Consider the following 72,089-nt stretch of genomic DNA (forward strand, 5'->3'; position numbering starts at 1 on the left):
TATGAGTAAAAATAGAGAACCGTTTTAAACTATAGTAATATGATGTAGTTCACATAACTATAACGAAACTGCATTAAATATGCTTAGTAGTGGTGTGATCTATGACAAAAACACCGTTATTCGATGACGACTTCAAAGCGAGATGCAGTTACGGCGTATATGTCAACTACATCAACACTCCGTTAATTGAAAAGACTTTTTAATTTTTATTTGACTTGACGCGAAATAAATGAATACATTATTTCCTACCTTATTTCGCGTTTTTATTACACCACTTATCATGGACACCCTATATTGATGATATGGCCAAACGTGGATGGAAATATCGTGGCCATATCATAGAATTGATCATTTCATGAAATGATCGACCATTTCATGAAATGGTCGTATTTCATGAAATAGAACAACATTCGTTGGCCACATCATGATGTGGTTTGGCCAGATCAATGAACACAAAACGTTTAACGATATGACCAACTAAATGCATGATTACTTCATGATATGGCCAAACGTTAGCGATCATATCGTAAAATAGTAACTGATATAAATGAAACACGTAATGACAGTTGACCGGTAGTTTATTGACTGGTTCACAAATGCGTTGTCGCATCGCTCGTATGTATGTGCAGGTACCTACATACACCTCATTCCTTCCATCTTAATTTGGGAACCTGTAAGCCCAATACGAATTGCTTGAACAAGTTTACAATATTTTTTTTTTGAGCTATTCTTTATAACAAATCTTACGTCTAGGACGTAAGTTATATGGAGGCACAACAGTGGGCGGTGAGCTGGTAGCCGGTTGTTGAACAGCTGATGGCCGTTCAAGTATACTCGCACTCTGCGCGGCCGGCGACCGCGGCCGGGCACTCTCGGCCTCCTCCCCGCCACTTGCAGCGTCCGCAAACTCATCCTCGATTATGGTTACGTCGTCTCTGCTTGGTGACGATTGTACAATGGTCGGTGACTGAGTGTCTGGGGAGGGAGCAGGCGAGGGCGGCGGGTGTATGCAGCTAGTTCGCAAAGGGGGGACATTCCCCGTGCTGCTACATAAGCCCGTATCACTTGTACATTTTATCAATTGATCAATGTGTCTCTTAACAATTTCATTGTTGCGTAACATCTTAACTTAATACAATCTACGCCCGAGTTGTTTAATCACCGTTCCCTCCGTCCAAACCGGTTTCCTCGATACATATTCTCTCAGCCATACCTTATCGCTCGCTGCAAACACACGTTGTTTACTCTTATTAATATTATTACTTGGTATGTCATCATTATTCGTGTGCGGAGCTACCTGTTTGGACGGAAGAACTAGATCCAATCGACATCGCAAATCCCGCCCATACATCAATTTAGCCGGCGATAGCCCTGTTGAACAATGCGGAGTATTTCTATATTGAAACAAATATTCTAGTAGTTCTTCGTGAATCGCATTGTGCCGTGAACACTTACTAAGTATACATTTCAACATTTTTTTGCATGTTTTAACTGAATTTTCAGCCTGTCCATTGCTTGCCGGGTGATATATGGGCGATGTTATATGATTTATACCGTTAATTGTACAAAATTGGTCAAACTCTGCCGTCTTAATCTTAACATCGTTATCGGACACTATGCATTTTGGTATACCATATCGTGAAAAAATACATTTTAACTGAATTATAAGTGACCGAGTAGACGTTCCGCCGGACATAGGAAGGCATTCTAACCATTTGCTGTAGGCGTCAACCACGACCAGATAGACCTTCCCCGATATAGACAAGTAGTCCATGTGTATTCGTGCCCAGGATTCGGTCGGGCGCGGCCACGGCGCCGGGGACGCGCGCGGCGGGGCGGTACGCAGCGAGCTGCAGGTGCCGCACGCGCCCACGCATCGCTCGATATCGTTACTAATGCCCGGCCACCACAACTTGCCGCGAGCTATACTTTTGGTTTTCACTATTCCGAAATGGCCCTTATGTAGTTCCCTTAATATACTTTCCCTCAGCATACTCGGTATTACCACTTGGTGTCCCCGCATTAGACAGCCGCTTTCGACTTGTAAGTCTGTCTTACATCTGAAATACGGTTGTATCGACGTACAGTTCACCTTCCTTGGCCAACCATGACGCATATATTTTATGACAGTTTGTAAAGTGCTGTCGGCCGCCGTTGCTGCCTGTATGTCGCTGAATGATACCGGCAACGACTTGTCGTCTAGAAAATGAACGATCGATACGTTTCCATTTTCATCCTTATTATTTTCGACCCATGTTTGTGGAGCCCGGGAAAAATAATCTGCTATCAGATTTTTCTCACTCGTCAAATACTGTATGACATAATTATATGCAGACAGATAAATCGCATATCGCTGTAACCGCGATGCCGCCATCAATGGTATACCATTCTTCTTGCCGAAAATCGCAAGTAATGGTTTATGGTCTGTGCGCAATACGAATGGCTCGTTACGACCATATAAGTACTGATGGAAGTACTTAATACCGAAAACTATAGCAGTAGCTTCCTTCTGAATTTGGCTATAGTTTTTTTCACTTATTGTGAGTGATCTAGAGGCGAATGCGAGCGGTCGCTCGTCTCCGTCGGGCCCCTGTGCCAGCACGGCACCCAGCCCCGCTGGCCCCGCGTCCACGCTCAGCACCAGCCGCGCCGCCGGGTCAAAGTGCGCCAGCACTCGATCCGACGCGAGCTCTCGCTTCAATGCGTCGAAAGCATTTTGCTGGCTCATCCCCCATGACCATGGCGTGTCGTCGCGGAGAAGGTCGTGGAGCGGTTTCATCAGACTCGACGCATTAGGTATGAACTTCCTATAGTAATTTACTACACCTAAAAAACGCTTTACCTCTCGCACATTTGTAGGATTTGGAGCATTAATTATAGCTTCAACCTTTTTCGGACACGATCGTAACCCATTCTTGTCAATGACAAAGCCGAGGTAGGTAACACTTTCACGAAACAATTCGCATTTATTTCTTTGTAATCTTAGGCCCGCGTCCTGTAATCTACACAGTACCTGCTCTAAACGCTCCAAGTGAATCGTTTTCGTAGGCCCCGTTACACAAATGTCGTCTAGGAAGCACACGACCCCATCTATGCCACTCAGCAACGCCTCCATGGTACGCTGGAATATGGCGGGGGCATTTGCAAGCCCGAACACCAACCTGGTGTACTTGAAGAGGCCCTTGCTCGTACTTATGGTGGTGATGTCCTGCGATCCATCATCTGGATTTAATTGCAGCTGATTGTAAGCCATTTTGAGATCAATTTTAGTGTATTGTTCACCTCCACGAAGCTTGGCAAAGACTTCTTCTATCCTTGGTAAAGGATACCTATCCACCATGTCATTATTTACCGTCAGCGCATAATCGCCGCATATGCGAATACCGCCGTCCGATTTAATAACTGGGACTATAGGCGTCCCATATTTTGAAAAATTTACGGGAACTAAAATTCCTAACTCCACTAACCGTGTTAGTTCCGTTTCTACCTTGTCCATGATCGCGAAGGGCACTGGCCGTGGTTTAAAGAATTTAGGTTTAGCATCCGGTTTTAGTTTTAAACTCACAGTATAATTCCTAAGGCAACCTAACTCGTCCTTCCACAGTTCGGCATAACGTTCCATTAATGAATTGACATTCTTATTATCGGTGACGTGATATATTGAAGAAAATTGTATACCAAAACTAGCCATAAAATCGCGTCCCAACAATGGCGGGCCTCCATTACTCACAACATAGACTTTAAGCCCTTTACACACGTCTTTATATTTAACACTCGCATAGAAACTTCCGAGGGGCTCGATTTTATGACCATCATAAAAACATAACTTCAAATTGCATGCATCTAATTGTACATTAGTAAAACATTTGCGAAATAATGTTTCCGATATCACTGTCCTACCCGAACCTGAATCAAGTTCCATATCTATCTCACAGTTGTTTATCATAACGGTAAGTGTGTAAGGAGCCACATACCTTATGTTATATAACCTGCATTCGTCACAGTCGCCGTCGGCCGCGGCGCCGGCCGCCTCCTCCGTCATATTATTTACGCGGGAGTTCTTTTGTTTGCACACTTTTTTAAGGTGACCTTTTTTCCCGCAGCACGCACATGTATAATTTTTATAGCGACACGCACTCGCTAAATGACTTTTTAGACCGCACACTTCGCAAACGCGATCACTTAGGTACTTTGATGTCGAGTTGCCGCCGCCACCACCATCGCTGGCTCTGCCAGCCGCGCTGACGCCGCCAAATCGCGCGCCCGCGCCCTTGATACGGAACAGCGGTTCCTCCTTTACCTTCCCGTCCCGAGTGTCGTCGCCGCTCGACGCGGCGGCCGACCGCGCCTGCCGCACACACTCGCTCTGCTGCGCCACCTCCAACGCTTTTGTAATCGTTAAGGTGCCGTGATCCTGCTCAAACAGCTTAAATTTCTCCGGGCCGTCCGGTAAACCGAGCACAAAACGATTACGCAGTGCAGTATCAAGCGCCGGACCAAATTCGCAGTGAACCGCCAGGCCTCTGAGTCGCGCGAGCCAATCCTCTAAAGTTTCGTCAACTGCCCTCGTTGCACTATAAAATTTCGCCAAATCTGCGAATGTCGCTCGTTTCGGCTTAAAATGACCATCTAAAGCTGATACAAGCTCGTCGAATGACAACCTTTCGATATCCTTCGGGTGCACAAGATTTCTCACTAATTTATATGTTTCATCAGACAGGTATGTTAACAAAATTTCACTTTGACCTTCTACGATTTTATTCACTTTAAAATAATTCCTAATCCGCTTACTATATACTGGGTGTTAGTGACATCGTAACGAATACTGAGAGGGATGATTCAGACCATGATTCTGAGTTAATATCTAGTGGAATTTTCCGTCGCAAAATTCATGAAATTTTGAGTTTTGTTTTTAATTATTTTCAATTCCATATTGTGCTATTAGCTGCATAGAACCCAAATTTCAATAAAAAAAACAATAATGACAAATTATCGAAAATTTTCGATGTAATGGAGACAACAGCTGCTCGAACGGGTCAACGGCCACACGCACCGCGCCGCGCGCCCCGCTCCGCACGCCCCGCTCCGCGCGCCCCGCGCCGCACGCCGGCGGCGCGGCTGCGGCGCGGCTGCGGCGCGGCAGCGGCGCGGCCTACAAAGTAGGCACTACGAACCGATCCTATTTCTTTCTCTGTCTATCGTAAATTATAAATTTATTTTATTCTTATTCTTAAATGGACGGATAATCAACAGGCATAAAATTTATGGAATACACGTCAATTTTAAGCAGAAATCTAAAACAACCGACAGAATTAAGTTACCAGCGAGATACGTTTTTGATTCGACCGGGTTATTCATTCATTTACTCATAGGAATCAGGGCCATTATCTACCTAAAACAGTTGAAACAGTAAATAATTGTATTCTTTGTTGTCATTAGAATAACTAACAACCAACTAACACAACCACCACAGATTAGGTAATTAGTTACCTACTATGTCAACCATCCACCAACTTAGTATGTAAGTACCTACGCAAAACCTCGCTACACAAAAATCGAGCGAGATCGCGTCTAGAATTGGGCGGACACTCCGCCAGAGTGTTGCCTATCGATATTCTATCGATACCTAGTTAAAAAAAAACCAATAGTAGGTACCTATCGATAGATCTTTTAGATCAATACCCATTATTGTTACAAAGCAAGACCTATCGGTACTATCGCTAGTATCGATCTAAATGTACTATCACTACTTTCGATAGTTTAGACAATTTTCAAGTTCAACAATTGATAATCTACCTATCGATAGTTCGGCAACTCCGCCGCGTAGGCAATGTCGGCATGTTCAAAGAAAAAAATTGTCCGAGAGGAGTGATCTTATTTTTCTTGTTACATGTTGGTACCGTACCGAGGTACTAAGTACTAAGTTATTCGTGGTTTTAATCTCATTGTTAAATCATCAGTAAAGAACTAATTAAACCTATCCTGTTCTGTGTACAATATTCATGTAACGGCTACGTGCTTACATAAGTACCTAGTAGACGGGAGCAACGACTTAACGTACCTTCCGAAGCACGGATCATTTTACTTTCGGACAATCAGGTGATCAGCCTGTAACGTCCCAACCAAAGGCCTTATAAACAGATTTTTGTGATATGTCCCCACCGGAATACGAACCCGGACCCTCCGCATCCCATCGCTCAACCACTGGACCACATAGGCCAAGAAGGTTCTAAGACATAATTAAAGGATCCTGGGACGCAAGACCTCCGAGTTAGGGCTTGTTTGATCTGTCTTGATGGATACTCGGACGTGAATAGCCTCACGGATCAAGGGCAACGCGCGCCAATAAAGTAGGCATTACGAACAGATACTAGGTATTTCTTTGAGTTGATAGGTATCAAGTGAAGTTTCCTGTCGCCAAATTCATAAAAAAAATAGATTTTTTTCAGTCCCATATTGTGTTTTAAGCTGCATAGAACGCACATTTAAAATAAACAAATAAAAATTACTAATTATTAAATTTTATCAATGTCATCAATAATAATAATAACGTATCTACAACTTCAGCTATGCGCAGGTGAATAGCCGGCGCACGGATCAAGGACAACGCTCGCCAATAAAGTAGGCATACGAACAGATACTATTTCTTTCTCTGTCACTTGCACCATAAACATACTTCTCTCTCTCTCTCTAGTCGTCGGCTCGACTCGGCCGCGGCCAGTGCGTCGTCGGCGCCCTTAGTCGGCGCCTTTGATGCTTTGCGCTAACGCCGCCGCCGCGCGCTTCCGCTCAGTCGAAACTAAGCTTGACCCGAATCGCGTGATGTTTTTCGAGGATATTTTTTTCGTGTTTGTGAGTGTTTGTTTCATTCTGTAAATGAGTAGTGTCGACTATGATGATAGATCATAGACCATTTACTGCGCAAAAGTATGGAAGATTGTTGATGTTTATTAAAGCAGCAAGGTGTTGTGTTTGTGAGTGCGTGTGATACCTACCTACCGCGGAGGAAACGCGATGTTGCATACCTACGTGACGTGACATGTTCTAGGGTACCTACCTAGGTACTTCATCCGAAGGAATAACAATTAAGGTAAGGCAAGAGTAGGGTTTTTATTGTTAATAAGTTAGGAACGTTTTAATAACTGGTAGGTAGGTACCGTGCGTGAAAAATCGTGGCAGTAGGTGTTCTACTTTAACAAACAACATTTTTAAACGTTGAACCACTAAGCATCTAAATACAAGAGAATGAAAACTCCTACCTAGATATCAACATCGTATCACGCACGCGTAACGTAGCCGCGCGTAAGTTTAGCGTCTGTGTGGCGCGACTTACATTGCGGCACAGTAAAAATTTAAAATCTTAATTAAACATTTGCGACAAGAAAAACACCCACCATCGTTTTTAGTACAATAAAATAGGCGTTCCATTTTTTTTTTCGTTACGATGTCACTAACACCCTGTATATTCCAATCTTGATCCTTATGATCAAACACTTGTAGATTGCCTAAGAAATGACCCGAATTCATTTTGCACGCGCCTAAATTTCCGTCGTTAGCCAATGATATAAATGAAACACGTAATGACAGTTGACCGGTAGTTTATTGACTGGTTCACAAATGCGTTGTCGCATCGCTCGTATGTATGTGCAGGTACCTACATACACCTCAGTAACATTATCCACCGGTAGTGGCGCTGGTGTCACTTTGTTTTTGTTTTGCATAATGGCGGCGGACAATAATTATTCTTGTGTGAACGCGAATAATACGAATAATAATGAGCAAATACAAGATAAAAGTGCAGTGAAGCAATGTTTTGACACTAAGGTGAAAAGAAAAACTCGTATTAACAGTAGACAGCAACTTTATTTTTATTTTTAGGTGTTTGAGCGCCACCTATCGGCTCACTGGTTCGTTAGTGAGAACTCATACAGCATGAAGCTAAACGAAGATCGCGCCGCAACACGTTTCGTTCGAGCCTCCGACTGCTCTTGCGCCTCGCTTCACACCGGTCTCCGTAAATCAGCTGTCAATTTTTGAAAAATAATCTTTTCATTATTCGCCCTTGACTTTCGACCTCTGTATCGACATACGATCATACGTTTTGTAATTAACATATTTTCGACTTAATTCAATAAACGTATTTTAAATTTATAATCAAACGCTTCATTGAAGAGCTCCTGGCTGCCTCCGACTATTCCCAACAAATTGGTCCATCTTCGCCGGATATACGATCAAGAATCAGCGACCCAGAATAGCAGAAGACGTAGAGAGAAGCTTGGAGAAGTTACCCACGGGAGTCTCTTTGGGAGGAAGAAGTCGTAATCGCAGAAGGACGTCGCGTCGAGTTGGCCTGTGGAGATAACCCACTGCAAGACTGCCAGTCATCATCCGGTCAGACCGTTAAATCCTTTCTTTCCCTCCTCCTCCGTTTTGATTTGCGTTAATACCAGTGTCGTATTTATTTCAGTGCAGTACGTGAAGGCCCTCAGCAGCTTTCTGGAAAACTGTAAGTGCTTTACTCTTGTATCTTTATAAGCCGTCAAAATGATTAGTGAGCATGAGTTGGAAGTACCTGAAAGGTCTGTTTCCCCGCGGTTAGACGTTAGACATGTAGAACGACCTATTTCGCCTAAATTAGACGTTACAATTCGTATTCGTGAGCTTAAAAAACAGCGCGGTACCATTAAAACAAAAATCACTCTTTTTGAAAAGTTCGTTAATAATTTAAATAAAAATACGTTAGACTATGTTCAAAAAATTCAGTTAAAAATGCGAATTAAAGCCGCGTCTGATAATTATAAAGAATTTGATCATGTTCAAAGTAAAATCGAAATGATTTCGGATGAATCTGATTTAGCATCTCATTCGCAGTATAGGGAAGACTTTGAAAGTGCTTATTATTCAGTTGTAGCAGTAGCACAATGTTTATTAAACGAGAAGGACGAGGCTGAGCCGACGTCTTCTCGAAGCACTTCGCGTGGACAGGTAGTTGTTAAATTACCCGAGATCAAGTTACCCGCCTTTGACGGTTCGTACGATCATTGGTTGGAATTCCGTAATTCCTATTTCACCATGATTTACAGCCGTAGTGATCTAGATCCGATCCAAAAATTTCATTATTTGAGATCATCTCTTACTGGTTCTGCGTTACAAGTAATTAGCGCTTTGGAGCTTACAGCACCGAACTATTCTCACGCGTGGGAACTACTCGAAAATAGGTTTCACAATAACCGTTTGTTGGTACATAACCATGTTAAATCCTTGTTTAACTTTCCTCCTATTGTAAAAGAATCTTCGATGCAAATTAGAAAGCTAATCGACACGACCTTACGTAATTTACGCGCTTTAAAATCTTTAAACGAACCTACCGACTCGTGGGACACGTTAATAGTTTATTTGTTAGCGTCTAAACTAGATCCTTCCACGGAACGTGAATGGGAACAACACAAAGGTACTTTGCTTTCTGATTCGACAAAACAAATAAAATTAAACGATTTGCTAGCTTTTTTGAAAAACCGGGCTGATATGCTCGACATATACAAAGCGCGTTCTAATTACAATACGCAAACCGCTAAACCTAATAACGATTTTAAACATTCACAAGAGCATCACAAAAAACAGTTTAACGTACAACACACACATAGTTATGTTTCTCATACCAACTCTGGTAAAGGTGCGAGTGGCAATCATAACGGTAAACGTTCCCATTCGTGTCCTTTGTGCAACGATACACACGCACTCTATTCATGTGCAAGTTTTCTTAATTTATCAGTGCAAGATAGATTGAAGGTAGTTAAAGATAAAAATCTTTGTCCAAATTGTATACGTATGAGTACAAACAGTCATTCCTTAAATGACTGCGTTTTTGATCCGTGCAAATTATGCCAAAATAAGCACAATACCTTGTTACACGCTGATAATAACGCTCATAATTCAAACCGTTCAATAAATGTGCCGCAACCAGGTGTCAATCATAATACGTTACTGCAATCATCTGCTTTGCATTGCGTAAGCAAAACAGCTAATTGTGATATTATTGACTCGGGGTGTAGCGCACTCACTTCTAATACGACTGCATTGCAACCGGTTTTGCTATCTACCGCGTTGGTGGAGGTCCGCGATTCTGATAACAATTATCAAACTGCTCGCGCGCTTTTAGACAACGGTAGCCAAAACTGTTTTATGTCGGAAAATTTATGTAAACGTTTAAAGTTACCTATTATACAGTCCACTATACGTGTAAGTGGCGTAGGACTTACGGTGTCACAGTCTAGTCACGCATGCGATGTTAATATACGTTCAAAAATATACGATTTCAATACCGATTTACATTGCTTGGTTATGCCAAGTATCACTTCGAAGTTACCTTCGATATACGTTGATAGTGATTCTATAAGCATACCTAGCCACATTCAACTCGCAGATCCTTCGTTCAATATCCCGTCCGAGATAGACTTGTTGTTAGGCGCGGATATTTTCTGGGACCTGTTAAACGATAATAAAATCAAACTCGATTCAGGGCCATTCCTGCAAGATTCTAAGGTGGGGTGGATCATATCCGGTCGAGTAAATACGATACGTGAACAAACGCATAATAATATTAACGTTCAATGTAATTTCAGTCAAAGTAATTGTCAATTACGTAAGTTTTGGGAGCTGGAGGAGATACTTCCCGTCCCTCAAATGTTTTCTAAAGAGGAACGCATATGTGAAAACATATTCTCAGAAACCACTGAACGCGATGAACACGGACGATTTATCGTACAAATTCCGTTTAGAGAATCGGCAGACGTTCTAGGTGATTCATATCTCACTGCAAAAAATCGTTTTTCGTCTTTAGAACAAAAGTTAGATTGTTTACCTGATTATAAACAGTTATACTCCGATTTTATTCGTGAATATGAAGATTTAGGCCACATGAGTTTTTTAACTAACGATATTAAAGATGTAAATAAACCGTACTACATTTTACCACATCACGGCGTGTACCGCGAAGGGAGTAGTACTACCAAGTTGAGGGTCGTATTTGACGCTAGTGCGGTAACTACTTCAAATAAGTCGCTTAACGGCATTCAACACGTGGGTCCGCCTTTGAGAATGATATATTTTAAATTTTACTCCGTTTTCGGCAATATCGATACGTAGCTTGCGCCGACATTGAAAAAATGTACAGGCAAATTCTTATAAAATCAGATCAACGTAACTTACAGCTTATCCTCTGGCGGTCAAATCGCGATGAACCCATCAAAATATTCCGTTTGAACACCGTTACATATGGCACTGCGTCCGCTCCTTACCTTAGTATACGGTGTTTAAAGCAGTTGGCACAGGAGTGTGGCGATGACGTCATTGCGCGCGTGATTAACGATGATTTTTACGTGGATAATTTGATAACGGGACACGACGATTTTGATACTTTATCGGAAATTTGTAAGAAAACGTATACGGTATTACAAAGGTGCTTGTTTACCTTTACGTAAATGGACGTTTAATCACGATCCCACTCCTGAATGTACCCGCGACTTGACTATAGGTGAACACTGTCAATCGAAAACGTTAGGACTAGGGTGGTCTAATAAATATGATGAAATGTATTTTAAGTCGCTCCTTTAAAAGCAGTTAGTATCCCGCGATTAGAATTATGCGGAGCGCTAATCGGTGCTAAGCTGTACAAGAAAATAATGAATTATACTCGCTCCTTGTTCGAGAGGTTTTTAACAGTGTAGTCTACGTCTTATGCTCCAGCATCGTCACAATTTTCAAAGCTCATATCCAAAGCTAAAAAAAAAAAGTTAGTTTCCCGCTTCCTGAACGCAGCTGTCAACTAATGTCATTACGGTTTTTGTGCACCGGCGCATCACTTCGCCTCCGTAAATAAACTTATTGAAAACTAATATTTAATACAAAAACATGATTGATATAGTGCGAAAAATCTGTTACTTACATAATCAAGTGCTTTTTTCTCTAAAAAAGCTAGAAACAGTACCAAAGAAAAAATGTGGATGACGACGAGCGTAAGTTCTTTTTGATAAAACAAAATGTGGATTAAACTGGTAAGTCTTAACATTATCCATCTACTAAAACAAGAGAAGATATAATTATAATCAATTCAATTTAATTCCTTTTATTGTCGAAAGCAAATTACTTTTTTGAGGTTATAATTTTATAATCCTAACATTCAAAGAAGTAACTTAAGTTGGTACTTATTACTAATAAAAGTAACTAGTTTTATTAACAGAAATAATAATAATATTAAAATTGTATCGTGTTCGTGTTATAACAGTGATTTAAAAGTTATACTTTATTCCGATGTTGATGTTGTTTAAATTCGCCTTATATAAGGCAGGCAAAGATCTGAGGACTATACAGTCTTGACTTTAGTAATTTAATATTCGAAAATCACTTCAGTCCCTGATTGCCGCGTTTTTATTTTCATCTGTCAAAAAAAAAAAAAAACAATTTTGTTTCTTTTTGTAATTCGTGTTCTTGGCTTATGTTGCGGTTGATAACTTACTATCAGCGAATGAAATGAGCAGTTTTATTATAAAACAAAGAGAACCAGTGAAATATAACCGCAGAATGGCATAGAAAAGTAAATAATTAACTCGGAAATAATTTGACAAGTTCAGATAATTAGATGACAGAAGCACTTCATGTTTACCCTGTTCATCAAGAAGTACCTATGACACAGTAGTACTCGATATCACAGAGGTCATCTACACCATTGGTAGACAAGATACATAACTTATTCAAGATAACACTTAAAACATTTAGAGGATTATAATTGGTTTACTACAAGATAACCATACTTAAAAATGATATTATATATATTATAACAGTACATAATATCCCTTCTCACAGTCTCTGTTAAGTGGTGTTAATAATGTTATCTTCTCCGAATGATACTTACAATATAAGATGATGATAATATACCCTAACAATAAAAACAGAAAGAGTGTTAAGAGAGTACAGGCAAAAGATAGCCTTATTATAGTAAGCAATTTCTTCCAAATTACTCTAATCTTATGATAATTCAAGCTTCCAACGTATGGGTGATGATTATTGGTACCAACCTAACCAACAAGAGAACACCACTTGGAGAGTCACCTAGTTAAGCACTAGTAGTGAACTGTCTGACTAGAGAATAGACAAACTATTTGTTTCCTTTTAGAGCTATCACAATAGAGGATAGACAATGGACTTGATGTATCAACCCTATTAACATAAAAATCAACCACTAAGACTGTTGCAAAGCGCAAATATACCTATGCCTTATTTTAATACCTACAGCTATCATTTAGCGGATGGACAGTAGATTTGATGGTACCAACTTAATGTACATAAGAGCTATCACTAGGAAGTTTGCCATTGCTAAGCGCTAATATACCTATTTTACATTTCCATACCTAGAGCTATCACTTAGAGGATAGACAATGGACTTAAAGGCACAATGCACATAAGAGCTACCATTAGGAAGGTCGCCATTGATAAGCGCTAATATACCTATTTGTCATTTCCATACCTAGAGCTATCACTTAGAGGATAGACAATATACTTGAAGGTATCAATGCAATGAACATAAGAGCTACCACTAGGAAGGTCGCCACTGACAACCGCTAACATACCTATTTCTCATTTCCATATTTAGAGCTATCACTTAGAGGATAGACAATGGACTTGATGGTATCAACCTAATTAACAAAAGATCTACCACCAGGAAGGTCGCCATTGCCAAGCGCTAATATACCTATTTATCATTTCCATGCCTAGAGCTATCACTTAGAGGATAGACAATGGACTTGAAGGTATCAACACAATGAATGTAAGAGCTACCACTAAGAAAGTCGCCATTGACAAGCGCTAACATACCTATTTCTCATTTCCATACTTAGAGCTATCACTTAGAGGATAGACAATGGACTTGATGGTATGAACCCTATTAACATAAGAGCTACCACGATTATGGTCGGCATTGGCAAGCGCTATATACCTATTTCTCATTTCCATACTTAGAGCTATCACTTAGAGGATAGACAATGGACTATATGGTATGAACCCTATTAATATAAGAGCTACCACGATTATGGTCGGCATTGGCAAGCGCTATATACCTATTTCTCATTTCCATACCTAGAGCTATCACTTGGAGGATAGACAATGGACTTGATGGTATCAACTCAAATAACATAAAGCTACCACTACAAGTATCGCCTTTTGCTAAACGCTAGTAGATAGCTAGAACATAAACCAACTATTTTTTATACTTTTATTTCCATGTTTGGTTTGTCACTTGAGGAATCGAAGATAAACCATTGAATTGTCGGGGCTTACCTACCCATGTTGAAACTCAAGATTAGACTAATGCTGAGAAACAATAGACTATTATGTCAAATTGATTATTATAAAATAATGAGAGTACAAATTCTGAAGAAATAACCGACAATTCAAAACCTAAAAGCCTCTGTTCTATTAATCAACCTCATCATCACAGGCCTTTACATCTTTATCAGATGATTCAACTGTGCTAGAAATCAAAGTATTAATAGTATGTAATGTCAGAGATTACTTTCAAAAGAGATAACTGTACACAAGACATGGTTAGAGAATACTGCTATTAAATTCTTTCAACCAACACCATAAAATTCAAATAGCACATAAATAATAATGAATAACATTGCCCGAAGAGTGAGTAAACGAGATAGCAACAGGATCTGTGGAACAGAGACAACAGTATCAGCAGGCAGCCCCACAGCCAACAGCATGAACAGAAAGCCCACAAGGAACAGTATCAGCAGGCCGCCCCACAGCCAGCAATAAAAGCAGTGATGCAACCAGTCATGATCAGCAGTGCCATAACCAGCAGTAACAGCAGCCCTACAGCCAGCAGTAGTAGCAGAGCTACAACCAGATGTGTTAGCAGTCTCACAGCCATTAGTATCAACAGTGGCCCAGGCAGCAAGGCCGTTTAAGAATAGTACCTCATGAGGAGGAAGAATTCCCTATAAAGTTATAATGGGAAAATTTGCACAAGCAAATATACCTTTATGATATTTACTTTTTCAAAATTCTGGTAAAATTAATTCCGAATGTCCATCACTAAAAGTTTTAGCATTATCATTAAGACATGGGATTCAAATCCTGTCTTTGTTAATCAGGAATAACAATACTAATCTCAGTTTAAATTGAGGTACCTACCTGATAATATTATAACTTCAATGAAAATTTCCTTCAAGTATTACATTCGAAATTGTAAAATTTTGATACCTAGTTCGGTTAGATAGAATAGTTGCCCTTTTTATTATTAACTCATAGGTGAAAAGGAAGGAAAAATAGTTCATTAGTAACATATAACTTACATCACCATTAGCGTTTTCTCTAAATTATGTTGTTGCAGATTTATTATGTTGTTGCTGATCAGCCCAAAACACAGTTTACAATTAATATAAAAATTACAACAATAATGTCCCTCCACTTAATCAATCGGAACCAAACTGCAGTGGAGAAGTAACAATAATATTTTCATGATAAATATATGTTTATCCTATTTTTCGGTTAGTGTTGTAACGTAAATCAGGCAGGTCCCTTCACTAAATAACCTGACATATTAAATCTTCAGGATGGGTACGAGAAGGAATCCCTGTGTAAACAACAGGATCATGTTAAGTTAGGTTAAAGGAAAGGATGATTTTTACGAACGATGATAATATACCTACACGACCGATAATTAATAAATTAATGTTATCCTTATATGTAACTGCATACCTAAGGGTAAAATATGTTTTATTCATTTATTTATTTTTTCCAGTAAATAATAGGACGTTACTATTACTGTCCTAAAAACAAATTCAATAATTATTACACTAAAGAGATAGCTGCGTAAACAATGTTACGTGTGTTAATGTGTTGTGTGTACGTTGTTCTATCATCTGATTGGTGGGTGAAAGGTTGCATAGAGGAATAGGAAAAAAATCCACAACAAGTTATATTTATTATTACCACATAAAAAAATATACTAAATATTATTACCAAGCCCATATGGTCGATATTAGGTAATACACAATAACGTGGGCTCAGGTAATCTATTTTAATAAAAACAAAATCTTAATTATTACGGAGATAATTACCACACAAGTACATAATGTAAATGCACTTCCCCTTTTTATACTTTCAGCCTCATTTAACAATATCTTATAATAAAGAGGAAAGTTTAGTTCAGTGGTTCTGAATATTTTAATGAAAAAGGTCATTTGAATAAATGTATCGAAATTCTTACTTGCACTTATATTTGTATTTTCTCTAATCAATTTGACATGTTGTCTTAGGATTCATTTAACTACTCAATGTCGACAACAATTGCCAACTTAGCACAGGATGTTACAATCAATCTTGTGTCTGGGTGCCCTCGTCATTACCCTTTCTTCTTTATGTATTTCTTTTTCTTTTATGTATGTAAACAAATAATGTGTAACTTTGATAATTATTGTAACCCTTGGTGTGCCAATGAAAAATGAGTGTTATACTATATGATGAAGTCTCACAGTCCTTTCGACTATAACTATCGTTGTTGTTCAAGAGCTTCGGAAATGTGCTCTATGGTGAGGTCCCTGTGAGGCTCTTATAGCCAATCTTGATGTTGAGCTCCATCAGAAATTTGTTCTTGTGTAGTTCTTTTGTTGTGAAATTGATAGTAATGTGAAATAGGTATTTAATGTACTTGCTCAACTTCAACTTTATTATTTAGAACTATGTATCTATTCTAGTACAGTATAGTATAACCATATATAACATACTAATATCGATTCCATTCTTGAGAACTGGTGAAACTTTGTTTAGCGAACAGTTATTATTCTTATTGTTTTTTACATGATAATATCAAAACGTTTGGTGGAACGCCGCGCTGAGTTTATCAGGCGACGGCTGTGCCTCTGACTGCCTTTATTGGGATTAAAGTCATGGGCAGCTTAATTAGCTTTTGTGATAACAATGTACTTTATTCATTAATGAATAATCATATTATTGGTACTCGTTTCAATTTAAATGTTTCATTCCCAACTAAACTTTGAACATCTACACTGTTAAAAACCTCTCGAACAAGGAGCGAGTATAATTATGAGATTAAACGAACTTACCTGTAAGTGAAGTTCTATCTCAATTATACGAAGCTCCTTGTTCGAGAGGACTCCCTCCCTTCAATTTTAATATACCGCCCTAAAGATTCCACAGGTGATGGAGTTGTCCATGAAACATGCTTTAAACATAATGACATTAGTTGACAGCTGCGTTCAGGAAGCGGGAAACTAACTTTTTTTTTTAGCTTTGGATATGAGCTTTGAAAATTGTGACGATGCTGGAGCATAAGACGTAGACTACACTGTTAAAAACCTCTCGAACAAGGAGCTTCGTATAATTGAGATAGAACTTCACTTACAGGTAAGTTCGTTTAATCTCATAATTCTCTTCGTTTAACTTTCGATAAAGTCTACTTTTGGACAGATTCCACGATAGTGCAGGGTTGGTTGCGAATGTCCCCGCTTTTACTCAAAACTTTCGTGCAAAACAGAGTTAGCGAAATAAACGATCTCACGAGTGACACGGTGTGGCGGCATGTGAAAGGCACAGAAAACCCCGCGGACTTGTTGTCTAGAGGAGTGCATTTAGACTCATTACAAACCGAAAACAATAAGTTGTGGTGGTGTGGCCCTAACTTTTTACGTGATCATCCCTCGACCTGGTCACAAAGTGTAGATGAACCGACGTGTAATCAATTACCGGAGGTAAAATCGGAAACAATTAATTTGGTTTGCACTCAGTCAAGTAATAATAACGTAATTATTATACTTTACCACACAAACCAGGGCAAAATTGAGACAGAAACGCAGATACAGCTGTGTAATACTTGATTTTAATTAAATGTTAATATATTTTTACAATAATCCGCTACTATCGAGAGGCCTACCCACGTTCGAATGACCGCTGTCAGAATCAACCGTCCTGCCTTGTACATCCGCGCCCTCTCGCGTGAGAAAAGGTGAACTAAAGTAGTCAAAAGACTATTTTTTAAGAAAATTAATATTGGAAACATGCATCTGCTAACAGACGGCCGTCCTGTTATTGGGAATGTCCCCATTCCCTGTCGGCCATTCGAACGTCAGTTGTGTAATGAACATGAAATAACGAATTGTGTGTTGAAATATTAATCTTAATTGTGTGTAATCTACTTTAGTATATAATTAAAAGAATAAAAATAGCTAGGTACATTATGGATAATTTCCTAGTTAAAGAAGATTACAAAATATCACTACGATGATGGTATCAAAGGGCTAGATACTATATTTGAGACAATTGCTAAATGTTTGAAGTAATCCTCCTGAGTTGTTATTTAGTTATGAAACTCTATGCCGTCGTTTCGAGAGTACCTGAAATGCATAAAACACAATTTAACAATACTCATACACGTGGGCCAGCTTGAAGCAATATGTTATGTATCTGTTTTGAGATTTCTTAAGATTCTAGTCAATGATGAATAAGTTATATAACCCACATACATATAATTCCACCTGTAAGTATCCCTAAATATCATCTAATAAGATAACCTAGACAACCCCCAGCCACTCGCTAGAGTATAATCATCCTAAAATAAGCATGCTGTGACGTTGACGACCAAGTACTAGAACAGTCACCAACAGATTAGAATATACATGTTTCACCGGTATTGTGGGCACCGCTTGTACGTCGGCATACCTTCCACATAATACCGTGAATACTTACTTTTAGTTTATTTATTTTTTTAATAGTTTGGTGAGAACCGCTTGTGCTTCGGCATACCTTTCACAATATAATGTGAGCACCGCTTGCACTTCGGTATACCTTTCACCCTTTAATAATATTATACGAATAAAAAAATAACTTTTTCTTTTACGTACGCTGATCTTATCCTCGTTAATCATACATAGAGCAAGATACAGCGCGTAGTATACTTTTGTAGTCATCATCATAGGTAATATTGTTATTATTATTATCACAATCATATAATATGTATTTTTCTATAAATAATTTTCCTTTTCATATCTTCTTAATTTCTGTTATTGTATTTTCATTGTTGTTTCTTGTTTTGTAGGCATATTGTGTCATAATTGTCTGAATTGGCCTGTATCACGTTTTGTTGTGAGATTCAAGCCTGTAACAAAAGGGTCAGGATAGAAGAAGGTAAGGTTGGGGAAGATATTTTACTTTATAGTCACCCGTCGATTTACTATTGGTCATTGTCCTGTTGTCCGGTCATTGTCTCCCTACTCTCAGAGTCGTCACTAGAACTTTCTGTTTCACGTTCGTCATTCTGTTTGGCTTCGTTATTAAAAGTGATCCATTTTTTTAAATGATCGGCTGGGAATATGCTTTTATACGTCCTCTTTGAGAATCCCGGTATGCTCGTGATTTGATACCTGTCATTATTTAGAACAGCAGTTATTTTAAATGGACCCCGAAATTTTGGAAGTAACTTCTTGCTCTTCCCGTCCGCTGGTAAATTGTGGTTAGGAATCATAACGAGATCTCCTTCATTAAAGAATTTTGTTGGTGCACGGCTCTTGTCAAAATTTTTCTTCATTGCAATCCGGTTTCTTTCTAGATTCTCTTTTACTGTCGTATCAATTTTCTCCCTATCAACGTCTCGTACATCATCGCTATTTAGGGCATTTTGAATAGTTCCTTCTTTTGTACTAGTTGTTCGCCTACCAAACACCACTTCAGACGGCGCTGTTCCCGTACTCCTATTTATGGTGTTATTGAGACTCCACTGGACCTTTCCAACATGCGTGTCCCATTCGCGTTCGTCGAGACCATGATTTGAAGCGGCTAACGAATCCAATATTGTCCGATTGTACCGCTCGATTTGACCGTTGGCTCGCGGAGTAGCCACGGCATTCAAAATATGTTTTACGCCAATAGTTTTCATGAAATTATTGAATGACCTGGATGTAAAACTTGTACCCCTATCAGATATCAAGACTTTGGGGCAACCAATTGTGTCGAATATCTCCTGTAAAACCTTAATTGTGGTTTTACTTTTTAAATTTTTCACCGCTCTAATGAAAATAAATTTACTGAATCCATCAATGATAGCAAATATATAGGTATTACCGGTTTTACTCCTAACAAATGGACCTAAATGGTCCATGTGCATGGTATGAAATGGGCTGCTGCCCTTGGGTATTGGATGTAGGTACCCACTACGTTTAGAACTTGAGCCCTTGTTGTACGCGCAATTAAGACAAGCCAATACATATTTGCGTACAAACCGATTCATTTTCGGGAACCAATAATTTTGTTTGATTTTGTCCAAAGTTTTATCAACAGAGAAGTGACCGGCTTCGTCGTGATTTAATTGACAAATTCGCCACCTTGCCGCATTTGGTACAACCCATTTCAACGAGTCGCCCTCTTTCCTATACAGCTTATTATCTTTTAGTGTATAGTTATCGATTATGTCTTTTATCTCTTTACTATTATGATTCAAAATGTCTCTTATTGATTTTAGCTTTGAGTCGGTCATCTGTACCGCTTGCAACCACTCTGATGTATCTAATACGTCTACCTTGAGCACGTCAAATTCTCTTGCGTCGGCCAAGTTATCGTCATCGTTGGCAGAAAGTGGATTCCTGCTTAAAGCATCGGCATGTTTCATACTATCTCCCGGTCTATATTCTATAGAAAAATTATATTCTTGAAGCAGGAGCCACCATCTGGCAATTCTTGGCACTAAGTCTCGTTTTGTGAGAGTCGATCTCAGAGCGTTGCAGTCAGTATAGACTTTGAATGATAGGCCTATTAAGTATGTACGAAACTTTTTAAGGCTCAGGACAACCGCAAGTGTTTCCAGTTCATACGAGTGCATAAATTGTTCATCCTTAGTGGTCTGCTTACTGTAGTACGCGACTGGCTTTAGTGGTGACTTGTCGTCGGGCTTTTGCAGTAGAATTCCACCGATACCTAACTTACTCGCATCGCAGTGCACTTCAGTAATATAGTTCGGATCGTACAATGCCAATAATGGCCTCTCTACTAATTTAGTTTTCAAAGTTTCAAATGCGTTAATCTGAGCCATGTCCCAAATCCATGGCGTATTAGCTTTAGTTAATAAAGTCAGCGGTTTTGCAATGCTCGCAAAGTTTGGGATAAACCTACGGAAAAAACTAGCTAAGCCCACGAATTGGCGTACCTGATGGACATTTGTAGGTGCGGGAAAAGAAGCAACTGCATTAATCTTTCTTTTCCCGGGCCTTAGGCCTTCCTGAGACACCTCGTAACCTAAATAATCTAAACTGGTTTGAAAAAAGAAACATTTACTGATATTCAGTGTGAGGCCGGCCTCGCGTAATGATTTTAATATTATTCTTAGTTTAGTCAAGCCATCTTTAACCGTAGTAGCTGGCGATAATAAATCATCCATGTACGGTATCGCTAAGTCGTATCTATCTTTTCCGAGTGCCTTATTTATCATATGCTGAAAGACAGCCGGAGCATTGACCAAACCGAAAGGCATTCTGGTATACTCGTAGTGGCCATCTGGGGTTATAAAAGCCGTTATATGTCTCGATTGTTCACTCATAGGAATTTGATAATAACCTGATTTTAAATCTAAACTGGTAAAGTATTTTTTGCCATTTAGTCGATCTAATTGATGAATCGAGATTCTAGTGGTCGTCGTACAGAGCAGACGTGTTTTAGGTTTAATCAATTTTACTTAAAAAGTATTGATTGTAAAAGTCACTTTAAGTTGGTATAGATTGAGTTAATTTTTTATCAAGTTCAAGAGTGCACTTAAAATCTTTCTGAAGCTGCAAGCGAGTGGAATTAACGGGAACGTGCCGCACGAGGGCGCCACACGCTTCTACGTAAGAACGAGAAGACTGCATAATTTCCGTCTCAGCAAGACTGACCGCAGCGGTCATTGTTTCGGTAAGGTGCCGCGTTTAGACCGTGCAAGTTACTTGACTAAACGATAAATATGAATAATCCACTACGTTCGCCCCCTGGAGCGGGGTCTCAATCTCAACCAGACCTATCTAGATTTCAAAAAGAGATCACGGATCCTCAAATCACTATTCGAAAAAGGAAGCAACCTGAAGACCATGGATGTAACTGCACCTACGAATCCAAGATGCTACGTGAAGAGATGTCAGGCATCGCTTCTTTACTTGAAAAGCTAATTGAATCAAATGAAATTACTTCAAAGGAAATACACGAAAATATTCAAGATTTAAAAAACGAAGTTGCTAGCATGAAATTGTCCCATGAACAAGCTATGAACACGATGAATCAAAGTATGATGGATGTCAAATCACAAATAAGTGATATTAAGTCATCAGTCTCCAGCCTATCGGTCAATCAAAAGCTAATTGAAAGAAATGTATCTCAACTTGAAAGCAAGGTTCGCTCGGGTGAAGAAAAGCTAAACCTAGTCTCTTCAGACCTTAATCATCTCCAGACATCTGTGTCAGCTGCAAAATATCAAGTTGGATCTGAACCACAGCCCATGGAGGAAATACTGCAAGAAATACAGGATCGTACCAGCCGACAGAAAAATATAATTTTGGCGGGAATCCCTGAGCAGACTTCATACAACCATGAAGAGCGGTTATCAAAGGACAAAACAGATGTACTTCGCATTATCAACAACAACTTTAAAGACGTACCGGAGCCGACTGATATCTTCCGTATCGGGAAATATAGCCCAACTAAGAACCGCAGGGTAAAGATTTGTTTCGAAAAACCTGAATCCGCCAAACAGCTCTTACGAAACAAGGATAAGTTACCCGATAGCATGAAAATGTACTCCGATGAAACACCCAATCAGCGCAAACAATTACAAGATCTAAAATCTGAGCTAACTCGGAGACAAAACGATGGCGAAAAGGACCTTACTATAAAATACATAAAGGGCATACCGAGAATCGTAAATACTACTCAAAAAAACTAATAAGTAATAATGACCCTACCAATAATAGTACAACATACCAGATAATTAGTAACTACGCAGACCTACATCCTACAAAATCTTGTCTTAACTTTCTATATTTAAATGCACGGAGCATCTGTAACAAGTTTGATGAGCTTAAATGTATACTAAGATCCATCTCAACCACAACACATATAATATTACTGACCGAGTCCTGGATAAAATCCGAAGAACATGCGCAAAGATTCCGCCTGCCAAATTATACCCATTACTGCAATTGTCGCGACGATAGGACAGGTGGTGGAGTGTCGGCATTCGTCCACAATGACTTGAAACATAGTTTGTTAGAGTCTACTTACGATGGAGAAAATAATTACTTATGGCTGAAAATTGAGAAGTATTCACTCAACATTGGTCTTATTTATAATCCTGGTGACACAAATTTTGAAAAATTCATTTACACTCTTGAGGCACAACTGCACCAAAGGAAACGAATTCTTCTTTTCGGAGATTTTAATATTGATCTTTTAACAAGAACCAAGCAGAAACAAAGCTATATAAATTGCCTAAATGCAGCAGGTTGCAAAATATTGAATAAAAACAATAAAAAATACTACACAAGGAGTGATACCACAAGGAAATCAATATTAGATCATGTCAATACCAGTTTGAAGAACGACAACTACCACATGGCACTGATTGAAACCTCATTTTCCGACCACAGACAAATCCACCTCGCGCTTAAGAAATACAAACCGCCTCGCAAACAACGCGTTAGTTATAAAGCGCTAAATTACGAACAACTCTATCAAGAGGCTGAAAATGCTAAAGCAGAGGAAAACGATAACTTTGAAATATTTGAACGAAAACTTAAAAAACAAATCGATCATAGTTTAATAACAAAAACGAAAATTTTAAACTTACCACAAAAAGACTGGGTGCAGCGAGATATTATCAATGGAATCAATCGGAGGAACGAGCTATGGGCTAAACTTCAAGAACACCCTGATAATGATGCTCTAGAAAACCAATTCAAGACAGAGAAACACGCAGTAGCCCATCTGATCAAAGAGGCAAAAGACTCCTATTATTACAACCAGTTCAAGAAATGCAGCACCAAACCCAAGAAGATGTGGAATCTTATTAACGATCTCTCTAACAACAAAGTCAAAACTAGCTGTGCTCTCCCTAGGCTCATACATGACTCAAAAGATATTATAGACCCCCTTTTGATTTGCAATACTTTCAATGACTACTTTTCATCTATAGGGTCATTATTAGCTAAAAAAATCCCGTCCCATTTTCACAACATCGATACTACAGCATCACAACATAGTTTAAAAAACTGCACAAATCTACTAACAGACTTTATACCTACTACTGATAGTGAAGTATCAAAAATAATAGATAACTTAGACCCTAATTCAAGTAATGGCTTAGATGGCATAAGTACTAAAGCCATCAAATGTTTGAAAACATTGATAGTCCCAGAGTTAACTAAATGCATTAATGCAGCTCTTATACGGGGAGAATTTCCCGATTCACTTAAAATCGCAAAAGTCTCTCCTATCTACAAATCTGGCATAAAAACCGACCCAGGCAATTATAGGCCGATCTCAATTCTCCCAATACTCTCAAAAATTCTTGAATATATTCTTCACAAACGCTTGGAAACCTTCTTAACTAAGATCAATTACATAACAGAACGACAATTTGGCTTCAGGTCTAAAAGCAATACCCTAGCCGCGACCGTAGATTTAATCACCAAGATTAGACAAAACATCGACGGTAAGAAAATAGTTTTGGGAATCTTTATCGACCTAAAAAAAGCGTTCGACACTGTGAGTCATAACAAACTTATACAAAAACTTAGCCTAACTGGGATAAAAGGTACTGCGCTAAAAATGTTTGAGTCTTACTTCAAGAATAGGCAGCAAATAGTAAAAATCAACGAACATGTAAGTGAACCTCGTCCTATATCTTTTGGGGTCCCACAAGGTTCGATCTTAGGCCCTCTGTTATTTTCGGTCTATATCAATGATGTCACTGATTTAGGATTACAGGGACACATCACTCTATATGCTGATGATACGTGCCTATTCTACTTTGGTTCGTCTATACGTGATATTATTAATTCAGCACAAAAGGATTTGGACACTCTCTACTATTGGTTGCAATCAAACTTGTTAACTATCAACATCTCTAAAACGTCATATGTTATATTTAAAGCGAAAACGAGCGAGCTTATGGAGCTCTGCGTGTTCAATATAATAACGCATTCAGGATGCTGTTCGGACTGCCGCGTTATTGCAGCGCCTCATTAATGTTTGCAGAGGCGCAAATTAATTGCTTCTATACAATCATGAGGAAACGTTGCGCCTCCTTGCTACGCCGCGTGCGCGCCAGCTCAAACAGTATCCTGAGTGTGTTAGCAGACCGGTGGGACTCCCCGCTGCTGAAGCGCTGGATGCAGCTGCACGCTACTGTGCCAAGGGTCGCGCGTGTGTATTAGCTTAAGTTGTATAAGTTGTTACTAACATTAGAATATAAGTTGTTTGTTACTAACATATATGGATACTGTCCGAATTAAATAATTTGAATTTGAATTTGAATTTGAAAAACAAGCCCGTACCTACATATCCACCCTTAACTATTAATAACGATCCAATACAAGAGAAACGCGGTGAAAAGTACTTAGGACTTCATATTGATAGTCAGCTAACATGGAAGCTACACATTGACTACCTCAAAAAAAAGCTGTCGTCACTAATGGGTTCTTTGCGTGGCATAGTACGCTGCCTACCCCGAAAAGTGCGGATGACCATTTATAACTCATTAGTTAAATCACACCTGTTATATCTCATTGAAATATGGGGTACTGCAAGCAAAACCAGTCTCTCTGACTTGCAGGTCATCCAAAACAAATTAATAAAAATGTTATTTCACTATCACTACTTAACACCAACAACTACTATATACACACAAACTAACCTAATGAATTTAAAACAGTTATACACCCACTGCACATGTATCCTCATAAGAAAAATACTATGTAAAACAATCCACACATCACTTTCACTTACCCAAAACAAACAAGTGTCTAAACGCTCCACAAGACGGGCTAGCTACGTCATTCTACCTAAAATCCGGACAAACTATGGCAAACGGATGATAACTTACGAGGGCGCACAACTTTTTAACAACTTACCTTCACATATAAAAAATATCGAATCATTAAATGATTTTAAACGTAAATTAGCTCAATATATTATAATTAAATATCAACCATAACTTGTTTTTGGAGGGATCGTGATGGGAACGTAATTTAATTTAATGTGAAATAAATTAAGTGTGGTGAGTTGTGAAGTTAACTGCGAATTTTCTGTACGAGCGAACATTAGTATTTATTTTATTGTAATCTGTTCTCATGTAAGTGACTTATTTCATGTCTTAATGAGAATAAAGAATCTTTGAACCTAATTGATCATCGATCACTGGCATAGGGTAGGAGTCTTTGACAGTTTTCTTATTGAGGGCCCTGTAATCTACGCAAAGACGATATTCGCCGTTCTTTTTCTTTACTAAGACTATAGGGCTGGCGTAAGATGAATCCGATTCCTGTACTATTTTATTCTCTAACAGCTGATGAATCAAGTCCCTAACTATTAGTCGCTCACTATACGGCAGACGATATGGTTTATATGACACTGGGGTATCATCAAGCAACTTAATACGCATTTCGCATATCGACGTTTTGCCCAGTTCATCCATGTTAAGAGCGAAACAGTCCCGATATTCGTTCACCAGCTTAACTAGCTCATTCTTCTCAATATCTGTCGCGTCAGGGCCAATATTAAGCATGTCAATCGTTATGTCATTAATATTACAAAAGTCCGCGTCTGTAATTTGATTATATGTACTTTCAATTTGATTTACCTCTAACTCGTTTGGGTGTTCAGTAGACGGCATATCTATTGGTAGGATTCGTGCTCGAGCTAACAACTGGCCCTCGTCTATAGTTATGACATTACTAGTAAAGCTGATAGCTACAATTTTACTTTTTCCGTCTTTAATTGGGTACACGCCGGGCAATATCATTAGTTCATGTCGATTTTTGAACCAAGAGCTCCCGGGTACATAGACATATCCAGAAGCGCTTAAGTCGCTCCTCACATCTATACTACATATTCCGGTGAAATTTATTTTGCACGCACCAAAAAGTTTTATTTTAGTGGAATCCGATATGTCCGACTCTTCAGAATACAAAATCAGATTTGTGCTTATCTTGTGTGTAATAATATCCGCACGTTCAGTTAGGTTTTGACCCAGAAGTACGTCATAATTTAAAAACTCGTTCGGCACGACATAAGCGTCAATATCTGCTTTAATAAAATCCACAGATACCTCGATTTGCACACGTCCCAAAGGTTGCATACTTCCAAATGCAAATCCTTTTAATATGGGTAAGTTAGATAGTTCCAACTTTAGATTTAAATCTAGAAAACAGCTTTTCTTCATCATGGTACACTGGCTCCCAAAATCAATGAAAGCCTCTTTATCTGTCGAATTAACCTTAATTACTTTTATGTATATGTCAGATTTGGGATTTTGGGTTTCAGTTTGCTGTATTTTATTGACTGCTTTAGTATTTTCAATCGCGGGAACATTAAGCCGTTCGTGTTTGTTCATAATATCTTTCCTACAATGATCCGCAATGTGACCAATGAAATTACATTTGGTACACTTCTGAAGCTCCTTAGGACACCTAGGGACGGTGTGACCTACTTCAGAACAATTATAACAACGAATGACTCTCGATGAGTTTCCTGATCTATTTGTTTTAATATTTTCGTTAGTTTTTGGCTGGACAGCCCCTGTCCTTGGATGCAATATAGACTTTCTATTTATAACATCTTTATTCGTTCTCATTGAAATGCTGCGTAAATATCGTAGGAGCTTATTTGGTCTCTTAAAATTAGCACCCTGTGCGTTTAATCTTATATTATGATCGTAAATGCCGTGTATGATACAATCAACGGCATCCTTGCCTTTGATATTGCAATGATTTACCAGTTTTGCCTTATCAAAGAAATATTCTTCTAAGGTTTCTTCTCTACGACTTTTACGGTCAAGCATCTCTGTCAATCGCTCCGCATAATTTCTATCGTCTGGAAAATTCTTTAACAATTTTCTTTCCCAATCCTTCCAATTTAGATCTACGGTCGATAGTCCCTCATACCAACTACGCGCTAAACCGGACAATTTCGAGAGTGCATGATATATTTTCTGCCTTTCGCTCCATTTGTAAATAGTTGCCATCTCGTTCACTTTTTTAAGCCATGCTCGGGTTGATTGAGTTTTTAGACTAGGGTCAAATTTGGGTATGACGTCATGTACTCCAACTAAGGAATTGCGTTCGTGGCTACTAAAAGCATCTATAATTTTTTCCATCAAACCGCCATCCTTTTTCACGTGGTGGGAGCGGTTGCGCCGCTGTCTTTTACGTGAGTAGGGCCGTGTTCGTGATCGTGACTTACGCTCGCGATGACTAGAGTCTGATACACTTGACCAGGAAGATGTACTTGAGGAGTTAGATGACGTAGTGGAATTTTCAAAACGTTTCCGTTTCCGAGTTTTACCCATATCAGGCGAAGTCGAGCTAACAGAATCACGTCTAATACTCTTGCGTCTTCGAGAACGCTGTTGTCGCTTGCGAGACAGTCGAGACCGACTTCTACTTTTCCGCGATGTTCGGAGTTCTTTAGTTCGTGACCTGTTACGCCTATACTTCCGAGTTCGTCTTCTATCCGTGGAGCGCTCACGAGCGCGTGATAGTCTCGGTGGAGTTTGTGTACCGTCAGAGGACGCGGATACTGGACGTGGGTCTGGCATTATCTATTTGTTAAGATCCCCGCGGAGGGCGTAAGTATACTTGTCACTTCTGAATTATTATACTTTACCACACAAACCAGGGCAAAATTGAGACAGAAACGCAGATACAGATGTGTAATACTTGATTTTAATTAAATGTTAATATATTTTTACAATAATCCGCTACTATCGAGAGGCCTACCCACGTTCGAATGACCGCTGTCAGAATCAACCGTCCTGCCTTGTACATCCGCGCCCTCTCGCGTGAGAAAAGGTGAACTAAAGTAGTCAAAAGACTATTTTTTAAGAAAATTAATATTGGAAACATGCATCTGCTAACATAATTGACTTTGAAAGATTTTCTTGTTTCAATCGTTTGCAAAGGGCTGGCGCATATGTACTGCGTTTCATTCATAACACGCACACATATAAACATAGCGAACACGGCCGCCGCCGAACCGGTCCACTAAGCGTAGATGAAATAGTAGATTCCTCAGTTCAAATGTTAACGCGATTAGCTCAACAGCAATCTTTTACTTATGAACGTGATAACTTGTTTCGTAAACTACCTAACATTAAAAATAATAATCGTATTAGTAAAGTGTGTGGCTTGAACACTTTTATTGATAAAATAATATAATCCGCGTCGGGGGTAGGCTTTGCAACTCAAACTTTGATTACAATAAAAAACATCCCGTGTTATTGTGCGGTAAACATCGATTTACGCGGTTGTTGTGTACATATGAACATAAAAAATTACTTGTAATTGTATTTGCCATGCGTGAGAGATGGTGGGTGCTGGGAGCTCGGGATTTGACTAGACAGGTAATTCACAACTGTGTAACCTGCACACGCATAAAAGGAAAGACACTCACACCTATTATGGGTAATTTACCTAAATCACGATTACAAAGCAGCTTTCCTTTCATGCATTGCGGTGTGGATTACGCGGGCCCAATGATGGTATTAAACCGTAAAGGCAGGGGTTCCAAATTAATTAAAAATTACGTTTGCTTATTTATTTGTTTTACAACTAGGGCCGTACATTTAGAATTGGTTGCTAGTCTGTCCACGCAAGATTATATAATGGCTTTAAAACGTTTTATAGCACGACGCGGAAAACCATGTCAAATATTATCTGACAATGGTAAAAACTTTGTAGGGGCTGAAAGAGAGCATTCAGGTATCTTTCAGAACTCAAATGCGATATAAGATTTTGCTTCTAATAACGACATAAAATTTAATTTCATTCCACCGTATGCTCGTCATTTTGGCGGCTTGTGGGAAGCGGGAGTAAAGTCGTGTAAATATCACTTGCGTAGAATCGTAGGGAACGCGAACTTGACTCACGACGAGTTTGGCACGGTATTGACGCAAATCGAGGCCGTCCTAAACTCCCGTCCTATGTGTCCTCTTTCCTCAGATCCCGACGATTTCCTCCCACTGATCCCCGGTCATTTCCTGAGCGGCCGGGCGCTGACGGCGCCTGCTACAGAAGACCTCGCCACGACGCCATCAACCCGCCTGGGGCGCTATGACCGGCTGGAGCAATTACGGCAGCATTTCTGGACCAGGTGGTCCAAAGAATACGTATCTGAATTACAGATAAGGACTAAATGGAAGACACACAAAAACGACGTCAGTCCCAACAGTCTCGTCTTAATCAAGGATGACAACCTGCCACCGTTGAAGTGGAGGATGGGCAGAGTGTCATATACATGAGTTTAGGTATGTGGTAGGTATTGTGGGTAGATACTTGTTTCTCTTATTGACAAATAAGATTAGTTAAGTAGTGGGTAGTTTTGGATTGACACATTGTATTTTGCTACACAGCTCAATAAACATGCGATTACCAAATTTCGTGTTTTAATGTGAATTAAGGACCTATTATTGGCGACGAGGAAGTAAACTAGTGAAAATGGACCGGAAATCAGTGAAGTTCAGTGAATTTAATCCACAAACAGACAATTGGGACAATTACATCGACAGACTAAAGTTTTGTTTTGAGGCAAATGGAATCGTAATAGACAATGTCAAGCGCGCAAATTTTTTTACTGTGTGTGGTTCGTAAGTGTTTGAAACGTTATTAGCACTAATTACGCCTCGCAAAGCTACAGAAGTCACATTTAATGAGGCCGTAGAAGTTCTATCCAAACATTACAGCCCGAAACCAAATGAGATATCTATGTCATATAAGTTTTATAAGCGTGACCAAAATCGTGGCGAATCGAGTGCCGAGTACATTACTCAACTTAGAAAGATCAGTGCGGGCTGCAATTTTAGTGATTTGGAACGTATGTTACGTGACAGACTTGTGTGTGGTATGCGAGATGACCGATTACAGTACGAACTATTAAAGCGAGACAATCTGACTTATAAAGATGTAGTCGAAGCTATGCAATCAGCGGAGAGTGCGGGTAAAGATGTGAGGATGATACACGCGGGTCACGCCGTCAGCGGCGGCGACGCGCCGACGCCGCGCCCCGCCGACCCGCCGGCCGCGGCCGCGCCGCCGCCGGAGCCCATGGACATCAACGCGCTGCGCCCGCACCCCGTGCCGCGCACCGCCAGCACCGCTGCCAGCCAAGCCCCGCAACCCGCGACGCGCCTTTGCTATCGGTGTGGAGATCGACACGGTGGCGAGTGCCGATTTATCAATGTGACGTGTCGATATTGCAATAAAAAAGGACACATAGAAAAAATCTGTATTTCAAAAAAAAACGCGAGTAAAATGAACTTCACGGAAGAGGACAGATACGCTTTAAACGGCATTTATACTGTACAGACAACGAGTCGGATCCCACCCTTCGAGATACGGGTGTTGATGGCAGGTGAACCTGTCACTCTGCAGGTCGACACGGGTGCTTGCTACACACTGATAAACGAACACACTTGGCGCCAATTACAGCCGCGCCTGCTGCCGCCGCGCCGCCTCGATGCCGCGCCACTACTTTTGCGCACGTGGACTAACGCACCCGTACATCTACTTGGCCGGACAGTGCTACCAGTGCGATATAAGGACATTGACTATGAACTGTCGTTACTCGTGGCTAAGGCAAGTGGACCTAACCTGTTAGGAAGAGACTGGCTTATGCATTTAGGCATTACGATGAATATCAACTTCGTATCTAACGGAGATTATGCAGAGCTAGAAAACATCATTGCTACGCACCACGAGGTGTTCAAGGATGGTCTCGGTACCTACCGTGGAGATCCCGTAGCAATACATTTGAGACCGAACGCCACTCCAAAGTTTCTTAAGGCTCGTCCTGTTCTGTACGCCGTTAAAGATAGAGTGGAGAACGAAATCGATCGCCTGGTAGATGAGGGCGTCCTTCGACCGGTGTCTTTCTCGGAGTGGGCCACCCCTGTCGTTCCAGTCATAAAGAAGTCAGGTGAAGTGCGGTTATGCGGCGACTACCGCAGCACAGTCAACTAAGCGACGGAGTCAGATACTTATCCAATGCCTACGGCTAATGAAGTTTTTGCTGCTGTAGCTGGTGGAAAATTCTACACGACACTAGACTTAGACCGTGCCTATACGCAAGTTACGGTCAACCACGATACGGCGAAACTGTTAACTTTAAATACCTGTAAGGGTTTATACACCGTACATAGACTCGCATTTGGGGTGAAGGCCTGCCCCGGTATTTTCCAAAGGCTGATGACGGCGCTTCTAGCAGGAATTGCAGGAGTCGCAGTTCTGATTGATGACATCATAATCTCTGGTCGTACCATGCCTGAGATGCTCCAGCGCCTAGACACGGTTTTACAACGTATAAAAGAAGCGGGATTACGCCTTAATAAAAACAAGTGCAGGTTCGCCAAGGAGAAAGTTGAATTTTTGGGATTCATTATTGATGCTGAGGGTATTCATCCATCGCCAAGCAAAGTTGAATCTATAACGAACACCCCAGAACCCCAGAATGTCCAAGAATTACAAGCTTTTCTCGGATTGTATAATTTTTACGAAAGATTTATAGCTCACAAGGCCACCATACTCGAGCCGCTACACCGACTTTTAGATAAGACACATGTATGGCGTTGGTCAGAACGGGAACAAAGAGCTTTCGATCACGCTAAAAAGGCACTGACATTCGATACCACACTAGTACATTACGATTTAAACAAACCTCTGATACTGACATGCGATAGCTCAGAATACGGCGTGGGAGCCGTATTGTCACACGTGATGGATGACGGTAGAGAGCGTCCCGTGGCTATGAGTTCCAGAACTTTACATTCAGCGGAAAGGCGTTACTCTCAACTAGACAAGGAAGCTACAGCAATTTTGTTTGGGATTCAAAAATTTCACAATTATTTAACAATAAGATCTTTTACCGTAGTTACAGATCATAAGCCTCTCCTTGGTATATTCGATCCCAAAAGGCAGATACCGAACATCTTGTCGCCGCGCTTAACCAGAATTGCAATCGCGCTGACATCACACGATTATGACATTAGGTACAAACCTGGCTCACAAATAGGGAGTGCTGATAGCTTAAGCAGATGGCCACAACCTGTTCCCGACCGATCTGAAAACGAACCTACTGAAGTTTTGCTTATGGCAGAAAAACCCGAAGATTTCCTTTTTGACGCAGAACATATTGCGGCTGAAACAGCGAAAGACAAAACACTATCCCGAGTAATACATTGCGTACAGCGAGGCTGGCCTGCTAAGGTTAGAGAGCCGGACCTACATACTTACTGGTTACACCGCACTGAACTGTCTTTGTAAGACGGATGTCTGCTGCTGGGAAACCGTGTAGTGGTGCCTCCACCGCTACGTACAGGTACTTTACAAGCGCTTCATAAGGCTCACAGTGGTATTGTAGAGACGAAAGCGCTCGCTAGAAGCTACATTTGGTGGTCATATTTAAATGAAGACGTAGAGTCGCTCGTGGGTCAGTGCAACAAATGTCTTGAGAACCGTCACATGCCTCCGCGATCTCAACATGAATGGATCACACCTACCAGACCGTGGTCGAAAATACACATGGACTTCGCCGGTCCTTTCCGAAATAAGAACTTTTTGATCATTGTCGATGCATATTCTAGATGGCCCGAGGTGTTTATGGTTAACAACACCACCTCTGCAACGGTAATTAAATACTTACGGATGGTATTTGCGACACACGGATTATGCGAGGTAATGGTTTCCGATAATGGAACTGCTTTTGTGTCTGAAGAAATGAAGCAATTTCTACATGCTAATAAGATAAGGCATATTACAACGGCACCTTACCACCCTGCTACCAATGGGTTAGCGGAGAGGATGGTTCAGACAGTTAAAGACAAAATACGAAAGATGGACGATTTGACATGGGATGTGAAAATTCCGAACATGCTGCTGAGTTTTCGTGCGACGCCATGTGCTGGAACGCATCAAAGTCCTGCGGAGCTATTGATGAATCGGAAACTACGAACTTTATTGGACGTAATTCATCCGGACCACATTCAACATAAAAGAACTGAACAGCAAATCATAGAAAATAATCAGAAGAAGAACAGAGAATCGGACATAGGCCATAGAGTAATGTACAGAAATTTTACAAATGGTCCGAAATGGTTACCAGGCAAGATATTGGACAAAACTGGCCCCTCTAGTTACAAAGTGGAAACTGAAGATGGCTCCATTGTCAACAGGGATATTGATCAACTTATAAAAATCTCATCAGAGTCTCGAAGGCCACAAGAAGAAAAGGGGGAGATAAGTAACAAGGATAAGTCATCGTCTAATGAAGAGCCTGATCAAATTATAGAAATTCCGAGTGATGACTCGTGGGCGGAGATCCTAGGAATACCTAGAACTTGAGTCAATTAGGTCATTTAATAAACAGTTAATGTTAGGATGATTGTCTTTAGTGTAATTATAAATATTATTCTATATTTCATTAAGTTACAGAATTTATAATTAGAGATTAATGTTTTGGTTAATATTACTGCAAGAATGTCATTTGTTTAGTTGTCATATAAATACTGATTATGTTTACTTGGGGGAAAGGTATGTCATATACATGAGTTTAGGTATGTGGTAGGTATTGTGGGTAGATACTTGTTTCTCTTATTGACAAATAAGATTAGTTAAGTAGTGGGTAGTTTTGGATTGACACATTGTATTTTGCTACACAGCTCAATAAACATGCGATTACCAAATTTCGTGTTTTAATGTGAATTAAGGACATATTACAGAGTAACCCGTTTATTCCCAGGAAGAGATGGCGTATCCAGGGTCGCAGAAATACGCACAGCAGCTGGTATCATCCAACGTGTCAGCTCTAAGATCTGCCCCCTCCCAGTAAAAGAAGAGCAAGACGAAGACCAAGAAAAGCAAGACGGAGGCGACCTTTGAAAGAACAGGGTTCTTCCAAGGGGGCCGGCATGTTTGAGCGCCATCTATCGGCTCACTAACGAACCAACTCATACAGCATGAAGCTAAACGAAGATCGCGCCGCAACACGTTTCGTTCGAGCCTCCGACTGCTCTTGCGCCTCGCTTCACACCGGTCTCCGTAAATCAGCTGTCAATTTTTGAAAAATAATCGTTTCATTATTCGCCCTTGACATTCGACCTCTGTATCGACATACGATCATACGTTTTGTAATTAACATATTTTCGACTTAATTCAATAAACGTATTTTAAATTTATAATCAAACGCTTCATTGAAGAGCTCCTGGCTGCCTCCGACTATTCCCAACATTAGTTTATATGGCAAATAATGAAGGTCGAGTGACCACGCTACGTAAATCAATGGACTATTATTGGATTTCAAAATATGATATAATTAAAACTGCGAATGAAAAGATATTAATTTTAAAAAAGAAAAATATAGACGATCCTACTGTCCGTAAAGTTTCTTTTTTTGACGTGACTTATTGTAGATTTGCCGCAGATGGCATTAACTACTTGAAACGGGATTCTATTAAAACGCATAATTTTTTTTGTCATAATTTAAATTATCATAATCCTTTTTTTTATAATTTTTACAAGGCATAACGGTAGGTTAGGGTGAATATACCACGCCTCTCCTTTTGCCAACACTCCGGATGATGTCCGGTGAAGGACTGCGAGGTTGACCGGTGGACGTGCAGCCCGCCAGCTGCGTAACAGTTGGCCCGCTGCGCCGCCATCGTCCAGCACGCCCTGGCCTGAGCCGGCCTCAACGCATCACCTGTATGGTACCGGAACGCCTCAGGTAGGCCTGATAGTCGGAGGTCCTCGAGTAAGTGAGGTGCCTACAAGTGTACGGACAGTGTTTTAAACATAGTGATATCCCATGGTTGTTACGGAGTGACAATTAACCTGACGGACCAAAGCGCGACCTGTCTCCCTCCATAGGGTTTTTACCTGCCCATGGTTGTACATTTATTAAAAAATATATGACAATTTTACATTGTACAAATTCAAAGGGAGTTTTCTTTGTCTCATGCTCACCGGTCTATAATATCTAGCTGTGCCCTTCAGGTAGACACCACTTTATAAATTTCTGAAACATATCTGTATTTGCATAACACCTTTTCTATTTACTCTCGGGATATTTACGCACGCCCTATGGCTTGCCTCTTTGCAGTTGGGGCAAACAACACCTTCTACGACAGACATATATTTATACACGCGTTACAGTTTGCAGGCATCGTGATATACCGATCAAGGCTATGTTAGGTATTAAGTTGTTTAGATTGTATTAGGTAGTATATTGTGTATTGTTTTGTATTGTGTACTTGTGATGTTACGTTTAGTCTGTAAGATTTATGTTATTATATTATATGTCGGAGGTGATTATGAATTAAGAAGAGAAATTGATCACTTCGGAAAATAAAATGAAGTGGCAACACTTCCGTCATGAAGTTGCAGCGTTCCGACGACAGATGGCGTACGGCCAGAGCGGGGTGAAGTCGGGGAGTCTGTAACGAAGCATTTCGGACCTACGAGCCTTGTAGCGACATCTTGTGGTTTCTGACGATATATCGTTGTTTTATATTTTACCCGCAGGACATCACAGATGGCGCTGCAGGGTTATCGATGGGCCCGAACATTTTAATAATTTTCTTTTGTTCTAAATTATATACTAAAATTATCTGCAACATTTATTTTTGATATATTATAATTATATTATATTTTTGGTTTAGTTTTGGATTAATTTGGATCAAACAAATCGATCGTTTATTGTCAGTGAATCGATAACGAATCTATGGTCTGCTAGATTTTTATTTTGGTTGGCAACATTGTTGGCTCGTGTGTCAGACTGACAGCTGGCTGAGCGGAGAGACAGGTTTTTGGAAAGTGGGGACGTCGCGAGAGCGCCGGAGACTCCACTGCCGTAACTATAATGTGGGCAAATTAAAAGCCACGATTTATCGGCGACATCAAGAGCCGATGTCTCAATTTAAATAAACAACTTAACCGAGATGGTGAGTCCTCGCAATTCTTCGTGCATATTTTTGCACCAACTTTGTGATAACCTCGAGGTCCTTGTTTTCAGCAACATCACTGAAATCCCATCGCCGAAGGTCCAGTGGGTGGGTTTAGGTTTCATCCGAGCGATGGCCAACTATCCCGGATGAACCTGTAAGTTATTTTCTTTGTTTTACACTCGTGAGTTGCCTTGCCACGCTGTCAGCTAAACCACATGCTAATCATTGCCATTCCTTGTTGCAGATGGGGTTTTTGAGTTTTTAAAGTCTTTAAGTTTTAATGTTTGTAGGTGTAATGGGGTCTTACACCTAGCAAATAAAAAACTCTATTCGCGTAGTGAAATGAATTGTCCTGTTATTTTTGGGATATCTAATTATATATACAAAATTTTAATGTTTGTAGGTGTAATGGGGTCTTACACCTAGCAAATAAAAAACTCTATTCGCGTAGTGAAATGAATTGTCCTGTTATTTTTGGGATATCTAATTATATATACAAAATGTCTACGCAACTAGTGGTAGGTTTGCACATTATAAACTTATTATCTATCAATTAAAAAAGGACAATTTAAATCAAAATTTGCAGTACGCGCATGCGCGGCGCAATCGTTCCTCTGCGCCCGCGCGTCGCTTTCCACCCCGGAAACTTTGCGCGAGCGATAAATACGACCGGCCTGACCGCGTCTCGGTTTTGCTCGTCGCGGCGTCGAAGAGTGCGGACGTGCGCGGAGCGCGCCGCTACAGTACACCCCCTCAAGCGAAGCGTACCGGCCTCTTGACAATGCGGCCAGACTGCGTCTTCTTCTCTTCTGTGCTCGATGTAGGTCGATTCGATGGTGGAGGACTGGTATGATGAGCGTTCTTCTCAGGCGATGCAGGTGTAGTCGTATCTTCGGTCGGTTCGTCTTCATTGAGAATGTAGGCCGGTTTCAGGCGGTCTATCGACACTGTTGCTTGTCGATTTGGCAACTGGAGTGTGAAAAACTTATCCGTGCGCGATAGTACACGATAAGGACCTTCATACGGCGCTGTTAGAGGTTTCCTTACGGCATCTACTCTCATGAATACGCTCTCGCAAGTTTGTAGGTGCGGATGGACGAAAACTGCTCTGCTGTTGTTATGTGGCTCTGTAGGTATTGGTCGTAGGCTGTTGATTGCTCGGCGTAGGTCTTCTACGTAGGCGTAATCCATAATGGTAGGCGTGGCTGACGGCGGAGTGAAAAATTCACCGGGTAAGCGTAGTGTGCAGCCGTATGTTAGCTCGGCGGCGCTTACACCGGTGTCGCTTCGTGTGGCTGCGCGTAGTCCGAGTAGCACGGTGGGTAACTCGATAATCCAGTTAGAGTTAGGAGTTAATCGAGCTACTATAGCTGCCTTCATGGATCGGTGCCATCGTTCGACGATTCCGTTCGATTGCGGGTGATAGGGCGTAGTGCGAATTTTCTCTATTCCCATTGTGCGAGTGAGACAGGCCATCAGCTGACTCTCGAACTGTCTTCCTTGGTCTGTCGTTATCTTCGCGGGACAGCCAAATCGTGATATCCAGCCGTCGTACAGTGTCTTCGCGGTTTCCTCTGCGGTGATATCACGGACTGGATAGGCTTCAGGCCAGCGCGTCGCACGGTCGATCATCGTGATAACATATCGATATCCGTCGGCTGAGGTAGGTAGCGGTCCGACTATGTCGATGTGCAGATGGTTGAAGCGTTCCGATGGCGGAATTGTAGAAAGTGCGCTCGACGTGTGTCTATGTACCTTCGCACGCTGACAGGGAATACATGTTTTCGCCCATTTGCCGATGTCGCTGTTCATTGATGGCCAAAAGAACCGTTGTTGAAGCATTTTTCGAGTAGTCCGGGTACCAGGGTGACTTAGGTTGTGTAGTGCTTTGAATGCGGCTACACGGAATTTCGTCGGTAGGTATGGACGAATGTTGCTCGTAGATACTTCACAGTATATAGGCTTGGTAGAAGTAGGTAGGAGTATTTTCTTCAGTTTGATGTTATCTTGCTGAGCGAGAGGTGCGATGTTGCTGTCTCTTTCTTGCGCGTCTGCTAGTTCCTCGTAGTTGATAGGCGATGGTGAGTTGATTGTTTCGACACGTGACAGGGCGTCGGCTACGGTGTTTTCTTGTCCGTTAATATGTCGTATATCAGTAGTGAATTCGCTGATATAGAGTAGCTGTCGCGTGCGTCTAGGTGTTTCGCTGTCTGTGCTGTTCTTCGAAAATGCGAATACTAGCGGCTTGTGGTCAGTGAACACGATGAGGTTTCGGCCTTCGAACATTTTGCGGAAGTGTTTGGTAGCCATGTAGATAGCCAGTAGTTCTCTGTCGTATGTAGAATAGCGTTGTTGAGCTTCGGAGAACTTTTTCGAGAAATATCCCAGTGGTTGCCAGCATTTTTCAACTCGTTGTTGTAGTACAGCTCCGGCACATGTGTTCGACGCGTCACACATGAGTGCGAGTGGGAATGAGTGATGCGGGTGTGCAAGTAGCGCTGCGTTCGCGATGCTTAGCTTGCAATTTTCGAATGCATTTGATGATTCTTCATTCCATTGTATCTCTGTCTTGTCGCGTTTCTTCGAATTATGTAGATATGCGTGTAGTGGGGCTTGTACTGCGGCTGCGTTGGGAATGTTGGCTCGATAGAAGTTTAACATTCCGAGGAAACGTCGGAGTTCTTCGACAGTCTTCGGCTGGGGATATTGAATCATAGCTTCGACTTTCTCTTGCGGTGGTTTAGTGCCTTCGCTGTTCACGGTGTAACCAAGGAAAGTGACTTCGCTCCTGCCTAGCACACACTTAGCCGGGTTGATTGTGATACCGTACTGGTCTAAGCGTGACAGTACGGTGCGTAGGTGATGGCGGTGTTCTTCCTCGTTGACTGAAGCGATGAGTAGGTCGTCGATGAATGGAAATACGAAGTCCAAACCACGCAGTACTTCGTGTATGAATCGTTGAAATGTCTGTCCGGCGTTTTTAAGGCCGGGACACATTCGTGGGAATTCGAAAAGTCCGAAGGGTGTTATTATTGCAGTCTTCTCTATGTCTTGCTGTGTGACGGGGATCTGCTGATAGGCTCTGTTTAGATCGAGAGTGGTGAATATCTTCTTATCGGCGAGTTGATAGGTGAAATCTTTGATCCTCGGTATCGGGTATCGGTCTGCTTTCGTGACGGAGTTGAGCCTTCTGTAATCGCCACACACGCGTAGATCACCATTTTTCTTCGGGACGATGTGAAGTGGGTTAGACCACGGGCTTTTGCTTGGTCTGCATAGCCCTTGATTGACCATCATCTCGAACTCCTTCTTCGCTCGTTCGTATCGGTGCGGTGGTATCGGCCTAGCTCGACAGTGTAGCGGTGGTCCTGTGGTTTCGATGTAATGTTCCACGATGTGTTTAGGGTTCAATTTCATCGATGTTAGGCGAGTGGTGCCGGGGAAATCCGCTAGTATGTCGTGGTATGACTGCTGTGGGTCGATACTTCTCACGGTCGGCGGTGATGCGTTGGTGCATATTGGTGTCTTGATAAACAGTTGCGTAGTACCGTCGATGAGACGTCGATGTTTTAAGTCAACGATGAGATTATGATGTGCGAGGAAATCTGCTCCGATGATGGGTTTGCTGACTGCTGCGATGACGAATTTCCAGGTATACGGGCGTCGTAGTTTGAGATCTAGCTCCATAGTGCGTTCCCCGTAGGTAGGTATCGGCGTGTTGTTAGCTGCGTACAGGGTATACGACAGCGGTTGCAATGTAGAAGCTTTGCTCCTTGGTAGTACAGATATATTAGCGCCTGTATCGACCAAGAAGGTAAGTTTCGATCTTCTGTCCGTAACAAATAGGCGGTGAAGCTTCTCGGGAACGCTAGATTCCGCCGCAGCTAGCGTTCTATCTAATTTTCCGAATTTTCTTTCTTGAAAGTGCACGGCGATCGGCAGCGTTTTGCATTTCCCTTGAATCGGCGGTGATAGTATCAGTGCGGCGAACTTGCGGAGTGCGAGCGAGACGATCCACGTGAGTGTGAGCGAGGTGGACTATGCGACGAGTCGCGGTTGCGGCGGGCTTGCGGACGGGAATATCGTGATTGATTTCGCTTTAATTCGGCTACTTCAAGTGTTAACTTGCGAATTTCTTCGATTAGATCTTGATTCTGCGGCTGTGGTCGACATGCGACTGAGGAAACTTGATGTGTATGTTCGATCATCTTGTCGGCAAGGAGTGCGAGTTCATCTAGTTTCGACTTGCTGCTGAAACTGTCACTGACAACTAGTACGGAACGGACATGGGATGGTAGGAGGTTCATCCACATCATGCGCAGTGTGTCGTCGGAAATCTTGTTGTGCGCCAGCTCTTTCATTTTCCTTAGCAGGTGAGTAGGCTTCTGATCGCCTAATTCCATTTCGGAAAGCAGCTGTTGCAGTTGGCGCTCTTCGGATTCCTCGTAGACGGAGATAAGACGGGCTTTCAGGGCGTCGTATGGCTTCTCGTCAGGCATATGGTAGAGGAGATCAGCGACTTGCTCAATGTCGTGTTTTTCAAGTTGAGCGACGACCATCTGGGCAAGCTCCTTCTGGCCTTTCTTCAGCTCGTGGGTGACAGCTTCGAAACTTATGAACCATAGTCGTACTCGGTCGCGCCAGAACTTCGGAATTCTCATTTGCAGCGAAATAGCGGAGATTTCTTTCGTCGGTCCTGCTTCGTCGGCTCGTTTCGTCTCTTTAGTAATAGGAGATTCCATCGTGATGAAACTTGCAGGGTTGCAGTAGCAGGAAGGTGCGCAGATTCAGACTCGGTGGTCACCAGTGTAGGTGTAATGGGGTCTTACACCTAGCAAATAAAAGACTCCATTCGCGTAGTGAAATGAATTGTCCTGTTACCGGCGTGTGGTTTCTTCTCGTCGCGGGCGAAGCCCGCGACGGGGAGACATTCACGGGGCGTAGCCCCTCTAATGTGGCGGCAGTCGCCGCCCGCAGAAACGGGCGTGGCACGGGGTTGGGACACGGCGGGCGAGAACGCCCCTCCGTGAGCCCGATGTTACGTCCGTGGTGCCGCCAGCGAGGTCGAGCCCACCGGGTGGTTCCCCGTTGGGGGAGGCCCAGTGAGCGCCCGTCAGCTGGCGATGGTGTCGTGTCCGGTGAGCTGCTCCGTCGCCGGGGCAGCTGGTGTCAAGTCGGCTGGAGGGGGGGAGAGGACTGCTTCCACTGCCACTGGAAGCGTCAACTCATCCCCCGGGGGGTGGCCACAATCCTAACTACTCGACGGGGAGTAGTGGATGTGGGCAGCCCCGGTCCAGTCCGATGTCCGAGAGGGTCAGTGCCCACCGGTGAGTTGGCCCAGCAGTGATGCCAGGCCTCCCACTATGATGGGCACAGGGTCAGTCCGTGAGCGGATGGCAGCGAGGACGTTGTGGAGCAGCTGAATCGTCTGCTCCAACACTTCCAGTTTTTCGCTGGATGGGGCCGGTGGTATTTCCGCTGGGGGCTTCGCCTTCTTCCCCCCTCCGGGGGGGGCGGCGACCGCTTGGTTCGGCGTCGGTGTCGGCTGCGGCTCGACAGACATGGTGGCTGCAGGGGCAGGTTTTGCCCTCGCGCGGATGCGCTTCGGCCTACGCGGCTTGGGCCCGTCTGGGCCGTTCGCCGCGGCCATAAGCGAGCTCCGCGCGGTTGGCTCGCTGGTGGGGTCCACTGTTGGAGGTGGAGGTGGCAGTGGGGCTCTTCTTGCAACGATCATAGGCGCGGTACCCGCCTTCGTGTTCCGCAGCTCGCGCAACTTGACCGGGCACGAAGAGCTGTTGGCCGGGTGAGTCCCCCCGCAGTTGCAACATGTTGCTGGGACTTCTTTGGGCCGCAGGCAATCCTTGGCCGCGTGGCTTTCGCCACAGCGGACACAGGCCATCGGCCGGTGACAATTGTGGCTGCTGTGGCGAAATTGTTGGCAGCGGTGGCACTGGGAGGGCCCCTTGCGTCCTCTCCATGCCTCGATCTGTTATTTTTGGGATATCTAATTATACAGGGTGTAACGGAAGGGGGGTATCAAGCCGAAAGGGGACAAAACTATACCTTATGTAGATCTTATCTGCAAAATTTCAATTAAAAAATAAACACTTTTGATATTTTTTTCAATTTCAGTTAAAAAAATATTTTAATATTTCCAGCATGTAAAAAACGCGGCACAGCACTATTGAGGTCACTGTTCTTACAAATATTGGCACTACACAAATCTCCTAGCGCGTCCTGGTCGCCTGGTACTCGTAGCGCTCGCACGGCCGCGATAGGTACGAAATTCGAGTGGGCGGCGGCTTTGGCGGCAACGTCAAAAGGAGTCGGCGGCCGATTGGAACAATCCGAGTCGGCGGCACGTCGGCGACTGTAACAAACAAGAATGACACTAAAGCATCTAATAATTGGAGTCATTTTGCTTTGACAACTATTCTCACATTATTTTATGACGTGTAAAATAAGTTAAAATTACCTACTTGTTTAGGTAAGGTATTTAATTTAATAGTAAATAGGAAAAAAAAGTGTGAAAGTGTGGGTAAGTAGGTAGGTAATTAATAATTAGACTTACGTTTTACAAGAAAGGTTCGAAATGTCGTCATCCCCGTTCGATGCACAGACCTGCCGCTTCATCTGTCCACAACACTTTCGAAGCAAAGTCTGGTGAGCTTTCCACTTGAACTCGGTACCATTCTCAGAATGCCACACGAGGTAAATAATCAGCAGGAATTAGCTCGGTCGGGCGTACGTTGCATGTGGTAAAGTTCGCGTGGTAGTCCTTGGGTTGGCTGCACGGCTAGTACGGCTTCTTCAAACTCCGGATCACGGGTCGCCGAGCGGCCAGTCTCGGATGACGCGTGGAAAGAGCCCGTTAAATGCAGTAGGCGATTGACCATTTTCCTGAAGCAATGCAGTGAAGGCAGTTGCCTGGCTTCATCAGCTGGTCTACCTTCTATGAATCGCTGATACAAGTTCCGTGCTTCACTTAAGTTGCCATCGCCGGCACCCACACACATCATCATTTCATAATAACCTACATTACTCAAAGACACCTCGAACTATCACTGATCACAGTTATCACAACAAATCCAAATTTCGAACTTCACTCCACAGATAGTAAACAAGCACTGACAAATAATTTGACAGTTTACTTTCGTGTGCATGTTTCTATCTCTTTCGAATGCTAGTATCCTGGTACTTAAGGGTATGTTATTTCTTTGTGCGCAATAAAATATTTTTATGGTATTGTTTGAATGAATGAATGTATTGTATTTTATGAAAGTAGGTACGTATTTTACTTTGAACCTAGAAAAGTAAAAAAGTCGTTTATCTAATAAGGATCACCCGCGCTCACACTCTGGCACTAACACAGAATTGCCACGTTTCTTCGCAAATATCCCGCGCAATAGCAGAAGGCGAAATTAATCTGTCAATAATAAGACATACTATCACTCTCCCCGTATCCCTAATGGGGTGGGCAGAGTCACAAGAACATCCCATTAGCGGTACGAGCATGATAATTATTTATGTACCTATGTTATGATTACTTGTGGCTCTGTCTGCCCCATAAGAGATAAAGGCGTGATATTATGTATGTATGTTTGGTACGGGCATGTAGCGATACGAGCGTGTAGTGGTAAGTGAAATTCCGCAGTCTCTGCCTACTCCAATGGGAAAAAGGCGTGATGTTATTGTTCACTGTTGGACAATACACGACTACAATTTAGGAAGGAAAAAAAATACAAAAAAAATAATATTTTTTATCATGGTTAATGATAACTTTCCCTTAACAGCACCGCCATTTTGAATTTCGGGTGCACTAGGGCTTGCCGATCAAAAAATGACTATCGATAATCTATCCCGACCGAGAGTCGATCGATAGCAAGACTATTGATAACTCGGAAAGTGGGAACATTTTCGATTTTATTACCTAAGTGCAATACAATCGATAGTATCGTTGCGGATTAATAACAAACTATCGATAATTTTGCCCTCAGTCAGTAGTATTGCAACACTCCGATAGTATGGTTATTTTGAGTGGGCTGATTGTCTAAACTGAATTTCAATAACTCAAAAGTCCATGGATTTAGATTTTTTGAAAAGTTATTTTTTTATTTCTACCAATCAAAATCGTAGTTGAAAATGATTATGATCGATAATCGATACTGAACTATCGATAGTTTGAAACACTAGCGTGCCTTTTTCTATTCGCGAGCCCTGGCATCCTGGTACAGGGTATAAATCCCATTAACTGTCCCAATGCAATTTGCAATTCCGTGCTTCGGAAGGCACGGTTGGTCCCGGTGACTACTTACTCATGTAAGAAAGTAGTCATTACATGAGTCATGTCAGGGGCCTCTGGCGGCTCAATAGTTACCCTGACACCAGGGTTGATGAGGTTGGTAATCCACCTCACAACCCACACGATAGAAAAAGATTTAAAAAAAATACTGTTATGTGTTTTTAATTCCTTGTACGCAATAAAGTATTATTGTATTGTACGAAAGTACTTATTTTAAGATTACTTTTACCATGTCATAGTAAAAGTAAAGTTATGTTAGGTAGGTACTTTACTGGAGAAATTAATTTTGTCTTTACTATGTTGTAAACGTAACATTAATGTCTCGTTAATAAGATACACAATCACTTGCAACTGCTCGTATCCCTAATGGGGTGGGCAGAGCCATAAGTAATCAGAACATACTAACATAATATCACGCCCGTATCACTAAGGGGTAGGCAGTCACAACGGTACTTGAGAAATTTATTTTGCTTTTACTATGTTGTAAATCCCCAAGGAATTCTAACAAGCCTCTGACGTTGCCGGCCGCCTCAGGGAGGCACCCCGTCTGGCCAAGGTGCCGGACCCGGTAGTTGGCGGCTCCTTCACATTCCAGTAGCACATGGGCCGCTGTCTCGTCCATGCAGGTTCTGCACAGGGGCTTGTCGGTGACACCTAGTGTAAACAGATGTTTGTTGATATCACCGTGACCACACAGCTACACCTGCCACCTGCAGCTGTTACCTGTATTAGTGGAGACCTCTTCACATTTAGAATTCTTTTGGAGAGACAACTATTGATGTTGGGTAGTGCCATCTTAGCCTGCCTGCATTTATTTACGGTGGTTCATAGTCTGGTGTGTTTGTTCATTCCCAAATACCCTAATACCGAACTAGCTTTATTTGCGGATGATACAGCCATCTATTCTTCGTGCCGTGGTCGAGTTATGATGACCGGAATTCTCCAACGCGCCAATGCCTTGGGCAAGTAGTTTCGCAAATGGAGAATCAAGGTAAACCCGGAGAAAAGTGCAGCGGTGTACTTTTCAAAGGGCTATTATAATACGTCACGGTCACGCTGTCAACTTAAGTCATCAAGATGTCTGGCAAGCCGATCCCTTGGGAGGAGCAAGTCAAATATCTCGGCGTAGTCTTAGATAGACGTCTTACTTTCAAGGCCCATATCAAACGTGTGCGCGATCGCGCCACGTTTGTAATGGGCCGTGTTCATTGTCTCCTTAACAAGCGTAGTAAATTATCCCTTAGGAATCTACACGACTTGCATCCGTCCGATCATGACCTATGCAGGGGTAGTTTTCGCTCACGCGAGTCTCTCTCAAATCCACTGTCTACAGGAAATACAAAATCGTTCGTGGTTCTTTCGCAATGAAAATCTGCACATTGACCTAAGTCTGCCAACCATTGCCCAATGGCTCAAATTAGTTTTTTCGATTCTGCTCCACACCAACCAAATCCCCTGGTAGTTGCGGCTTCCGAATACATCCCGCTTAGGAACGGTACTGAATAGCATCGGCGTCCGAAGTATGTAATACGATCCCGACGACCCGATTACTCTAGCCATAGAATCAGCCAATCAGCTCGCGACAACAAACATTTCAGGACCCCGATACCGACACCGCCGGCGTGGTCGACGACTTCCCTCAATCAGCGCTTATCGCTATCGACTTACTAGGGTCGTTTAATTCTTTCAAATATTTTTCCTCTCAGACGACGCCCTGAGCCGAGGTTCGCGCCCAACTGGGCACCCTCAGGCCTGTTGTCTTAAACGTTGTACCGGGTGAGAGCCTTCAGCGCTCCCCATTTGTCCGGCCAAGTAGTTAATGTCATTTGCGGCAAATCTTCGATAAGTCACGTCAAAAAAAGGTGTGTTTGTTGGCTGCTCTCGTTCGTAGCAGCGAGCGGACCTGTCCGAATGAGATCGGCAATATCGGTTCCGGACCGATGGCTCCCCTTCTGGCCAACTCGTCCGCCGCGTCGTTACCTCTTGAATCGCTGTGTCCTTTGATCCATTGTAAAGTGAGGTGTTAGTACTTGCACACCTTAGTCAGTGATTGGTGGTAACTGTGTATGAGTAGTAGTAGTTGTTTAGGGCCTGCAAAACTCTGAAAGTATTCTAATGAAACTGTCCCGTACCTAGCTAGCCATGAACGCATTCGCCGCTAGCGTGATGCCCATTTGACCTGGATGACGGTGTTAAGGGAGCCTGATATTACGTAATCATAAAATAAAGCATACTACACAAGGAGACGAGATGCATTGTAAAGTACATTTCTTTATCAACTATTAATGTAGGTAATCGACTACATTTTTGGACAAAACTTGTACAACAAAGTGACTCTGCCCACCTCAGTAGCGCAGTAAGTGTGATATTAGATATGTGTAATTACTTGTAGCTCTGTCTGGTCCATTAGGGATAAAGCCGTGATTTATGTATGTTCACATCTTGTTCTATCCTATTGGTTGTGAGGTGGATAACCAACCTCGTCAATCCTGGTGCGAGGGTTATTATTGAGCCGCCAAATGCCCCTGACATGGCTCATGTAACGACTACTTATTACATCAGTAAGCAGTAACCGGGACCAAAGCCCATTGTTTTTTTAACTATTGTGTCTGGAAATCTTGGCCTCACAAGGATGAAACAAAACAATTTAAAAAATATTGATTAATATGGCCATCACTGGCACGTTTACCCTTTACTAGGGCAGGCATAAATAAAAGAGGTGGTAGCTGTTCACTCAAAAGTTAAATACCTTGAACAGCTGATTGCTACGTAGTGTTGTGCAAATTTGAATTTATTACATGAAGACCTGGAATTCAATTGCTCATAACTAATGCAAATATGAATTTAGGCGGCCAATACTCTCGCATGTGATTTGTAGATAGTGACAGAGTAGGCACACTTCGGGTTGATACCGTCGTTGGGTTTCTTCACGTCGCGGGCGAAGCCCGCGACGGGGAGACGTTCTCGGGGCGTGGCCCCTTTAACGTGGCGGCGCTCGCCGCCCGCAAAAACGGGCGTGGCTCGGGGGTGGGACACGGCGGGCGATGGTCGCCCCTCCGTGAGCCCGATGGAGTTGTCAGTCCGAGGTGCCGCTAGCGAGGTCGAGCCCACCGGGTGGTTCCCCGTTGGGGGAGGCCCAGTGAGCGCCCGTCAGCTAGCGGTGGTGTCTGGTCCGGTGAAGCTGCTCCGTCGCCGGGGCAGCTGGTGTCGAAGCGGCTGGAGGGGGGGAGAGGACTGCTTCCACTGCCACTGGAAGCGTCAACTCATCCCCCGGGGGGTGGCCACGATCCTAACTACTCGACGGGGAGTAGTGGATGTGGGCAGCCCCGGTCCAGTCCGGTGTTGGTAGTCAGAGCCCACCGGTGAGTTGGCCCAGCAACGATGCCAGGCCTCCCACGATGATGGGCACTGGGTCGGTCTGTGTGCGAATGGCGGCCAAGATGTTATGCAGCAACTGCATGGTCTCCTCCAGGACTTCCAGCTTCTCGCTGGAGGGAGCTGGGGGAGCCTCCGCTCGGAGCCTCGCCTTCTTCCCCTTGGGAGGGGCGGCGGCTGCTGTCTCTGACGTAGAGGGCTGCGGGGGGACGGGTTCCACGGCGATGGGCTCGGCAGTGGTGGTAGCGACGGGAGCAGGGTTCGCTCTCCTGCGGATTCGTGGGCGCTTCGGCTTGGGCCCGTCTGGGCCATTTGCCGCGGCCATGAGTGAGCCCTGCGCGGTCGGCTCACTACCGGGGTCCACGATGGAGACTGCTGGTGGAATCGGTCTTCTCACGGTCGTGGGTGCGGTGCCCGCCCTGGTGTTGCGCAGCTCACGCATCTTCACCGGGCAGGAGGGGCTGTTTGCAGGGTGTGGTCCCCCGCAGTTGCAGCAGGTGGCCGGGTCGTCCCGGGGACGCGGACACTCGCTCGCAGTGTGGCACTCGCCACAGCGGACGCAGGCTGCAGGACGGTGGCAGTTGTGACTGCTGTGTCTGAATTGTTGGCAGCGGTGGCATTGAGCTGCACCTCTTCTTCCCCTCCACGCCTCGACCTTAATGCCGGGCATGTAGAGGAGCTCGGAGATCTCGTAGACTCGCTGGAATCCCAGCGTCCTACGGATCTCCGTGAAGAAGATACAGCCCGGTCTCCCCTCTCGAGCCTGGATGGGCCGGATGAAAGTCGGCTCGAAGCCGCGGTTGCGCAGCTCCTCTTCCAGGACGGCGACGTCGGTGTCCAGGGGTAGGCCACGGATGGCCAGCTTCAACGAGCGCTCCGCCGGTGGGGCGTACGCGAACCAGGAGAGTCCCGTGGCTCTCTCCAGGGTGGTGAGGTACCGCTGGTAGAGCCGGAACTCTTCCTCGGTCCTCGCCAGGAAGCGGACGCCCTTCCCGTACGGGCGCGCGTTGGGGACGTGGCCCAGCAGCTCCCGCAGCTTACGGAAGTGGTGGGGCCAGTCAGGCAGCCGGTCGACCACGATGGGCGGGATCTTTTTGCTCGCGGGTGCGAGCGGCGGCTGGAGGTGCACAGACTTCGACGGCGACGGCGTGGGCGTCGTCCGGAGGGACGGACGCGCTGGCGCGTGCGGCGGCGAGTTGGGGTTGGTGTTTAACACCGCCGCGTATGACCGCGGCGGTGTCGTCTCCATGTCCAACAGGGGCATGGAGAGTGCGGTGGGCGGCGTGGTCCTCGCCACGGGCTGCGGTGGACGACGTTCAGGCGGCGTCGTGGTCCTCTTTACCGCGGCTCCTGCTCCCGGAAGTTTGGGCAGGGGCAGCGGGAAAGGAGGCGGTCGGCGGGTGGCGCCAGCTAAGCATGGCGGGGGCGAAGTAGGTCTTCTGGACGCTGCTGCAGTGGTGGCAGCAGCGAGCGCGGTGTCGAAGTAGGAGCGCACGAATACGCGCGCCCTACGTTTCGCGACTCCAGCTGTTGGGGGAGCCATGCTCACCCCGTTACGGCTGAGGCGCGATGAAGCGGCGTTGGAGCTGCTTGCGTGCGAGGTTTGGCGGTCCGCCTGGCAGAGCACGCGTTATCACACCCTCCCCGGTGAGACCCGCTGGTGGGAGGCCGGGGGTGGATAGGGTGATAACGGTGATACCGTTTGGAGCCGCGGTATCAGGAGGGTATTTTAATAAAATACCCCCCCCTGCCTCAACGTCGATGGCTGCAGTGTGGGTAGACGTGAGAGCTACCTCCGAGCACTCGGCAAGACAGAGCGATCCGGGTTGATACCCCCGTTCCGTTACACCCTGTATATACAAAATGTCTACGCAACTAGTGGTAGGTTTGCACATTATAAACTTATTATCTATCAATTAAAAAAGGACAATTTAAATCAAAATTTGCAGTACGCGCATGCGCGGCGCAATCGTTCCTCTGCGCCCGCGCGTCGCTTTCCACCCCGGAAACTTTGCGCGAGCGATAAATACGACCGGCCTGACCGCGTCTCGGTTTTGCTCGTCGCGGCGTCGAAGAGTGCGGACGTGCGCGGAGCGCGCCGCTACATGTTTTTAAAGTTTTAATCTTTAAAGTTTTAACGTCTAACGTTTTTGCTAGTTTAATGTAAGAAGAAGTTTATGATTGGATCAGATGATTTCAACAATGTTTTGTGAATGAAGATTCCTACTGTTTTCTTCTGCGTTTGCAAGTTATTTCAAGCTTCATTTCGGCGGAGCTTGCCTTGGTTGTTTGCACGTCGAAGCTTTCCTTTGTGCGGCGCGCATGTGGATGTGCCGCGCCTCTCCTTTTGTCAACACTCCGGATAAGGCCCGGTGAAGGACTGCGAGGTTGACCGGTGGACGTGCAGCCCGTCAGCTGCGTAACAGTTGGCCCGCTGCGCCGCCATCGTCCAGCACGTTCTGGCCTGAGCCGGCCTCAACGCATCACCTGTATGGTATTCCGGAACGCCTCAGGTAGGCCGATAGTCGGAGGCCCTCGAGTAAGTGAGGCGCCTACAGGTGTACGGACAGTGTTTTTAAACATAGTGACATCTCATGGTTGTTACGGAGTGACAATTAACCTGACGGACCAAAGCGCGACCTGTCTCCCTCCATAGGGTTTTTACCTACATATGGTTAATTTAATCTGTATATTTAAAATTATACATTGTACGAATTTAAAGGGAGTTTTCTTTGTCTCACGCTCACCGGTTGAAACACTAGATTTTTGCTTACCTATATAAAGGTAGGTAAAATAGGAAATGGTGTTATGATAATACAGATATGTTTCAGAAAATTTATAAAGTGGTGTTTACCTGAAGGGCACAGCTAGATGTTATAGACCGGTGAGCATGAGACAAAGAAAACTCCCTTGAATTTGTACAATGTATATATATTTTAAAATATACAGATTTTATTATCCATAGGTAGGTAAAAACCCTATGGAGGGAGACAGGTCGCGCTTTGGTCCGTCAGGTTAATTGTCACTCCGTAACAACCATGGGATATCACTATATTTAAAAACACTGTCCGTACACCTGTAGGCACCTCACTTACTCGAGGACCTCCGACTATCAGGCCTACCTGAGGCGTTCCGGAATACCGTACAGGTGATGAGTTGAGGCCGGCTCAGGCCAGGGCGTGCTGGACGATGGCGGCGCAGCGGGCCAACTGTTACGCAGCTGGCGGGCTGCACGTCCACCGGTCAACCTCGCAGACCTTCACCGGGCCTTATCCGGTGTGTTGACAAAAGGAGAGGCGCGGCACATCCACATGCGCGCCGCACAAAGGAAAGCTTCGACGTGCAAACAACCAAGGCAAGCTCCGCCGAAATGAAGCTTGAAATAACTTGCAAACGCCGAAGAAAACAGTAGCAATCTTCATTCACAAAATTTGTTGAAATAGTCTGATCCAAACATAAACTTCTTCTTACATTAAAACTTGCAAAACGTTAGAAAATTAAAACGTTAAAACTTTAAAGAAAAAACCCCATCTGCAACAAGGAATGGCAATGATTAGCATGTGTTCAGCTGACAGCGTGGCAAGGCAACTCACGAGCGTAAAACAAAGAAAATAACTTACAGGTTCATCCGGGATAGTTGGGCATCGCTCGGATGAAACCTAATCCCACCCACTGGACCTTAGGCGATGGGATTTCAGTGATGTTGCTGAAAAACAAAGGACCTCGAGGTTATCACCAAGTTGGTGCAAAAATATGCACGAAGAATTGCGAGGACTCACCATCTCGGTTAAGTTGTTTATTTAAATGGAGACATCGGCTCTTGATGTCGCCGATAAATCGTGGCTTTTAATTTGCCCACATTAAGCAATTTTGTAAAATATTTGTGGTTGAATAAACTTCTTTTTATTTTTTTTTTTATTTTATTATTGTTACGGCAGTGGAGTCTCCGGCGCTCTCACGACGTCCCCACTTTCCAAAACCTGTCTCTCAGCTGAGCCAGCTGTCAGTCTGACACACGAACCAACAATGTTGCCAACCAAAATAAAATCTACCAAACCATAAATTCGCCGAATCAACGACAACAATCGATCGACTTGTTTGATCCCAAAATTTAAACAATATAATTATAATATATCAAAAATAGATGTTGCAGATAATTTTAATATACCAAATTTTGAAGAAAATAAAATAATTAAAAATATTCGGGCCCATCGATAACCCTGCAGCGCCATCTGTGATTTCCTGCGGGTAAAATATAAAAACAACGTTATATCGCCAGAAACCACAAGATGTCGCTACAAGGCTCGTTGGTCCAAAATGCTTCGTTACAATACCCCCCTACCCACGAGAGGTTTCGAACTGGGTGAGAAACACGGCTGCCCTCAGCCATAGAGCCTGGAGCGCACAACCAGTCTAAATTTTAACGATTTAAAAAAAATCTCCCACAAAAGACAAGACAACTAAACAATTTATAAAAAAAAAAAACGTAACGAAGCACAACTCAAACATATAAACAGCACAACCCTAAGCACAACAATTACCCCGACCTGTTATTCTTCACCATTCATTGATCACCTTTCACTTCTTTCATAAAGTAGCACCCAGTATCCATTTCACTGGGTGTCACCCACATTCATAACCCTGTTGAGCTGACGACTCTCATAGTGTCACTCGATACCCCAATTCTAAAGACAAAGACAAAAAACATAACAACAGTTGCTAGAGGCTTATTTAAGGAGTCACTACCCGCTCCGTCGAAAAACAAAAAAAATAGTCAACCTAATGAGGTTTCTGTATTTCTAATAAATGGCTACTATAATGCCTAAAATAATGTTGACACGTGCAACATAAAAAAAACTATACTTAAATCTTGGCTATAACCGCCTAAACAAAGAAAATATGAAACGCTAAATTGAGCGTTCATAAAAACGCTGCGTTGCAAACGCTAGTGTGCTTGGGCCTTATCAGTGCACCATAAACACACTAAAAACAAAAAACATTAAACATAAAACATTTATAAAATCTTAGTAAATCTTGTGATTTTAAAATCAAAAGACTACATAAAAAAACGTGACAGTTACAAATAGGTTGTTACTAGGTCTATTACGACACAAGTAAGCACACCAAAGTTTTATTTTTCTAAAACAAAATGTTATCAAAGCTAACTAAGAACAAGAAAAATACTAACTTTCTTTATAAACGTAAATTTTGAAATTGAGCCAAAACAAAGATCCAAGCCGGTAAAATGTTTTTTAAAAAAAAATATGACTAGGGGAACACAGGGCAATTTGGAAATTAAATTTTTAAATCTTTTATATGCCAAGAACCTAAGTTCTTGCCACCAAATGAAACCAAATCGTACACCAAGGGCGATAAAACCTTTTTAATTACGCACTGCTCATATTTTGGGGCAAGTTTCGAGGCTTTAAAATTAGCGGCGTCACTCTGTACGTACGTTTTTCGCCACACTACTTGCCCTTCGCGCAAAGTATTGACGTTACGGCGTCGCAGGTTGTAGTACTTTGCGTTCGTCGCGTGAGCCTTCTCGATATTAACCCGAACCTTTTGAAAAATATCCCGAAGGACCCCAAATTCACCCGCATACTCGTCCCTTGGCATAGAGACCTCATATTCCCTATCGTCGTTTTTATAAAAAGAACCGTTAATAATTGGTTCCCGGCCATGGACTAAAAAGAATGGGCTGAAACCAGTGGTTTCGTTCACCGCACTATTTAATGCAAACTGCACCTTAAATAAATTTAGATCCCATGTCCTATGATCGTCAGCTACATAAGACGAAACAGCTGTCATGACTGTTTTGTTATACCTTTCCACCATGTTAATCTGTGGCGTGTACCTAGGCCCGTAGTGAACTCGTGGAATATTGTACTTCTTGAGAAGGCCACTGAATTCTGATCCCGTGAATTGAACCCCATTGTCGGTAATTACGGTTTCAGGAATCCCGTGAGCTAGAAGCACATAATTCTCAAAGTTTTTAGCTACTGCAGCACTAGTCGCTCGACGAAGTGGAAATAACATGGTGTACTTTGAAAAACAGCATGTTACTACTAAAAGGTGCATATAACCCGAACGTGATCGTGGAAGAGGTCCTACCAAATCTACGGATACAGCTTGAAATGGCCTATAGCACTGCTTAGGCTGACCCATGATCCCAGGAGTGAGTTTGGTCCTGTGCTTATAAGCGGAACAAATACGGCATTTGTTGACAAAATCAAGCACGTCGCGGTACATTCCTGGCCAGAAATACCTCAAACACAACCTACGGTGCGTTTTAAACACTCCGAGGTGTGCCGAGGTCGGTGGTTCGTGGTTTTCGGACATGACCTGCAGACGGTTTGACTTTGGCACAACAATCTTCCAATCAAACTCCTGAGTCAGGGCATACTTACCCTTGCTGTATCGTAGAAGAGTTCCATTTTCGACGCGATAATTGGGATAATTTTTAGGATAAGCCGTACAACCAGAATAAACCTTATCATACCACTCATCTCCGGTTCCTGCATTTGGAGCATCGATGGCATCCACATGCAGCAATCGTGAGAGGGCATCAGGGACGACATTATCCTTCCCTTTCCTATGCTCGATTTTAAAATTAAATTGGGATAACCTACAACCCCAACGAGCTAAGCGTCCCGTAGGATTCTCTAAATTCATGAACCACCTAAGCGAAGCGTGATCTGTTACGACGGTGAATGGTCTACTACCCAAATATGGTTCAAATTTCTCAACCGCGTACACAACTGCTAACGCCTCCCTTTCGGTAGCACTATAATTAATTACGTTCGTTTTTATTAAGGGATCTGCTGATATAAGCGATAGGGCGGTCATGGCCATCAATATTCTGCGCTAAGACACCTCCTACGCCAAAATTCGATGCGTCGCAGTGAACTGAAAATGGTTTACTAAAATCAGGGCAGGCTAAAATTGGAGCTGAAACCAATGTGTTTTTTAAAGTGACAAAAGCGTTTTCTGCATCTTGGTTCCAGATAAATTTCGTTTTTGAGCTGGTAAGAGCGTGTAAGGGTGCCGCAATGGTGGAGAAATTCCTGATAAATCTACGGTACCAAGAACAAATACCTAAAAAGGTTTTTAGTTCCTTCGAACTTTTGGGTACCGGGAACTCCAGAACAGCACGAACCTTATCGGGATCGGTCCTAAGGCCAAACTCATCCACTACATAACCCAGATATTTTAAGGAGCTTCGGAAGAATTTGCTCTTTTCAAAGTTAATCGTTAAATTGGCGCTCTGTATTCTTTCGTGAAGCCTTTTTAAAAGAAGTATGTGCGTTTCTAGATCTTCAGCAACTACTATAATGTCGTCGATGTACACGAAAATCATGCCTTTAGTTACGTCACTGCAGAAAGTGTGTCCAAACAACATGTCCATGAGCCGTTGTTGGCGAGCAGGAGCTCCGCATAGGCCGAATGGCATAACTTTAAATTTAAACAACCCCCTACCAGGCACTGTGAAACTAGTCTTCTCCTGTGAGCTAGGGTCGAGTGGAATTTGCCAAAAGCTCGATTTAAAATCCACAGAACTGATGTATTTGGCATTCTTGAGGCTATCTAATATCTGGGGTATATAGGGAATGGCATAAGCATCGCCTTTCGTCACAGAGTTGAGCCTCCGGCAGTCCAGACAAAATCGCCATGTACCGTCAGCTTTAGGAACCATAAGGACTGGATTGTTCCAAGGACTCTCGCTCGGAGCGACGACGTCCAACTCCAGCATCCTGTCCAATTCCTTATGTAGTTCCTTCTGCTTTTCCGGTGACATGGGATAAGGTCTACACTTGACCGGTGGCGCAACCCCAGTGTCGATAACATGCTGAGTAAGATGCGTCCTACCTAAACCCTTGCGCTCGAAAGAAATGTCTTGAAATTTGGTTATCATAAGCTCCGCTAACTCCTTGTGTTCATTGGAAAGACTGTGGTAAGCTTGTATAGAGTTGACTGGCATTTCTATAAACTTTTGTGGACCTCTCATGTAGGAAACACTTTCAAAAATTTCTGGCATTAAATTGTATGCCCGCCAAAAGTCTACGCCTAAAATAACATTTAATTTAATACTGGGTATTATAAAAAATTTCAAAATTTTGGTTGCTCCATTAAATGTAATGGGCAACATTAAAAATCCTGTAGAGGTACACTGGGAACCATCCGCAACAGTTACATTAGTGTCTTTCCCAGATTGTACTGTGAAACCTAATGATTCAAAATACGTATTTGCTCCATTACCTAAAATTGAAATTGCTGCACCTGAGTCCAGTAATCCGTAAATTGTCAAATCCAGGACATTAAGTTTTAAATATGGTCGAACGTCATCATCATTGGGCTCGAACAAAACGGAAGCTACGTTGTTAAGCTTAAAATAATTAGTTACTACCTGTAACCATTGTTTCCAATCCCCATCTTCGACCTTCGATGGAGGATCGGCGTTATTGTCCGAGCAACCTAGTTTTTTGGGTTGTTACATTTTGGGCACGACCTCACCGTAAACCCTAAATGACCGCATTCAAAACATTTAACTGTCTTGTCCCTACACCTTGCGGTTGTGTGAGTAGACACCTTACATCTTTTACAAAATACTGATTTGTTAGCCGTTGATTTTGTATTATAACTACCAGGCTTTTCATTACTTGGCGGTTGTTGCTGCCTAAAAGTTTGAGCCTGAATTGGTGGCTCAACTGCCGAGACATGTTCGGTTTCCCTAACGTCAGCGGATTCGCTGACTGGCATTATAGGTTTTGTTTTGCCTTTGTACCCGAAGTCACTGTTTAAACTAGACTGCTTAGGTGGTTCGACAAACAGCTGTGTCATTTGTCGCGCAGATTCTATTTTTCGGCATTTTTCTTTTAATTCAGCTATCGTAGCTATGTCGTGCAATGCTAACTGCTCTCGAAAAATGGGTCTAATATTATGTATTAAAATTTCAAATTTGTCACTGTCCAAAAGTGGTCGTTTCAATTGTGAAAACATACAGTTCATGACTGCAAAATAGATGTGTGTTGGTTCATCCTGTCCTTGGGTGCGAGCTCTAATCTCCCCCAGCAAACGATAATCAAAATCAACGGGTGCGAATTCTTGGACTAAAAGCTCACTCAATTCCTGCCAAGACGAAACCTGCTCCTTAACACCTCTAAACCATAGAAGACCTTGGTCCGAAAAGAAACAAAAGGCGGACTTGAAAAGTACATTGTCACTAACTCCGAACGCTGAGGCGCGTTCACTTATGGATTGCAAGAACGTATGTGGACTCGTACGGCCGTCGAATTTAATGTTCCACTTCATTAAATTAATTGCTGAACCATCTGTCCCTTTTCCCCTGTTTTCCTCTTCTGGGTCGATGACGTTTTTTGTTGACAACAATTTCTCCAATGAGTGACCGCAAGCTATAAGATTTTTATTCAGCTTCAATTTTATGTCCCTATCGACAGACTCCGTGCATACCACACGCTCAAGACGGTGATGAAGATGATTATATAAAGCCCTAGCACGCATAAGGTGATGACGTTCCCTAGACTTCACTGCTAAATCAAGTTTTGCCTGCAGCTCCTTCAGCTTTTCGGTGATGATTGGGAATTCTGCCTGTGGTCTTCGTTCATCATCCATTATTTCATCCGGAGAGAAACCAGTGATCAACTCCCTAAGCTGTTTCTTCAAATTGAGAACAGTATCAGCCGGTGCTTCTGCACGAATACTCACTTCATATATTAATTCATCACGGAGCAGTGAATGTAAATAAACAGTTTGGATATCCATGGTTGTGTTTCAGAGTTATAATTTTAAGATTGAAAAGTGGTTTGAAGTAAACTGAAGTAAATTTATGTTTCAAAATGTACCCGTCTGCCTCCAAAACTTATTTTCTAAAATATGTACAAATTTTCCATTTAATATAAACCAAATAAGTGTAATTATCACACAACATCAATTCTCAGTCTATCCCTGTAAATAATTTTCAAAACAATAAAAGACACAAGTGTTTTATATAAATTTTGTTTAAGGTTATGTTTACTATGAAGTGAATGTTTATTTTTAAGTTGTAATATGTTATCAATCAATATGTAAAGATGGTAAAGGAAATTTACTACTGAATACTCAATAAAGTTGAATTTGAAAGACAGTTCTATAATTATTTCAATAAAAACAAATATGCAAAATATTTGCCAAGCAGCGGCACAACTATCAATATGATGATGAAGCAAAGTTACAATATATCAATTTTTAACTAATGTCCTGTTATCAATTTAATAAAGAACTGGAAAGTAATTTATAATTGATTTCAAAAGAGTGAAAATATGTTTGTTTTTATTTCAATACATATGTTTACAAATTTTAATTGTTGGAGATATTAGACCAAATTTACCAAAATAACTCAATACTCATAAAAAAATTTGCTAGTAAGCATCAAATAAAATGAAAACAAAACACAAATGTAGTAATAATAATTGACAATAAGCCCTAGAATTGGGTTAAACTTATTGCAAATAAAATAAGTACTTAAGTTAGGTCTCTGTAGGAGGCCTAGAACCTTACTTATACTAAGAAACAGACACAACTTAACCTAGGATGCAACATAAACACAAACAATTCACACAAAATCCCATCACTTTTAATAATAATAAAAAAAAAATACACTGTTTTCACAAAATTTATTCTTAAAGTTTATGCCAACACCACTTATATTCTAAAATGGTTGTACAGAGCGACAATTTCACCAAGAAGGGCGCCACTGAAACACTATCTTTTTACTTAGAGAATGGAATTCAATGAAAACTAGTGGGCCGTTAGGTAAAGTATCACTCTTGTGACATGACCATGGGATATCACTATATTTAAAAACACTGTCCGTACACCTGTAGGCACCTCACTTACTCGAGGACCTCCGACTATCAGGCCTACCTGAGGCGTTCCGGAATACCGTACAGGTGATGAGTTGAGGCCGGCTCAGGCCAGGGCGTGCTGGACGATGGCGGCGCAGCGGGCCAACTGTTACGCAGCTGGCGGGCTGCACGTCCACCGGTCAACCTCGCAGACCTTCACCGGGCCTTATCCGGTGTGTTGACAAAAGGAGAGGCGCGGCACATCCACATGCGCGCCGCACAAAGGAAAGCTTCGACGTGCAAACAACCAAGGCAAGCTCCGCCGAAATGAAGCTTGAAATAACTTGCAAACGCCGAAGAAAACAGTAGCAATCTTCATTCACAAAATTTGTTGAAATAGTCTGATCCAAACATAAACTTCTTCTTACATTAAAACTTGCAAAACGTTAGAAAATTAAAACGTTAAAACTTTAAAGAAAAAACCCCATCTGCAACAAGGAATGGCAATGATTAGCATGTGTTCAGCTGACAGCGTGGCAAGGCAACTCACGAGCGTAAAACAAAGAAAATAACTTACAGGTTCATCCGGGATAGTTGGGCATCGCTCGGATGAAACCTAATCCCACCCACTGGACCTTAGGCGATGGGATTTCAGTGATGTTGCTGAAAAACAAAGGACCTCGAGGTTATCACCAAGTTGGTGCAAAAATATGCACGAAGAATTGCGAGGACTCACCATCTCGGTTAAGTTGTTTATTTAAATCGAGACATCGGCTCTTGATGTCGCCGATAAATCGTGGCTTTTAATTTGCCCACATTAAGCAATTTTGTAAAATATTTGTGGTTGAATAAACTTCTTTTTATTTTTTTTTTTATTTTATTATTGTTACGGCAGTGGAGTCTCCGGCGCTCTCACGACGTCCCCACTTTCCAAAACCTGTCTCTCAGCTGAGCCAGCTGTCAGTCTGACACACGAACCAACAATGTTGCCAACCAAAATAAAATCTACCAAACCATAAATTCGCCGAATCAACGACAACAATCGATCGACTTGTTTGATCCCAAAATTTAAACAATATAATTATAATATATCAAAAATAGATGTTGCAGATAATTTTAATATACCAAATTTTGAAGAAAATAAAATAATTAAAAATATTCGGGCCCATCGATAACCCTGCAGCGCCATCTGTGATTTCCTGCGGGTAAAATATAAAAACAACGTTATATCGCCAGAAACCACAAGATGTCGCTACAAGGCTCGTTGGTCCGAAATGCTTCGTTACACGGTCTATAACATCTAGCTGTGCCCTTTAGGTAAACACCACTTTATAAATTTCTGAAACATATCTGTATTGTCATAACACCTGTCTATTTTACCTACCTTGCATAGGTAGCAAAAATCTTTTGTTTCAAGGCACTACAGAGTCTCGTGTCGAGCGGACGTGCACTGCCGTTCTAGTCGGGCAGTCTACCGCGAACCTTCGTCATGAACGGACGTGTCGAATAATTACGATCGAAAAGTGGAGTGCTATAGTCGTTCACCTATAACTTGTAGGGACGTCAAGAAAGTGTGATCGGAAAAGAGCATCTAGGAAGTACGTTCACATGTCCCGGTGATTCGGTCCGAATATAGGAACCATGGGTGGTGGAGGGCCCCTTCGCGCTAACGTCCTTAGGTGCGCTAGATTACGAGAGACTGTGTAACCGTTACCAATACCGTGACGTTGCCGTGAGTGTGAACCTTATGCTGTGACTTTATCTAATCGTGATACAAAACCTATGTGGAAGTAAATTAAATGATTGTGATACTAATGATCGCCATTATTGTCTTCTAACGCCCACCCTTCTGACGCCCACTGCTACGACATCAGAAGTGGGATTAGTGGACTTGTATGAAGACAGCGTGATGCGACGTTCACAACAAGATAATGCAAGTTTCGATTATCACAATCAGAAGAAGATTATGATGATTATCACATTCGTGTGACCACGTGATGAAGATGTAGTGCCATGTCTGAATTTGGAGATGGACCTGACTTTTAAGTGACCTGGACCTTGTTAATGATCGGCATCACGACATGCCGTAAGATATGATGACGTGAACATCACAATATTTCCATGCTGTGTGCAGTCGTGTTTGAAAATTATGGTACCTCAACTTGAAAACTGTTATTACGGTGAGTCGTTTTCATACTGGAACCTTATCGTTATTGTTTTTTTTTTTGAACAAAATTGACGAGACATATTGTGTCAATCCGTGTCAATCACACCGCGTTTTCCAATCTGTTTTCATCACCGTCAAATCTTTGTATTTTGGTCTAAAAATATTTCGAATTGGTGTAGAGACACTTAACAAGCTCTCGTCAATAGCCACGTTCTGTTTAGGGTAATACAGTGATGAAAATTTGGCATTAAAATATAGTCGATGACAGGTCTTATCTTATTAAGTTTTGTCGTGTCCTCAGTCGAGTCATTGTTTACAAAGTGTAACATCGTTTTTAACAAGAAGTATCTGTTGTAGGACATTATTCGCCCAAAGAAAGGAGTAGTCCCTAACCCTTCATAAGAGAAGTAGGACTCCTCCGTCACTTTGGGGTATAATCTCTGAAGTATAATCAATGCTAAAAACGCTATCCTGGTCCTGGTAAACTCAGCGAACATTTGATTAGTGAATTCTGTCCCCTGGTCGGTGATTATTGTAAGAGGTAATCCATGATGTGTGGAGAATTGGAGAAGAGCCTGTAAGACACTGAGAGCAGTACCGTCTCTTAAGTGATAGGCTTGACCGTATTTAGAGAAGACGTCTATGAAAGTAACGTACTTTTCGTTTTGTGCAGTGAACAGATCCATATGCACTATCTCGAAGGGCTTGGTTGCCGGTGGTACAACATTGAACTGTTGTCTAATATGATTACGGTCGTATTTTGCCTGGCCGCAAATGGTGCATTCGTTAATGAACTTGGCGATTTGATCCCTCATTTTTGGCCAAAAGTACTTCCGGGAAAGGGCCAAATAACATTCATTGATGCCTCTGTGATTAATCTTACCGTCATAATAGTGCCTAATGATGTCCTGTTGTCTAAGGTATTCTTTGACATTTTCCAGTTCAATTTTGGTAAGGACGAGAGACATGGCAGAATTTTTAAATTTGTTTTGTAATATGGGAACCAATTTGTACATATCTAGTGGAGGGTTTATAAGGAGACCGGTCTTGACCTTAGGGTTAACATATTCTTTAACTGCGTTTATAAGACCGTCTTCGAGATTGGATTCTGAAAGCTGAATCGATATGCGCGTATGACCTTCGAAGGGTTTGGTTACTATAGGTCGTTTTTTAATATCTCCCACAATAGTTAAGCATAACTGTCTGTGAAATTTGTTAAGAGGTTCATCTGTTATTGGAATTTCTAATATAGGGTTTTCCTGGTCAGTATGTACAGTATTGGTGTCGGAATTATTTAGGGTTGGTGGGTGGTCTGTCGGGTTGGCTACCATAGAATTCGTTTCTTCGTTATTTAATTCTATTCTTGATAAGGCATCGGCATTCGTATTACATTTTCCTTTCTTGTAAATTATAGTATAATTGTATTCGCTTAATTTTAAACGCCATCGTGTCAGTCTAGAATTGGGTTCTTTGAGATTCATAAGCCACTGTAAAGGCTTATGATCTGTGATAATTTTGAATTTTCGCCCAAAGAGATAGGGACGAAAATATTTAGTCGCCCAGACTATAGCAAGCAATTCCTTTTCAATTGTGCTATAGTTTATCTCGCTCTCGTTAAGAGTACGGGATGCGTATGAAATTGGTTTGTCTGAGCCAATAGGGCCCTGAGACAGCACGGCTCCGATTGCGAAATTCGATGCGTCGGTTGTTAAAACGAATTCTCTGGTAAAGTCAGGGTACTGTAATATCGGGTCATTCGTGAACAATCTTTTACATTTTTCAAAACAGTTAATATAGTTAGAGTCCAAAGTAATGTGCTTTCCTTTTTTAAGACACTTAGATATATTGTGCTATTATGTTAATATGTATGTATTTATTTTTTTATTTCATTGTCTTTTGTATAGGTATAATACAATACAATATAATATAAAATACGTAAGTAAATGTTTTCGTAAGTAATTATCACACATTACATCGCACTACACACATACACACACACACACACACACACACACACACACACGCGCGAACACGGTTCATTTAAAGGAGATGTTTCAAATCCGGCCTGCACTGTGTACACTTTATGAAAAATAGAAAAAAATATCAAGGATTACATAAAAAATACTAAAATAAGAATTATTATAGTATTTTTTTTGTACATGAGCAAAATCTTATTTGAATAAAGGACACAATTGGCAACACGGCAACACAAACCAATTTTTTTTTTTTTTTTTTTTTAATTTATTTAGCTTTGGCGACAAGGCCATCAGCTTAAAAAGAAACGTTAGTTATAATCCATTTACAATTTCATAACATAAAATACAATCATGAAACTTATCTATACTTATAATAAATCTGTAGAGAGGTCAATTCTGTACATTAAATATTTTTTCAAAATAACTATCAGGGGGTGATAAGTGGTCGATACTGATGCCAAAAATGCAATCAGTAAAATTTTTGTCTGTCTGTCTGTCTGTCTGTCTGTCTGTCTGTCTGTCTGTCTGTCTGTCTGTCTGTATGTTCCTTATAGAAACAAAAACTACTGGACGGATTTTAATGAAACTTGGTACAATTATTCTTCACACTCCTGGACAGGTTATAGTATACTTTTCATCACGCTACAATCAATAGGAGCAGAGTAGTGAAGGGAAATTCTTTTGTATGAAAAATCTAAACCACTCAAGTTAGACGTTTGAAATTTGGCATGCAGGTACCTTAGATACCGTAGAGGTATACTAAGAAAGGAATTCCCGAAAATCCTACGGGAACGGGAATTAGCGGGAAAATCCTTTTGTATGAAAAATCTAAACCACTCAAGTTAGACAATTGAAATTTGGCATGCAGGTACCTTAGATACCGTAGAGGTGTACTAAGAAAGGAATTCCCGAAATTCCCACGGGAACGGGAATTAGCGGGAAAATCCTTTTGTATGAAAAATCTAAACCACTCAAGTTAGACAATTGAAATTTGACATGCAGGTACCTTAAGTACCGTAGAGGTGCACTAAGAAAGGAATTCCCAAAATTCTCACGGGAACGGGAATTAGCGGGAAAATCCTTTTGTATGAAAAATCTAAACCACTCAAGTTAGACGTTTGAAATTTGGCATGCAGATACCTTAAGTACCGTAGAGGTGCACTAAGAAAGGAATTCCCGAAATTCCCACGAGAACGGGAATTAGCGGGAAAATCCTTTTGTATGAAAATTCTAAACCACTCAAGTTAGACCTTTGAAATTTGTCATGCAGGTACCTTAGGTACCGTGGAGGTGCACTAAGAAAGGAATTCCCAAATTCCCACGGGAACGCGAATTAACGGGAAAATCCTTTTGTATGAAAAATCTAAACCACTCAAGTTAGACGTTTGAAATTTGGCATGCAGGTACTTTAGTAAACTTAAAGCTTAGTTGCAACAGGATATTACAAAATTCCCACGGGAACGGTAGTTAGCGGGAAAATCCTTTTGTATGAAAAATCTAAACCACTCAAGTTAAACAATTGAAATTTGGCATGCAAGTACCTTAAGTACCGTAGAGGTGCACTAAGAAAGGAATTCCCAAAATTCTCACGGGAACGGGAATTAGCGGGAAAATCCTTTTGTATGAAAAATCTAAACCACTCAAGTTAGACGTTTGAAATTTGGCATGCAGATACCTTAAGTACCGTAGTGGTGCACTAAGAAAGGAATTCCCGAAATTCCCACGAGAACGGGAATTAGCGGGAAAATCCTTTTGTATGAAAAATCTAAACCATTCAAGTTAGACCTTTGAAATTTGTCATGCAGGTACCTTAGGTACCGTGGAGGTGCACTAAGAAAGGAATTCCCAAATTCCCACGGGAACGCGAATTAACGGGAAAATCCTTTTGTATGAAAAATCTAAACCACTCAAGTTAGACGTTTGAAATTTGGCATGCAGGTACTTTAGTAAACTTAAAGCTTAGTTGCAACAGGATATTACAAAATTCCCACGGGAACGGTAGTTAGCGGGAAAAAACATTTGTATGAAAAAATCAAATCTAAATAAAAGGAGAAACTGACTGACTCAGTGACTGACATATATCAACGCATAGCCTGAACGGCTAAACGTAGGCATTTGAAATTTGGAAGGGACATAGCTTAGGTACCGTAGAGGTGCACTAAGAAAGGAATTCCCGGAATTCCCACGGGAACGGAAATTAGCGGGAAAATCTTTTTGTATGAAAAATCTAAACCGCTTAAGTTAGACGCTTGAAATTTGGCATGCAGGTACCTTAGTTAACTTAAAGCTTAGTTGCAACAGGATATTGCAAAATTCCCACGGAAACGGGAGTTAGTGGGAAAAAAACATTTGTATGAAAAAATCGAAACCGCGTAAGATAGATATTTTCAATTCAATTCAATTAAATTATTTAGTGCATTCCATGTAGTACAATAGGGTGTTACATAGGCATAGGAACTAAAACATGGACCCTATAGGGCACAGCAACGTTGAAGGGAAGAGAGGAAGTGTGTATTAAAATTAAAACTCAATGAACAATCAATTAAAAAAAAAACAATTCAATCAATTGATTCAATCTAGCACGCATGCATACCTTAGTAAATATAAAGTTTATTTTTGGCTGTATTTTGAAAAATGGGAGTTATTGGGAAAAAAAAATGTACTTATGAAAAAATCTAAACTGCATAAGTATGCACTCCCACACACACAAAGATCTCTCTCTTATATAACACGCCACGCGGACGAAGTCGCGGGCAAAAGCTAGTATTTAAATAAAAAGGAAAGGCGAATATCATCAACTTAAAAAAAAAAGAAAAGTAACTTAAGTCTAAATATAATACAAAAAAAAGGCAAATAACAAATTTAAGAGTACGTGCGCATGGTAATGGTACAGCCAAGTTAAATATATATGGAAAAATTTTGAACAAAATCAAAAATACAAGGATATAAACTTAAATGTTTTAACAATTCTTGTGTATTATTAGGAATATAATTAGAATCGTTTAAAATATCGATGCAACTACTAATAAATAATAACCTCTGAACGTTAAACGTTTTACAATTAAAGATTAAATGATCCAGATCACAAAAAGCTAGATTACAGTATTGACACGATGTTGAAACGGCTAATTTCAACCTAAACATATGTGCTGGGAATTTGCAATGGCCAATTCTTAATCTACACATAGTAGAAATACACTTCTCATCAAAAAAATCGAAACACCTTGCAAGTTTACGTTTTGTCAGGATTATCAGAAAAATGTGTACATTTAGGAATAAATGTTAAATGTCGTTTAATAGTGAGTAATATGAGCTTATCAAATCTTAATGTTAATGTTCTAAATTTAAATGAATTTTTCATAGGTTTCGTATTTTGTTAAATGAGTCATTTTTATTCCGTATGGAGTATAAAGGAAATGGATAAAACAACACACGTAAATGAAAAAAAAAGCTAAAAAACGTTTATTTAATAACTTGTATTCCCTCCCCGAGCTCTAATTACTGCTTCCATACGGTTCTTCATCGATCGGATGAGAGTCACGATCACATGCTGTGGTATATTGTCCCATTCCTCTTGGATTGCATCTTGCAGCTGGCTAAGTGTTTCTGGGGCAGGATCTTTTGCTCGAATTCGTCTCTTTAATTCATCCCACAGATGTTCAATGGGATTCATGTCCGGGCTTCTTGCTGGCCATTCCATAATAGAGATATCGACTTCGTTAAGATAATCTCGTACGACGCCCGCGGTGTGAGCCCTAGCATTGTCGTGCATGAATATGAAGCCGTTGCCAATAAAATGTGCATAGGGCATCACATGAGGCTCGAGACACTCTTCGACGTACCGATGACAGTTTAGTGCAGGCAGACGTGGCCCAGACACGAAAGCAAGCTCTGTCTTACCGTCGGCGCTGATTCCGTCCACGAACCGCCACCATAGCTGACCTTTTCTTCAGTGCAGCATTGTGCATAGCGTTCTCCGTCTCTTCTGTAGACCTTGTTCCTTCCGTCGTTACCATACAGCATAATTTTACACTCATCAGAAAAGAGAACTTTGCTCCACTGTAGTATGACCAATTTAGGTGCTCACGTGCAAAGTTAAGGCGCGCTCTTCGATGGTCTGCAGTTAATTTCGGCCCATTTGCTGGCTTATGCGGTACCAGTCCACGATCCTTCAACCTTCTTCTAATTGTAGAGTCACTTACAGCCACCCTTCGTACAACACGAAGCCGCTGCTGCAGTTGAAAAGCGTTAAGGCGTCGATTTCTTAAAGAAGTTGTTACAATAAATCGATCATCTCGCTCAGAAGTGACCCGATTCCTGCCAGATCCTGAACGGCGCGTGAACAAACCAGTCTCCCGATAACGTTTATAGACTCTATGAACAGATGACAGGCTTAGATGCAGTCTTGCAGCCACAACACGCTGACTAAGGCCAGAATCCAGCAATGCCACAACTTGGGCGGCTTCTGTGGGCGAAGTATCCATACGTTTTAGAAAAAAAACCTTTTTTCAGACGTCCCAAAGTCACAGTATTGAAATAAAAAACAAAAAGTTTAAGGATAGGCGCCAATTTTTAGTTTTTAAACGCTAAATGTACTTCAACCCTAAACACACATTTGTCTCAAAACAGTGATTCATTTCGTTTATAAGATAAACAAATGAAATTCTAATTTTGAATTTAGAATTTTCGCTTATTACTGTAATGGCCAAACTGCCAGCTATACATTTATGTATTTTTTTTCATCGTATGAATTCTTTTTTGTGTTAAATTCGGACAGAAACAATGAAAACGGAAGTGTTTCGATTTTTTTGATGAGAAGTGTATATCTTCTACCAAAATAAGTAGAAGCCCTTTCGAACCAAGCTTTGGTGCTGGGTGCCGGGGCAATCTCAGCAAGCCATTTACCTTTAACACTTCGAGAAGAATTTAATGCTAGTGTCCAACGATTTAATAGAATAGTCTTTAAATGTAATACCAAATCAGAGTGCGGAACTTTGTATGAATCTGAAACTGCAACATTGCTACTAGATTTGGCCAGAGCATCAACTAACTCATTACCGAGAATGCCCGAATGACCCGGCACCCAGCAAAACTCTACTACAATATTATTATTAAATAGTGAAGTGATTAAGTTTCTCAATTCATATATTAAATAATTACATTTATTGGAAATACAATTGTTATTTAAAGCCAATACACTCATAGAGTCTGAGAGAATTAGAAATTTAAATGAATTTGAACAATAATTTACAGAAATGTATTTAAGAGCATATATAATAGCCAAAATTTCAGAGGAATATACAGAAAACATATTATTACAAGAAAAAAACTTTTCCAGTCTTTGTGGAAGAATCGTAAAAGGCAAAACTTGTGCGATTATTGGTTTTGGATCCATCTGTATAAATTTTAATGTAATCGGGTTTACTGTCTAGAAATTTGTAAAATTCAAACTTAGATTCGAATTTTATCATCGTAACAGAAACATCTCTCATCATGGAAAAGTAATCGAAAGTAAAACAAGGAGTAATTTCATGCCAGGCGACTACATCTTGAAACTCAAAGTTTAAGTATGCAATGGACTCACTAATAGAAGGTGATGGAGAAAGAGGTGTATTATTGTAATTGGGGATATTAAAATCTTGAATATATCTACGGACTAGCAAATTATCACGACTAATTAAATTTAAGGTAAACTTATCAGTTAAATACGATCTTCTGATAAATAAAGGAGGAACACCAGCTTCGACTTCTAAAGAATTAATAGGAGAAGACATCATCGCTCCTGTAATTATGCGTAAAGCTCTATTCTGAATAACATCAAGCTTCCGAAGAAGAACATTGGAAGCATTACCATAAAAGTAACAACCATAATCGAAATGACTACGCACCAACGAATAGTAAAGAGACTTAAGAGTCTTTGGATCAGAACCCCAACGGACTCCAACCAATGACTTCAAGATATTTAGACGAAGTTCGACTTTTTTGCAAACATTTATTATATGCGGACCCCAGGAAAGCTCGGAGTCAAGAATTATACCAAGATACTTCTCTGTAGTACGAAAAGGTAACAATAAGTTATTATAATATACTTTGGGACAATAAAAACTACCGTAAGAAAATAACATCACCGAACTTTTTTCAACATTAACCTCAAGTTTAAGTTCATTTACAAGTATATTACTTACAGAAAATAGACAATCATTTAAGATATTTTCACCCTGCAAAGGATCGTCGCAAGTTGCATAAAGAACAAGGTCGTCAGCATAGAATGAATATTTAACATCCTTAGGAATTTTTTCCATAAATTCCACAAGACTTAAAATAAAAATTAAAGGTGATATAACTGACCCCTGAGGAGTCCCTTTAAAAGTAATTTTAGGACCAATTATTTTGTTATTTACCTTCAAGAAGACCTCACGATTATTCAAGAAATTAAAAATCCAGTATAATACTGGTCCAGGAAGTCCCAGCTTATACAGGCTTTTTATTAAATAACCGTGATCTATATTATCGAAAGCTCCTTTAATATCTAGAAAAACTGCTAAAGTGAATTTGTTATTTCTAAAGTTAGTATGTATGTCTCCTAATAAACAACCTAAATTATACATTGTACTCCTTCCCTTACGAAAACCGAATTGTAAGTCTGGAATTAAAGCGTTGTGTTCGACATACCACTCCAACCGATTCTTTATTATAGTTTCAAACAACTTAGCAATACATGAAGTTAATGAAATAGGTCTGTAAGAGTCTAAACTATTAGAATCCTTAGATGGTTTTAAAATAGGAACAACATGCTGAGTTTTCCAGATTTGAGGGATAACTTTATGAGACCAAAGCTGATTAAAAATTGTAAGAAGAATTTGTTTAACATTTAAAGGTAAGTTTTTAAGTACTATATAAGGTATTAGATCAGGACCTGGAGACGTATTCTTTTTGGAAGCTAGGGAGGATTCAAACTCAGCAAAACTAAAGGCATTTAGGATCCAACGGGCTGACTCAAGGCCTTCAGAAGAGAAAAAACTATCTAAAACAGAGTTATCAGTTGATACATTATCTGATGAAGCTATTTTATCTAAATAAGAGTGAGTATTCAAGGGATCCGCAAAAAAATTGGATTTATAACGCGGGCCTAATTTAGCGAATTTGAATCTTTTAATATGGTCCCAAATATATTTAACTGGAGTCATGCGATTAAATGAGGAACAAAGATTTATCCAACTGACTACTTTTTGTTCAATAAGGATTTTCTTCTTTTTGGCGTCCAATCGTTTATAAATAATATAATTTTCCTGTGAAGGATATAGTTTGTATGAATACAGAGCGAACTTGGCTTGATTAACAGCTTGAGAACATATGTCGTTCCACCAAATAACGGCTTTGCGTTTTCTAGTATGGCAATTAAATACTTTCTTAGGGAATGTCAGCAATATGTCACTCAAAATTAAAATAAACATTGAATAATTTTCAAGAGGATTATCTGAAAACTGAAACGAAGAGAACTTTTGTTGGCATAATAAATCAAATCTAGACCAGTCGATCTTATTGTAATTAATACTAGATAGATCCGGATAAATACTATTATTGTTGTTAAAATCATTGCGAATCGGATTAATACGAGCAGGAATATACACATCGATTAAAATAGGAAAGTGGTTACTGCTAAGTAAGTCGTCAAGAACCTCAAAAGAACAACTAGAGCTGAGCGATTGAGATGAAAAAGCTAAGTCTAGAACATTACCTTGTTGGCCAAATGGAGGGAAAGTGGTGAGTGAGTGATCATTTAAGCACACCAAATCAGAACTCTCGACGAAAGCATGTACAGCGTTGCCTCGTGGGTCATTTGTTCTGCAGCCCCAGGAGGCGTGATGAGCATTAAAGTCCCCTATAATCAAATAATTTCTAGACACAAACATATTAACAGAATCTTTTAGAAATTTGATATTGAACTTACCATTAGGTGGTGGAGGAATATAAACAGATAAAATATCAATAGTGAAACTGCTGAAGAAAATAGAAATTAAAATGTTTTGAAAGTGATAATGAGATGGAGAGTTCAAAACATTGAATTTATGTTTGCAATGAATAGCTACAGCAACTCCCCCATGGGGTTTGTCAGAGTCCTTTCTAATTATTTTGTAACCTGGGATAGTAAGTGTTTTATCAGGAGATAGCCATGTTTCAT

The 72,089-nt window shown here is 41.6% G+C and overlaps 2 protein-coding genes and 2 pseudogenes across 2 annotated transcripts; 1 reads left to right on the forward strand and 3 right to left on the reverse strand.

The window, feature by feature from the left end:
• Positions 1–8,832: 8,832 nt before the first annotated feature.
• LOC126380435 (uncharacterized) lies at positions 8,833–35,405 on the forward strand (annotated as a pseudogene).
• Positions 35,406–41,220: 5,815 nt separating this feature from the next.
• On the reverse strand, positions 41,221–41,985 carry LOC126380437 (uncharacterized). Its single transcript, XM_050029829.1, has one exon. It carries the CDS (start codon positions 41,983–41,985, stop codon positions 41,221–41,223), a length of 765 nt encoding a protein of 254 aa, XP_049885786.1.
• An 83-nt stretch (positions 41,986–42,068) lies between these two features.
• On the reverse strand, positions 42,069–43,142 carry LOC126380438 (uncharacterized). Its single transcript, XM_050029830.1, has 2 exons — positions 42,606–43,142; positions 42,069–42,074 (listed from the first exon to the last, which is right to left on the reverse strand). Exons 1-2 carry the CDS (start codon positions 43,140–43,142, stop codon positions 42,069–42,071), a joined length of 543 nt encoding a protein of 180 aa, XP_049885787.1.
• Positions 43,143–64,172: 21,030 nt separating this feature from the next.
• LOC126380439 (uncharacterized) lies at positions 64,173–69,402 on the reverse strand (annotated as a pseudogene).
• Between the last annotated feature and the right edge of the window lie 2,687 nt (positions 69,403–72,089).

The sequence above is a fragment of the Pectinophora gossypiella genome, chromosome Z, assembly GCF_024362695.1.
Source record: "Pectinophora gossypiella chromosome Z, ilPecGoss1.1, whole genome shotgun sequence".
Lineage (NCBI taxonomy): Eukaryota > Metazoa > Arthropoda > Insecta > Lepidoptera > Gelechiidae > Pectinophora > Pectinophora gossypiella.

Coding starts and splice junctions, on each gene's coding strand:
- LOC126380437 (XM_050029829.1), bottom strand. CDS start 41,985: ATGGAATCTCCTATTACTAAAGAGACGAAACGAGCCGACGAAGCAGGA.
- LOC126380438 (XM_050029830.1), bottom strand. CDS start 43,142: ATGGCCTGTGTCCGCTGTGGCGAAAGCCACGCGGCCAAGGATTGCCTG.